Source organism: Marmota monax, unplaced genomic scaffold (genome assembly GCF_021218885.2).
Source record: "Marmota monax isolate L192 unplaced genomic scaffold, Marmota_monax_Labrador192_F-V1.1 WCK01_AAM20220418_F8-fsc00315, whole genome shotgun sequence".
In the NCBI taxonomy this organism is placed as follows: Eukaryota; Metazoa; Chordata; class Mammalia; order Rodentia; family Sciuridae; genus Marmota; species Marmota monax.
In genome coordinates, this window is record NW_026692798.1 from 1,159,647 (window position 1) to 1,231,735 (window position 72,089).

The 72,089-nt window shown below is 40.3% G+C and overlaps 1 protein-coding gene across 1 annotated transcript; it reads left to right on the top strand.

Moving 5' to 3' along the window:
- The first annotated feature begins 25,348 nt into the window (after nt 1-25,348).
- LOC131424309 (NANOG neighbor homeobox-like) lies at nt 25,349-37,604 on the top strand. The gene is made up of 5 exons (XM_058580511.1): nt 25,349-25,454; nt 33,108-33,254; nt 34,293-34,520; nt 35,491-35,816; nt 35,927-37,604. The coding sequence occupies exons 2-5, from the start codon at nt 33,194-33,196 to the stop codon at nt 36,008-36,010; spliced, it is 699 nt and encodes a 232-aa protein (XP_058436494.1). The 5' UTR covers nt 25,349-25,454; nt 33,108-33,193; the 3' UTR covers nt 36,011-37,604.
- Nucleotides 37,605-72,089: the final 34,485 nt, after the last annotated feature.

The window sequence follows — 72,089 nt, forward strand, 5'->3', positions numbered from 1 at the left end:
AAAAGACAAATATAAGGGCTGGGGATGTGGCTCAAGCGGTAGCGTGCTCGCCTGGCATGCGTGCCGCCTGGGTTCGATCCTCAGTACCACATACAAAATAAAATGTTGTGTCCGCCGAAAATGAATATTTTAAAAAAAAATTCTCCTTAAAAAAAAAAAAGACAAATATAAGGGGTCCTTCCTGATTAAAATCAGCAGAGCTCCTTGTAAAGGCTGGATTATGGCTCAGTACCAGAGCACTTGCCTCACATGCATGAGGTTCCTCCTGGATTGGATTCCCAGGAGAGAGAGAGAGGGAGAGAGAGAGAGAGAGAGGTCTGTGGGAAGATGGGTAGGTTTTATGCAAATACTACACTATTTTATATAAGGGATGTGAGCATCCTCATGTTTTGATATAAAAGGTATTTGAAGATACCAAGGAACCACAGGACCCAAACTGCCGCAGAAGAGGGTGGGTTACAACTGACCTTCATGGTGGGGTAATGTTTTTGTCCAGTCTAGTAGATAACTTCCATCCCTGTGCCTGCCAGTTCAGAAACTGTATTCATGTTGAAGCGAGATCTAGTTCAATAAGAAAAAAAAAATCAGAATTAAAGCAAAACAAGAAAAAGACCAGTAGCTCAAAGAATGAGACACTAATACAAATTTATGAATTTGGCGTAATAGTTTCCTTGATCTGAATCATTTGGCAGCTAAAAGAGTTTGTCTCTCAAAGGCACTGAAAGCACAAGACTTCATAACTCCATAGCTGATAATGTAAAATAACAGAATAAGTTTCACCAGGGCATGTAGAAAATATAAATGTAAAAATATTTTTTTATTTTTTTCCTTATTGAGTTGAGTAGAAAACTCAGGACGTCACAAATCTTAGGCAAATGCTCTACCACTGGTCCAGGGTTATATTCAGTGATAGAGCATTTGCCTAGATGCAAGAGGCCCTGGATTCCATCCCCAGCACTACAAAGAAGAAAAAATTAAAATTCTATTGACTATAACCCAAACAAGAATCTTGTATGAAAATAAAAATGAAGTATTAGTGAGATTCTGAATGTAGGAAAAAGTAATATATGGAGCTGAGAAAATGCCTAGACTATTGGACTCAATTCTCACAGGGGTGGGGGGGAGGATTGGAATTAAAACAAATGAAACAAAATCAAAAGTCTTTCTCTCTCTTTTTTTCCCCCTTCTTCTTCTCTTTCTCCTTCTTCTTCTTTTACAGTGTCAAAACTTTAACCCAGGGCTGGAGCTATAGCTCAGTGGCAGAGAGCTTGCCTAGCATGTATGAGGCACTGGGTTCAATCCTTAGCACCATGTGAAAATAAATAAAATAAAGGCATTCTGTCCATCTACAAGTACTTAAAAAAAAAAATTTAGCTCAAAACCATGTATGTCTAGGTAAGTGCTCTAGCCTGGAGCTACATTCCAGAACTTTTATTTTGAAATAGTCTGTAAATTGCCCAGCCTGACCTCAAACTTGTAATCCTCCTGCCTCAGTCCCCCAAATAGCTAGATTACATGTGTGTGCCACCATAGCCAGCTGGAAATCGAATTTATTATAGCATAGCCTTTTATTTTATTAGTATTGTGAATAACTAATAATTTTTTTTAATTTATTGTTTGTTTGTATTTATTGGGGATGGAACCCAGGGACTCTCACTTGGGAGGCAAGCCCTTATCATTGAGTTATAAGCCCAGGTCTTTTTATTTTATTTTGAGAAAAGACTGCACTAAATTGTCCAGGCTGCAGTTATAGAACCAGCTCAGATGCCTGCCAACAGATGAATGGATAAAGAAAATGTGATACAGATACACAATAAAGTTTTACTCAGCCATAGAAAGAATGAAATTATGTCATTTGCTGGTAAATGGATGGAACTGGAGAACATCATGCTAAATGAAGTAAGCCAGACTCAGAAAATAAAGGGTCAAAAATTTTCTCTCCTATGTGAAAGCTGGAGATAAATAGGAATTATTTTTAAAATGTGAGGATCCCATGAAAATAGAAGGGAGAGCAGTAAAGCAAAGGATAGGGACTGAGGGGGGAGAGAGGAAGGACAGGAGAGGGGAGAAACTGCAGAATGAAATTGAGCAAACTATGCTATGTGCAGATATGAATGTATCACAATGAATCCCATGTTTATGCATATCTTTATGATGCACCAAGTAAAACAAAAATAAATTAATAGAAGAGAGACCAATAAAGTAGATGAAGGGGATCAGGAGAGGGAGGAAAAGAAAGAAAGGGGAAATACTGGGAATAGAAATAGACTGAATTGTGTTATATTAGTGTATGAACATGTTAAAATAAATTCCACCATAACTATAATGCACTAATAGCCAGGCACGGTGGTGAACATCTGTAATCCCTGCAGCTCTGGAAGCTGAGACAGGAGGATGGCAAGTTCAAAGCCAGCCTCAGCAATGGCAAGGAGCTAAGCAACTCAGTGAGACCCTGTTTCTAAATAAAACAAAATAGGGCTGTGAATGTGGCTCAGTAGTTGAGTGTCCCTGAGTTCAATCCCTGAGACCAAAAAACAAACAAACAAACAAAACCCCAAAACATAAATACCATAGTATAATGCACTAATAAAAACATTTTTTTAAAGAAAAAATATATAAATAAAATAAATCGCCCAGGCTGGCCTATACTTTTCATCTCCCTGCCTCGGCCTCCTGGTAGCTGGTATAACAGGTCTGTGCCACTATGCCAGATTGTTTACAGATACTTAGAAAATACTAGTGGCTTAAATATTCCTAAGATAGGCAATTTCTTTAACATATTTAAGGATCTAGGTTAAAAAAAAAAAAGGAGAAAATCAAAACTATCTAAACAATCCAAAAAATAAAACCTTTTACAAAGAGTAAGACAAAAATTGTCTTACCCCTGTATGTTTTCCACATTTCACAAAGGAAAATTTTTTAAACCCATAAATTATAATTAAGCCCTGTTTTGAATGAAAAACATACATTAGACCCCAAATGAGGTAAAATTAGACGAAAGAAAACATATGGAGTTCTACATGACATTAATACTATTAATATCCATTCGACAATGATACCTGGTATCCATCAGGTGCTTATCATGCACTGGTCCGGCTGCTCCACACAGGCTGAATTGTTTGGTTATCTTATGATCATTACCCCATCACTGTCTCCATCTTCAAGAAGGGAAAACACCCACAAGAGTTGGAGTGACACAGTTAGGGAAAAACAGGGGCCTATGGGTAGGGCCAGGTTTATTAAGAAAAAAACACATAAGGAATCTTTAAAATCTGATTCAAATGTATGATATGTCAAAGTCATTGTACTGCCATGTGTAATTAATCAAAACAAATAAAAAAATAATGGTGCTCATCTATTTGTATAGTATAATAATACTAATAAATGCTGCTTAAGTGCTGGGGTTGTGGCTCAGCGGTAGAGCGCTCGCCTCACATGTGCAAACCCTAGGTTTGATCCACAGCACCACATATTAAAAAAATAAATAAATAACAAGTGAAATAAAGGTGTTATGTCCAAATACAAGTAAAAAATAAATATTTTTCAAAAAATAAAATAAAATAAATGCTGTTTAGGTTAGATTGCCTAAAGACTGTAAATAAAATCTCCATATTAAAATGCCAAATACAAAACATTTTATAGTTCATGTGAAACAAAACCCATATGATGAAGTGAGGCTAGTTATAAAAACAGGTTACAATGCCGCCACTAATTTCTATAAAAATCACTTTAATTCAATAATTCTATTTTAGAAAACATATAAGTCATATTCCCTTTATCAACAACCCTGGTCTTAAAACTTTGGTATTTTCACATATTACTCTCTTTTGAAACTTGCTTTGAGAGACAGTCTCAAAATTGAGTTTCTGGGCTGGGGATATAGCTCAGTTGGTAGAGTGCTTGCCTTGCATGCACAAGGCCCTGGGTTCAATTCCCACCATTGCCATACACAAAAGAATGAGTCTCTGGGCTGGGGATGTGGCTCAAGCGGTAGCGCGCTCGCCTGGCATGCGTGCGGCCCGGGTTCGATCCTCAGCACCACATACAAAACGAAGATGTTGTATCCGCCGATAACTAAAAAATAAATATTAAAATTTAAAAAAAGAAAAAAAAAAAGAATGAGTCTCTGCTTACATTAAGTGATTTTTTTTCAGGTAGTGACTTTCACTGAGCTGAGAATGTATCAGTGGTAGAGCATTTACCTACCATGGGCTTGATCCTGAGAATCACAAAAATAAATAACCAAATAAGTAGGATAGAATAAAGTAAAATAAGTAACTATATAAAGTTCAATACTTTGAACTTATATTGCTGAGACATAAAATTGCTGTCAGCAATATGTAAAACTAGACTTTTAAAGAATTCCACTTACATGTGTTAGACTAAAGGAGCAAAGACTTTCAGATTCTCTTTTTGAATGAGGAGGAGTCCTTTAGAGCTATATGTTTGTATTATCTATTTATGCATGACAGTAAAAGACTATTCTGATTAAAACCCAAACAATTACCCGTGCTGTGGTGCGCACCAGTAATCTCAGTGACCCTGGAGACTGAGGCAGGAGGATCACAAGTTCGAGGTCAGCTTTACCAACTTAGTGAGGCCCTCAGCAATTTTGTGAGATCCTGTTTCAAAATGAAAAAATATAAAGGTCAGGGATGTAGCTTAGTGATATAGTGATAAAGAAGCACCCATCAGTTCAATTGTCAGTATCAAAAAGAAAAAAACACAAAAGAGAAGCGATCGCTTATGCATTCCAAAAAACAGATTTCCATGTGAATATTGTTACCATTAAAACTTCCTGCCAAGCAAAGAGAACAATTAGAACAGCAGTCCTTAGGGTTTCAGGTTGCTTCACAGCTGGCAAACTGGCCAGAGGAGGGAAGGCTGGGCCATGGTCAGAGGAGAAGTTAGCTGAGAGACCTTGCAGGGTAAAGTGAGATTGGAATGTATCCAGTCACGGTAAGAACCATTACAGGCACGAAGGCAAGGTGGTGATAGGATCAGGCTCTATTTTGAACTGTCTCTGGCATAAATGGAGAGAATTTGTTGAAAAGGGGCAAGATTAGGTGTGAGGAGAAAAACAAGGAGGATTTTAGAGCATACCTTGCCGGCTCCCAGAGCCTGAACTAGAGGTGGAATGGAGGTGGGAAGATGTAGACCAATTCAAGAGCTGTTTATGAGGTTACATCCACAGGATTTGGTGACAGATTGGAAAGGGAAGACTGGAGAGAATAAGGTTTCTAGGACAACTTCCAAGTCTCTGAATGCATGAGCAGATGGCTGGGCTGCCTTTCATGACAGAGAACACACAATGGGTTGCTGGGCACAGAGTCTGTGCTGGAGTGCACACTGAGAAGAGAATTTTCAGTATTAAGATTTTCTTAATTCCAATTTTGAGTGTATTGTTTTTAGAGGATGAGACTGCAAAGGGGACAAACGAGAATATCCAGAGAAATAGAAGAAAAATAAGTCTCTATCCATTCAGGTTGCTATAACAACATACAGTAAAATGGATATTATAACAATTTATTGCACAGAGTTCAGGGTTATGAGAAGTCCAAGGTCAAGGTACCAGCAGATGGGTTCCAGTTTTCTGGTCATATATGGTGTCTTCTCACTGTGTCCTCACATAGTGGAAGGGATGAGCTAGCTCTCAGGATTTCTGTTTTTACTTTTAAATTTTTGTTTTGTTTGTTGTTGTTTCTTTGAAATCCTGGGGATTAACCCAGGGCCTCATGCATGCAAGGCAAGTGTTCTACCACTAAACTGAACCTCAACCCTCTCAGGGCTTTTTTTTTTTTTGTGGTTGTCCTGGAGATAGAACCCAGGACCTTCATATATGAGGCAATTACTCTGCTACTGAACCACATCCCCAGCCCATTTTTATTTTATTTATTTATTTATTTTTAAATTTTGAGACAGGGTCTTATTAATTTACCCAGGCTGGCCTCAAACCTGTGATCCTGCTGCCTCAGCCACCCCAATACCTCAGATTCCCCCTACTCCTTGAGATTATAGGCATGTGCCACAGCACCCAGCTTGAGTCTTTTTTATCAGAGCACTGAGATCCATGATGTGGGGGAGCTCTCACAAGCTGAACAACTTCCAAAGGCCCCACCTCCTGATCATCACCTTGAGGGTTAGGAATTCAACATATGAATTTAGGCAGGGGCACATTCCTACCACAGCACCACATGTCAAGGAAGTAAAAAGAAAAACTAAAATCTTACATTATTAAAAAATATTTCTAAGGCAGGTACAGTGGCGCACACCCATAATCCCAGCACTCAGGAGGCTGAGACAGGAGGATCCCATGTTCCAGTCCAGCTTTGGCAACTTAGTGAGACCCTGTCTCAAAATAACTTAAAAAGGGCTGGGAGTGTATGTCAGTGGTAAAGCACACCTGGGTTCAATTCCCAGTATTAAAAAAAAAAAAAAAAACATAGATTTACAGAGTAATCAAGTTCAAAAATAGTAATATTTATCAGCTAATAAATTTTTCATTTATGTTGTTGCGTTAAGTAAATCAATATGTAGTCTTTCACAAAGAGCAGCAGGACGTACAGACCTCTGCACCCAAAAATGTGGTTGTAGATAAAGTTCTATAGGTTTGTCTTACTAAAAATGAAATTTTTGTAATACAACATCATGAGTCTCAAATACAAATTTTTATGGGAATATTAGCAATATCTATTATTTCATATTTCAGTAAAGATTTCTTAAGAATTCTTATGGTTTTGATGGGAAGTTAATTTGGAACTATGCAAAATGAAAGCAAAGACAAATTTCACCTGTCTGGATCTTTCTTAGGAACTATTTCTTGGGTCTGGGTATTATACTTTCCCATCATGTGAGGGGCTCAGCTTGGATCTCCAGCTCTGCAAATTACTTCTCCAGGAGTCACAGAGGTGTCTTGGATACTGTGTGTTTTTCACTATTTCCATTGTGTGCACATTGGTTAATGCTGACCAAGGAAAGAGCTATAATCTGATGCAAACACAAAGGTCCCAAGAAGTGCTATGTATCCTTGAAACAGTTAATTCCTGCTTTTCCTTACCTAAGGGCTAAGTATTGCCATTACTCTATATCTCTTAGCTCCTGGATCATTTTCCAAAGCCCATTCTTAATCAGCTGAGAAATGTAGTTAGTCCAGTGATAGTTCACTCTGGAGTGTTGTTATTTCTACAGATGTTTTTCTCCTTTCCTTTCTTACTTCAACAGTCTCTGGTGCTGCTTCCAACTCAGAATTTTTCAACTGACATCAGTGACTAAACCAACAATTTTGATAAAACTATGCATCTTGGGTGTGGATGTTAGAACACTTGCTTGAATGTGGGAGGCACCGAGTTCCATGCCCAGCACTGCAAACAAACAACAACAGAAAAAAAGACCACTATGCTTTAAAAAAAAATTTATATATATATGTGTGTGTGTGTGTGTGTGTGTGTGTAAACATAAGTTTATTTATTTATTTTAGTTTTAGGTGGACACAATATCTTCATTTTATTTTTATGTGGTGCTGAGGATGGAACCCAGTGCCTCATGCATGCTAGGCAAGCACTCTACCACTGAGCCACAACCACAGCCCCCCACTATGTATTTTTTTCAATCTGAATGGCTGATCCAGGATGAGACAGTTGATATCAGAGAGAGAAAAGATAAGAGTATTAAAGTGGACTCAGATAAAGCTATTATGAAGAAACATGACAGACTAGATTCTAAGCCTGTCCTATCTGGCTCAACTAACCTAGCTAATAACCTTCTCTTGGGGTGTATTTTTTTAGATATGGAGAATAAGTGTCACCTCTTAAGAAGTGAAACACATTGAAGAAAAGTTCTGCTTTTTCTTTCATGAAACAGTGCTGTTTGTGTGTGAACTATGTAATTCATACAGCTGAATGTGTATGAGCGTGCAGGCATATGCACACACTAAACCAGAAGACTGAGGCAAAAGTATCACAAGTCTGAGGACTGCCTGGGCAACTTACCAGACTCTGTCTCAATATAAAAATAAAAAACAGGGCTAGGAATGTGATTCCTTGGTAAAGTGCCCCTGGGTTCAATCCCCAGTACTAGAGGGAAAAAAAGATGAACCATTCCCCTGCCTTTTTTCCTAGTTACACATTTCTTGGGGCCCTCAAATAACCAGCAGTTCTAAATTGAGAGATTTGGAAATTTAATTAACAGATTAACTAACATCTCTTTTTGCCAAGATGGCTCACTAAATAAAAGACTCAGACATGAATGCATATGTTGCCAGTATCATAAAATGAATAATGCTGAAAATAAAAGACAGGGCACTCTCAAAGGCAGTCAGGTCCAGTGGCACAAGGCTGTAACCCTAGTGACTTGGGAGGCTTCGGCAGTATCATACCAAATTTGAGGTCAGCTGGGCAACTTAATGATCCTCTGACTCAAAATGAAATTTTTAAAAGGCAGGAATGTTGCTCAGTGATGGAACACTTGCCTGGCATGCCCCAGGTTCAGTCCCCAGAACAGTCGGCATCATCGTCATTGCCATCATCATCATCTACAGTTAGAGAAAGTAGATACATCTGTGTTAGACCCAGTGTTAACATTTCATTTCCTGCCAGTACTTTGGGAATCACTTTGGGAGATGTTAACAGGAAGGTACTCTATCAGAATAACAGACTGGAGGCCAGTGCTTTGTCTTCCCACAGTATGATATCAGGCCAGTCACCTTCTTTCTATCTGGCTGTCTAGATTTACTCCCTTAATAGAATATATTATTCTATTATACATGTGATTTTTCTTTTTAAAAAAATTTTTTAGATGTATAGACCTTTATTTTATTCATTTATTTATATGTGGTGCTGAGAATTGAACCCAGTCACATGCTAGGCAAGCATTCTACCACTGAGCCACAACCTCAATCCCTCTATGTGACTTTTCTGACTGATCTTTTAAAGTCTACTATTAAATTTATCTTATTGTCTGGCCCTAAGAATAAGCACCAGGACTCCTGGGAATCCTGAGTTTTTTAGAATTGTTCAATCAATGAGAATATGAAAGGTACACTCAAAAATAAGAAACAGAACTGGGCGTGGTGGTGCATACCTGTAATCCCAGCAGCTCTGGAGGCTGAGGCAGGAGGATGGTGAGTGCAAAGCCAGCCTCAGCAACTCAGTGAGACCCCGTCTCTAAATAAAAACATTTTTTTAAAAAGGGCTGGGCATGTGGCTCAGGGGATGTGACTCTGTGGTTAAGCCCCCTTGCTTTCAATCCCTGCCCCACCCCACCCCCCAAAAAGAAGCAGATACTTCCCGTTTGGACTGTGGCTGAATAGCTTGTCAGGTGAATGCTCTGCTGAGACCAACTAGCAAAGCTGGGTAAAATACATAAACAACTGTTTGAAAGCATAGAAAGCAGCTGGGTGTAATCCCAGTGACTCCCAGAGGCTGAGAGAATCCCAAGTTCAAAGCTATCCTCAGCAACTTAGTAAGGACCTAAGCAACTTGGCAAGACCCTGTCTCAAAATAAAAAATAAAAACGGCTGGGGATATAGCTCAGTGGTTGAGAACCCCTGGGTTCAATCTGGTACCAAAACAAACAAACAAACAAACAACAACAACAACAACAAAAAAAAAAAACCTTGACCAAAAGAATCTACACCAAAAGTGACAAGAGAGGCCAAAACTCAAAAATAGAGATTTAGAAGACTCCAGAGCAAGGGGCTTAGGACCCAACCAATAAGTACTCTAGGAATAATGAAGAACTGAAAATAAGTTGTTATCGCACACTAAAATGCAGTTTGTTCATCTCTAAAATTTGAAATTAGTTACTTGCAATACTGGGGATAGAATTCAGGGCCTGGTGCATGCTAGGCAAGCACTCTACCAGTGAGCTATATCCCCAGTCTTTTTCAATTTTATTTTGAGACAGTGCCTCACCTAGTTGCTTACGCTCTCACTAAATTCCTAAAGGGGACCTCTGACTTACCATCCATGCTCCTGCCTCAGCATTCCCAGTCGCCAGCATTAGAGGTCCGCACTAGAATTCTCTTGTTTTTAATGAATTTGATAAAGGAATACTGGTCGTATATTTTGCCGAATATCCCATTTGGGTATTTGTTTGATTCTTTTTTTCTTATGACAGTTTGGATTGTGAGGTTTTGGTAGAAAAGCCAGAAGGTTAAACTACTATTTTTATCACATCACTTCTTTCTTTTTTCTTTTTTCTCCTTGTATTGAAGATTGAACCCAGGAGCACTTTGCTACTCAGCTACATCCTCAATCCTTTTCTTTTTTTCTTTCTTTCTTTCTTTTTTTTTGTTTTTTTGTTTTTTGTTTTTTGAGACAGGGTCTCAATAAGTTCCTAAGGGTCTTATTAAACTACCGAGATTGACCTCAAACTTGCAGTCCTTTTTTTGCCTCTGCCTCCCAAGTCATTGGGATTACTATCAAGTCCAGTTTACACTTTTTTTATAAATATTTGTAATTAAACCAGAGCCTTATGTGTACTAGGCAAGCACTCTACCACTGAGCTATATCCTCAGTCCAAGGGTACAACATGCTTATAACTTAATGTTCATATTGACCTTGATTACCTGGCTAAAGTAGTATTTTTCAGGAGCCTCCACTGTTACCTTTGAAAGGAAGTCAAGTAGGGAGTTATGCTTTCTCTCAAGATTTTACGCATAATATCTGGTATTTGATAGAAAATAACCGTACATTAAAAAGACAAGATCTAGTTCACTGTGGTAGCACATGCCTATAATTCCAGTAGCTTAGGATGCTGAGGCCAGAATTCATAACTTAGTGAGGCCCTAAGCAACTTAGTGAGACTTTGTCTCAAAATAAAAAACAGAAAGGGCTTGGATATGGCTCTTCATTAACCACCCATGGGTTCAATTCCTGGTACCAAAAAAAAAAAAAAAAAACAGACATGGTTTTTTCAAGCTGGGCACAGTGGAGCAAGCCTGTAATTCCAGCAACTTGGGAGACTGGCAGGAGATTCACAAGTTGGAGGCCAACCTTGGAAATTTAGCAAGACCCTTTCTCAAAACAAAAGGGCTAGGGATGTAACTCCAAGTATTGTGCTTGCCCTACTTGAGCCCCTGGCTTCTATCCCAAGTAGAGAGAAAAAAAAAAAAAAATAGATAAGATCTGACTTAAAACCGAAAATGAAATAAAATCCTGGAACAAAGTGTTAGAATCAGATTTTTAAGCTATATATGAATAATACACTCAAGATTATGAGTAATAGATGAAAAATTTTGCCAAAGGTAGTTACTGTGCTGACTCACCCTTTGCAGTGCATCTCCTCAGGGACCTGATCCTTAAAGCCCCGGGCTCCCTTCTTTGAGGTCCTGAGGTCCTGAGGTCCTTGCAATTGTCTGCCTGAACCATTAGCTTTTCCTGAGATAACTGTGACAAAGGTAAGGACCCTGCAGCGATCAAATGCATGACCCCTTTGTCTTTTCTGGAACTAGGACCATCAGCCCTGAGGGCCAGACCAGTGTACTGTCCATTCTCCTCTGAAGGTAGCGTTAATTGTGGAGAAGGAAGTAGCTGGCTTCTGGGACAGCCTGGTGCAGTGGTTCATGCCTGTAGTCCCAGCTACTTGGGAAGCTGAGGCAGGAGGATCACTGATCCCAGAAGTTTGAGATCAGCCTGGACAACAAGGCTATAACCCTTTTCAAAAAATAAAAAATAAAGCAGCTAAGCATGCTGACACAAGCCTGTAATCCCAGCAACTCATTCAGGGCATTGAGGCAGGAGGATTGCAAAGATTGCCAGCCTCAACAAATTAGTGAGTCCTAAGCAACTTAGCTAAACCCTGTCTCAAAATTTAAAAAAATAAAATAAAATAAAAAGGGCTGGGGACATGGCTCAGAGGTTAAGTGCCCCTGGGTCAAAAAAAAAAAATTCAGCTTAACCAATAAAACATCTATAAGGTGCTTTAATACTCTCCTTTCCCCTGGGAAGCTCTGACCAGAGTCCCTGCACACCTATGTGCTTCCCTGACACTGTCCCTTCAAAGAATGCACCTCTTCACTGTTGAGAATGATTTCACTATGACTGACCTGAGCTGCCCAGGTGGCTTACGGATGGCCAGTTTGCAACCTTTGATCTAAGACTACTATCCTTTTGGCCAAATCCATAATGTCTGCCCCAAGGAGAAGCCTTTTCAGCACCCACAGAAGTCTAGGAGGCACCTGAGAGCGGTGAGCTTCGAGGAGCATGATGATGACTATCCCAGCCTTTGAGCTGTGTCTGGGTAAATGGGCACATGCTGACCAGATGGCCTTACCCTCATCTGCTCTGTGAGCAGGAGTGCTATGAAGGGAAAGTGGACTCCACATCAGGCTGCCAAAATGTGTCCACTACCTTGTCATGCTATGGTGACTTTCTGAACCACTCTCCAGCCCCCTGATATGGATTTATTTGTAACCTGCAGAAGGAAAGAAAAAGAAATTAACAGAGAACTAGAAACTACTAAAAAACTGTTAGAACTGGAAAATGAAATAAATTAAGAACTCCTCTCAGGCTGGGGATATAGGTAAAGCATGCACTTAACACACACCAGGCCCTGGATTTAATATCCAGCACCATGATCACATTAAAAAAAAAAATCAATTTTCTTGACAAATGAAGAAAGTTTTTTTTCCTTCTTTTTATCTTTTCTTTTCTCCCCCTGCCCTGCCCGCCCTCCGTGTGTTATAGAGGATTGAACACAGAGCCTTATCCATACTAGACAAGTGCTCTATCACTGAGGCCCATCCCCAGCTCCCCCACATTCTTTTTTTTAGTTTAAAAAAAAAACAAAAAGTTTGTTTTTTTACTTCAGTCTCTGGAATAAATTTTTTATTTTAAATTTTTTAATTTAATTTTTTTTAATTTAATGGTAGTTGGACACAATACCTTTACTTTATTTATTTATTTTGATGTGGTGCTGAAGATCAAACCCAAAACCCAGCGCCTCATATATGCTAAGCGAGCGCTCTGAGTCACAACCCCAGCCCTTAATTTTCAATTTAAAATTTTCTTCCACTTTTTTTTAATTGGTGCATTACAGTTGTACATAATAACTTAAAAGTTTTAATGTGGTAGCTATGTACCTGTAATCCTAGCTACTCAGTCTGGGGCAGGAAGATTCCAAGTTTGAGGCCAGCCTGGGCAACTTAGAAAGATCTTGTCTCAAAATTTTAAAATGGTCTGAGGGTACAGCTCAGTGGTAAGCTCTAGACTACTATATTGCAAGGCCCTGTGTTCAATCCCCAATACCACAAAAATAAAGAAGTCTGAGTGACTTATTATCAGATATCCCCTATCAGTAGGACAGCCTATTATCGACATATGACTTTGAGAAGTTTTTAGAATTTTGCATGTTTGATGCTGATAGAAGTGATCAAGCACTGTGGGAAACATTGGTGATGCAGTAAGTAGTAATGAGACTAAATATTTAGAGTAATGTTCTTGGGCAACTAAAAAGGGAGATCAAGTACAGAATAGGAGGTATCGCCCTTAGAAAAGAGCATGGACAGTTAATACAGGACATGTATATGATACAGAATGATCTACTTTTTTAGTTTCAGGAGAGCAAAAATCTCCTCTTAGACTTCCAAGATTCTTTTTCTAACAGCTTTTTGTTAGGAAGGCCTGTATTCTCCAAGCTGAACTCGGGAATAGAATCAGTTCTGGGGAGCTCAAACCTGATAATATGAAAAATTTTAAATCAAATAGAATGTTAGCTGGGCGTGGTGGTGTATTCCTGTAATCCCAGCTCCTCAGGAACCTGAGGCAGGAGGATCACAATTTCAAGACCAGCCTGGGCAACTTAGCAAGACCTTGTCTCAAAATCAAATGAAAATGTATGGGGATGTAGCTCAGAACAAAAGACAGAGTTTTAAACTATCAGAAGCAAGAAAGAAAATTTTAGTCCTTTGAAAACCAAGCAAATAGTGGTTGTGTATTTTATACGGAATAATGAAGAAATTGACGGCTACTAGAGAACAAAGGAAACCACATATCTCTGCTAGCAGAACTCTCCTCGACACTTTTCAGTGCTTCTCAACTAACAGGCATCAAGCCAGGGAGATGGACCTTGATGCCTACAACTGATTAGCAGTCTAAAGTCAATTTGTTTATGGCTTGCTTCTCAGATACATGATGCATTATTTCTGGTAATGGTATTTCTGGGAACATAGCTCCAAATCATCATGTTCTAAGTTTAATTTAGAACAATTAATAAAGACATGACAGTATTATGAATATAAAAAATAAAGCAGCTGGGGAATAATTCAGTGATAAAGCACTTCCCTGGCATGTGTGAGGGTGAGAATCTGGGTTCAATCCTCAGCTCTACAAAAGGAAAGGAAAAGTTAGCAGCAGTCAATAATAACCAGTACCCAGTGGGGAAACCATAGGTATTAACTCCTTATTTGAACCTTCTTATTTCCCATGCCACTGTAAGTGGCACTGTCTGTTATCTCTTTCTTAGGTTCCTCATGAAGGAAGAAATAAACTTTGACAGATGCTCAAAAACAATATGTTTAAGCTGGGTGCAGAGACACTGGCCTATAATCGCAGCAACTCTACAGGTTGAGGCAGGAGGATCACAAGTTTCAGGCCAACCTCAGCAATTTAGCAAGGCCCTAAGCAACTTAGTGAGACCCTGTCTCAAAATAGAATATAAAAAGGGCTCGGAATGTGTCTCAGTGGTTAAGCACCGCTGTGTTCAATCCCTGATACCAAAAGAAAAAAAAAAATCTCAAGTCATAAATTAAAATGGCATTGAAATAATATAACTATTGTGTTTAGTAAGTAGCAGTAATGCTGGGTATGGTGGCACATGCCTGTAGTCCCAGTTCCGGAGGAAGCTGAGGTAAGAAGATGCCAAGTTGAAGGCCAGACTGGGCAACTTAGCCAGACCCTGTCTCAAAACAAAAGAAAGGGGCTGCGGTCATGGCTCAGTGGTAGAGCTCTTGCCTCGCATGTGTGAGGTGCTGGGTTCGATTCTTAGCACCACATATCAATAAATAAAATAAAATATATACATATATATATTTGACGATATATATATTTGATGAACCTTTATTTTATTATATATATATATACATATATATATATATATATATATATATATATTTTTTTTTTTTTTTTTTTTAATAAGAAAAGAAAAAAGGGGGCTGGGGATGTGGCTCAAGCGGTAGCGCGCTCGCCTGGCATGCATGCGGCCCGGGTTCGATCCTCAGCACCACATACAAACAAAGATGTTGTGCCCGCCAAAAAACTAAAAAATAAATATTAAAAAAAAAAAGAAAAGAAAAAAGGGGGGCAGCCGGTAGAGATGCAGCTCAGTAGTAAAGCACCCCTGGGTTCAATCTCCTGTACTAAAATAAATAAATAAACAAACAAGCAAGCAAGCAGTATTACCTTGGCCATAATACTGTTTAAGAAAGAATAGCCATCAGTGATTCTAATTGAGAGAATATGGTCCTATGTTTAAATTTTGCCAAATTATTATTTTTTTCTTTTCCTGTGTGTGTGTGTATGTGTGGTGGGGGGCATACATGTGTGGGCGGTACTGGGGACTGAACCCAGGGGTGCTTTATGACTGAGCTCCAACTTCACCATTTTTTATTCATTTCGAGACAGGTTCTCTCTAAATTGCTCAGAGTGACCTCAAACTTGCAATCTTCCTTCCTCAGTCTCCCAAGATGCTGGAATTACAGGCAGGTGTCACTGCACCTGGTTCATTTTGCCAAGATTTTTTAAATGAATCTTTAGGGGTTGTCGTTCAGTGGTAGAGTGCTTGCCTGACATGTGTGAGGCACTGGGTTCAATTCTCAGGACCACATATAAACAAGTGAATAAAATAAGGGTCTATCAACAAGTAGAAAATTTTAAAAATAAATAAATAAATAAATTTAAAAAGCTGGGGGAACTTTAAAAGTTGAGGTCTTGAGGGGTATGGATGACTTAAAGTCATAGTGGCATGCCCTTGATATGGATTGTGGGCCCTCAGCCCTCTCTTCACTCTCTTTTTCACTTTCTAGCAAAGGGGTGAGTGATTCTACTCCATCAAATACTTCTACCACGATGTTCAGCCTCACCACAGGCTCAAAAACATCAGGGTCACATGATCATGAACAAAGGTCTCCAAAACTGTGAGCCAAATACCTTTCCTCTTTGTAAGCTGATCATCTCAGGTGTTTGTTATAGAAAATGAACACAGTGGGCTGGAGTTATGGCTCAGCGGTAGAGCGCTCACCTAGCACATGTGAGGCCCTGGGTTCGATCCTCAGCACCACATAAAAATAAACAAAATAGAGGTATTGTGTACAACTAAAAGATAAATATTAAAAAAAAAAGAAAGTGAACACAGTTTGGGACCATGTCTTCTGTGAGTTCAAAATTGAGAAGGGGAATTGCTTCCATTTCTTTTTTTTTTTGGTGGGGGGTGGGGGGGTGGGGGGCAGTACTGGGGACTTAACTCGAGGGCACTCAACCACTGAGCCACATCCACAGCCCTATTTTGTATTTTATTTAGAGTCAGGGTCTCACTGAGTTGCTTAGCACCTTGCCATTGCTGAGATTGGCTTTGAACTCTCAGTTCTGTCTCAGTCTCTCAAGCCGTTGGGATTACAGGTGTGTGCTACTGAGCCTGGCTTCCATTTCTTTTTTTAGTAAATGATTAAGGAAAATATTAATCAAATCTATTATCAAATCAATAAGGTTAGCCGAATACAGTGGTACACACCTGTAACCCCAGCTTTTAGGAGGATGAGGCAGCATAATGGCAAATTTGAGGCCATCCTGGGCTTTTAGCAAGATATTGTCTCAAAATAAAAATAAAATGGTGTTTGGGATGGAGCGCAATTGTTGAGCACTTGCCTAGCATGCTTGAGGCCCTAGATTCAATTCTCAGCACTATAAAAAAAAAGAAAAAAGTCATCTCTAATTAATATTCCCCCCCAAAAAAAAATAACCCCAATTTAAAAAATTCTTGCTGAGCACAGTGGCACATACCTGTCATCCAAGGTAACTAAGGCAAGAGAAACACCAATGAAAGCAGTAAAAAACAAAAAGGCTGAGGACGCAGCTCAGTGTTGGAGCACTTGCTTAAGCTCAAGGCTCTGGTTTAAATCTTAGTACCCCCTGAAAATAATTCTGAAAACTTCTGGGGGGCCACAGGTATAGTGCAGTGGCAGAACATGTGTCTAGTATGAGTAGGGCCCTAAGTCAAATATGCAGCACTTAAAAATCATTCCTTAAGGGCTGGGGTTGTGGCTCAGTGGTAGAGCACTTGCCTAGCATGTGTGAGGCACTGGGTTTGAGTCTCAGCACCACATTTAAAGAAATAAAATAAAAGTCCGTTGACAACTAAAAAAAAAAATTAAAAAGCAGTATATAAATCAGAGTTTATATTACTTTATCACTGTTGTTTATATTGCACTTATAAACAAGTTTGTATACACATTAAAAGTAATGAAAAGGAAAAACAATAACTTTTTAGCTGGTTGGAGAGGCAAAGGTGATTATATTTTATTTTCCTTTTGTTACCCTCATTTTATTTAATGCCTGTTTGTTATTATTTTATTAGTCAGAAAAACTACTATTTTTATTTAAAGCTGTTGGTCTGGCTAGATCTTATCTTCATTCAAACAAATTCCATCTGAACAGATTTCACTGTCCAAAGACAATTTATGATTATATCAGCTTCAGGCAACTATTTCTATTACTTTTTAAAAGTTTTTATTGGTGCCAGGGATTGAACCCAGTGGCACTTAACAATGGAGTCACATTCCCCAATCCATTTTTATTTATCTATTTATTTATTTTTGGACACAATATCTTTATTTTGTTTATCATTATTTTTTTATGTGATACTGAGGATCGAACCCAGTACTTCACACGTGTGAGGCAAGCACTCTACCACTGAGCCACAACCCCAGCCTCCCTACCCTTTTTGGAGACAGGGTCTAGCTAAGTTGCTTAGGGCCTCCCTAAATTGCTGAGGCTGGCTTTGAACTTGTGCTCCTCCTGCCTCAGCTTCCTAGCCATTGGGATTACAGCTTGCACCATTTTTACAATTAATCATGATTTTTCTGTTCTTATCATCTGCCCTTTTTCATGGGATGGGGAGGGTAGTAGGGATTGAACACAGGGGCACTCTATCACTGACTACACCCCCAGTTCTTTGTAGTTTTTATTTTGAGACAGTTTCTTTAAATTGCTGAGGGCCTCAATAAAATGTGAAGACTGGCATTACTTGCAATCCTCCTCCTCCAATGTCTCTGGAATTACAGGCCTCTGCCACCAGGCCTGCCCCTCCCTCCAATTTGATTAATTCATCATCTTCTACTTTTCCTATTCTCAGAAAAGCCTCACTCTTACTCTCAACTGCTCTCAGGCTTCACTTACTCTACCAGCACTTCAAAACCCAAAATTGAGAAAATATAGTCAGCTGGGAAGTTCCACATTCGTACTGTCTATCCAAAAACTGCATTTATCTGCAATGATAATTCATGCATCCTACTTCTATTCAGGAGCTTCAAACTCTGACCATATGCAGATATTCATGTTAAGATCCATTTCTTGGGCTGGGGATGTGGCTCAAGCGGTAGCGTGCTCGCCTGGCATGCGTGCAGCCCGGGTTCGATCCTCAGCACCGCATACAAACAAAGATGTTGTGCCTGCCGAAAACTGAAAAAAATAAATATTAAAAAAAAATTATCTCTCAAAAAAAAAAAAGATCCATTTCTTGGGCTGGGATTGTGGCTCAGTGGCAGAGTGCTTGCCTAGCAGGTATGGAGCACTGGATTTGATCCTCAGCACCAAATAAATAATTAGATAGAAAAATAGATAGATAAAAATACAGATATTGTGTCTATCTACAACTAAAAAAAATTTCTTTTAAAGATCCATTTCTTAATTTCCTCAGTGGCGATTTTGAAAGCTCAGCTTTTCTTACATCTATCCTTTATTTGATGTTTCCCTTTTTCTCTAAAAGATGAATTTTTTTCTGCTTTTTCTCCAGATTTCTGCTGCTTCAGCATTCATCCTGCCCCCATACTGCTATTAGCCACATTATCATTAAACTCTGTAATACTATCTTTTGCACATGGAAAGACTGTCAATTTTCTCAAAATTTTAAAGTATCCTACCATCAACCTTATACTCCCTCCACAAACATATCTTATTGCCCCCCCTTGTATTCTCATATCCAGGGCTTGCCATAATTCTTTTTTCTTCTTCTTTTTATTTTGTTTCTATTTTTGTTATTCTTTTTGTTTGTTTTGTTCTATTTTTTCACAATTCTTTCAGTTAAGTATTTAAGACAAAAATGCATCATAAAAATAAGAATTAAGGAAGGAGGAGGGTGGAGGTGCAGTGCAGGATGTGGACTCTGTGGGGCTGTGTCTACCTCTGAGTCTCCTGTGGCAGTTTGTCTGGCTTCTTCAGGGTCCTACTCTCCAAGGGGCAGTCAGCAGGGCCTCAGTGTCCAATGATGATGGAATCGACAAAGAACCAATGCCCTATCCCCCAGTGGCCCACTAGGGCTCACGCCTGTCCCTTCATGTACAGCATCATCAACCACACAGGCACTGATAAATCATGCTTTCCGTGATCACAGTTTACAAACAGTAGGTTTCAGTCAGTGGAAAACCTCACTATCAATGTGAGTGCAGCCTCCAATGATAACTATTGACAGGAAACAAGAAATTTCAGATATGAAGCAGAACAGAGAAGTTCTTTCCTTCCATAGCAAGGTCATATCACAGAGTGCTTGCAGGGGTTCTACTAGCCTATGGCTTCACAAAGATGCATTCAATCCCTTCATAGCCTGGTTTGAAGCAGCTGCCAGCATCCAATTCCAATGTGGTCATCATGTCTATTGGAAATAAAAGTGAGTAGGAATCTAGAAGTAGGAAAAGAAAGTGAAGGTTTGCACAACATGGACTCATCTTCATGGAAACTTCTGTTAAGACTACTTCTGATGTGGAAAAGGCATTTATTGATACAACAAAAAAAATTATGAAGAATTCAAAGAATCTTTGACGCTAATTATGAAGCCAGTGTCATTAAAGTTGGCTCTCAGCTTAATGCAACAGAGGCAGGTAATCGTGGGGGCCAGGGTTTGTGGGGCTGCTGTCCAGTTTGATTTTACAGCCCAGCTGCTCAGATAGAGCTACTCACCTTCTCATTCTTTTCTCCTCTCTTCTGCTCAGCTGAGAAATAAACCTGCTTGAAATGATCTTATGTCACAGAAGACTCTAATCCTTCAAATTATTGTATAACTTTGAATAAATGGTAAATGTTTGGGCTGGGGATGTGGCTCAAGCGGTAGCGCCGCTAGCCTGGCATGCGTGTGGCCCGGGTTCGATCCTCAGCACCACATACAAACAAAGATGTTGTGTCTGCCGAAAACTAAGAAATAAATATTAAAATTCTCTCTCTCTCTCTCTCTCTCTCTCTCTCTCTCTCTCTCTCTCTCTCTGTCTCTCTCACTCTCTCTTTAAAAAAAATGGCAAATGTTCAATTAAAACAGGTTTCCAAGACTGCATTCTTATTATTTGCATTTAATTATTAGGTCAATTGATGTAATTATGGTTGTCAAATGTTGTCTTGTGCCTTTAACCGAATTAAATTGCATTAAACACTATGAATTTAAAAACTGAGAATTTGCTAATGTATCACACAGAAAATTCATCTCTGGAAATAGACCAGGTTCAGAACCACATCCTGAAGCTATGGGATTTTAAAGTTTATTACATTTCTGAGCTAGTTACTTTTATTCTGATTTTGCAGATGAGGAACCAGACATCCAGATGAATCAAGCTACTTGCCCCCTCCCTTTCTGACATAACATAGGTGATACTGAATTCACACCCAGTTGGGTCTGACTCCATTTGCCTGTTTTTTCCACTGTCTAGGATTTATTGCCTAGTAATTTACTCTGTGGTCAGAAATCCAGTGAAGAAGCCTGAGCCCTACCCTCCAGGGTCTGGAGGAGGCCCTGTGGGGTCTGGCTGAACTCCCCACCTTCCTTCTCTGATCTTGTTCCTTTCCTCTCCTACCCTCAGCTGGAGTTGCTGCCTCGAAGAAACCAAGTGTGGGGCTGGCACATCCTAGCAGACAGCCCTAGGCACTTGTTGCCTCCAGGGATAATCCAACCACCCTTGACCTCCATGCAGCTGCCCTGGCTCCCTGGCTCCCACCTGCCCCAGCCTGCCAAGGGACTAATCAACCTGGTCTCACCCCTATAGAACGGAAAGTCTTACTGTTTTGGGTTTTTTTTTTTTAACTTGTTTTTAGACCTTTATTTATTTATTTATATGTGGTGCTTAGAATCGAACCCAGTGCCTCACACATGCCAGACAAGTGCGCTACCGCTGAGCCCCAGCCCCAGACCCCAAAGTCTTACTGTTTATAACTCCAGGTGACATTTCTATATTTATAGCAGTGTTGAAAACCCACATGTTTTAGACAAAGATCCACCCTTTCTGAAACCTCCCTCCCTCCTCCCCCACAAAGGGTTTTCTAAACCCTTACCATTCCTGGGTGTTTTAGTCAGCTTTTTTGGTGCTGTGACTTAAAGATCCAACCAGATCTGGATGTGTTGGCCCATGCCTGTAATTCTAGAGGTTGGGGAGACTGAGACAGGAATATCTCAAGTTCAAAGTGTTAGACCAGGATGCAAGAAAAGACCACTGACTCCAATTAAAATCAAATTAAAGCAAGCTTATTATTTCGACCGGCCGGGCTCCTTCTCCCTCCCAAAACGGCGGGAACAAGACAGCACCCCACCTTTCCTACAGCCCAGCTTTATAGCCCAGAAAGTTACACAAAGGGGGGGTTACAGATAACAGAACTCTGACAAGCATCACACTAATGGTAGTTTACTTTTTTTTTTTTTTGCTGGCCCCAACATCAGAATTTATGAGGACCATTAGAGCCTCAAAGAGGGTCGTTGTCTGGCCAGGGAAGGCCAATATTTATGAGGTGTCACTAAAGTTTCAGAGGGGGCTGCTATCTGGTCAGAGAGTCAGGTATGGGTGAGTTCAAGGCACGGGCAGGCATTCCAAGCAGGTTCAGAATTTGCAGTAATTTATAGTAAAGCCGAAATTATCTTTTCATGGCTTTGTGGCAAGATGGCTCCCAATTTTAATAAAAGATCAGGTTGGGTCTATCAAAAGCCAGCCTCAGCAATGGCGAGACAAATGCTAAACAACCCAATGAGACCCTGTCTCTAAATAAAATACAAACTTAGGGCTGGGGATGTGGCTCAATGGTTGAGTGCCCCAATAACCCTCACAGTGTGCTCCCCACCAAAAAAAAGCACAAGAGTAGAGAGGGGAAAATTTATTTGAGAGCTCAGGGTTTCAGAGGTAGACAGATGGCTCCATTCCTCCAGGGTCAGAGGTGAGGCAGAACATCATGACTAGAGAGTATGGCAGAGAGAAACAGCTCACATCACTCTCCAGAAACAAAATATATACCCCATGGTCACACTCCAAATTAACCATTTCATCCAGGCATAACCCACCTATCTCCAGTTACCCACTCAGTTAATCCAATTAGGTATTAATTCTCTGATTGGTTAAGACTCTCATAACACTGGGGCAGGCTGAAGAAAACAGGCTCACGAATTGTGTGTTGACTGCAGCAATGATTTCAACAGAAGCTACTGGGGGAGGAGGAGGCAACATTTTTTAAAAAACAATTATTTAGGATTTGTAATTTTCCAACCTTGCTATATACATGCCATGTTACCAATGACTTCCTCTGTGGGGGGGGGGGCCGGCTTGGCATTGTTTAGGAACTTCTGGCCTGGGTATGACAGCGGGCACCTTCTCCCAGTCCTGGCTGGGCCCAGTGCCTGTGTTCTGTGTTAGAAAGGTTTATATTATTTTATATAAATGTTTTATATTATTTTATATAAAGTGCCTAGTGTTATGGTTTGGATGTGAGGTGTTGTTGCATTGGGCAAAGGTGCAACTTAAGAGGTTGAAGGGAAAAATAAAGAATGTCCATGCACTTGAGCCCTTATCAATGCTTTTATTCACTCAAAATCACTCAATACAATTTCACTAAATAGTTACTTAATCAAGAAAATGACAATCCTTAATGCTGGGCACTGCAATTGACATAATCAATTCAAAGTAAACAATTCTAAGTTAATTCTAAGTACTGCAAACACATTTAATCATGACAGATTTATTACAGACATTCCCTCTGCATGCTAAGTTCAGGTGCCAGATCTCAAGTCCTAAGTCTTAGGCCTTAAGCCCAGCAGACACACACTCACTCAAACCACAGCAATTAGATCAGCAACTGGTGGAGTCTTCTCCTGGAGTGGATTTGAAGGCTGGTTAAAGAGACGGTCATAAGGAGAAGTCACAGTTCTCACCAGGGTCAAGATGCTGCTGTAGAGTTTGAAGGTGGTGAGAACAATACAGAGGATCAGGCAGATGATAAGAGTTAGGATGTCAGTCCAGGTCCTCATCAGGCTCTCCAGCAAGTGTGCATCAGAATCGGCTGGCTGGCTGGCTGACTGTCCTTTTGTTCTATCATTTATACTAAATTTTGGAAGTTCTGTTTGCCCTTTGGGTCCCTATCAGCTGTTATAATCAGGTTTCTTCACTAAGAAAGACGTTTCACATTTCAGAGCCAGGTCATAAGGTTTGGTGGCTTCTGCCCTGATTTTACACTCTGACTCTTATCATGGTTAAGGCAAGTGACATGTTTATACTAAGTGACTTCACTCTGACTGTTGTCAGGGTTGTAGAAAGTGACTTGTTTATACCAAGAGGTTTTTTTTTTTTTTAGAGAGAGAGAGAGAGAGAGAGAGAGAGAGAGAATTTTTAAATATTTATTTATTTATTTTAGTTATTGGCAGACACAACATCTTTGTTTGAATGTGGTGCTGAGGATGGAACCTGGGCCGCACGCATGCCAGGCGAGCGCGCTACCGCTTGAGCCACATCCCCAGCCCCACCAAGAGGCTTTTTTTTATGACTTGTTTACCATGCTATGCCTGAAGACGTATTGGAGGGCTCTGTAGGCTTGTGCCTGGAGAGGCTGCAGGTTTTTAAAATGGAGTTGCTTAGGCTAAAGCCTAAGGCCATCCTTACAGGTGTCCCCCAAAAGCTCACATGTGAGACAACGCAAGAAGGTTTAGAGGAGAAATGATTTGGTTATAAGAGTCTTAACATATACATATATGCAACTCACCTTCCTCTTATCTTGTGTAGCTGTTATATTCAAGCATAAAAAAAAAAAAATTGCCCCTGTGTTCCCAACTCTTTGAGACTATTCTGTCCAATGTCTTCATTAGCTCATATCATTTGGCCCAATTACTAAGTGTAGGGTTCCCTTGAATTACGTCTTTGGCCTATTTCTTTATTACAGGCACCCGCCTGTAATCCTAGCTCCTTGGGTGTCTGAGGCAGGAGGATGGAAAGTTCAGTGAAAGCCTGGGCAACTTAATGAGAGACCCTGTCTCAAAATGAAAATGTAAGAGGAACTGGGGATATAGCTCAGTGGTAAAGTGCTTATCCAGCATTTGCAAGACCCTGGGTTCAATTCCCAGTAGTTCAGGGGGGAAAAAAAATAGCATTCACACCTTTTACTGAAAAACCTACACTCACAGACAACCCTTTTTATGGGAGGGGGCAGGGATTAAACTTTGGACCCAAGGCCTTAAGCAAGATAGGCAAACTCTCTGCCACTGAGCTTCACCCTGTGCCCAAAGCCATTCTTTATAATTTTTACTCAGCCTCTGTTTTTCTTGTGCCATGTTCTGTTAATCACTGTGTTGTGTCGACTTTGCATTCAGACATTTTTCCATGCCTCTTCCCTTCCTGGTCCTCATTCACTGCCATTCTTTAGATCTGGATGGCTTTCTATTCACACTTACTGTGACAGCTGATACATCCTGGCCTCATCTTGGCTATGGTTTGAATGTCCCCCAAAGGCTTCATGTATTTAAATTTAATCCCTATTGAAGTATTAAAAGGATGGAACTAATCTGGAATTTATTTATTTATTATTTACTTATTTCTTTTGGTACCGGGAATTAAACTCAGGGGCACTCTACCACTGAGCTACATACCCAGCCCTATTTTGTATTTTATTTAGAGACAGGGTCTCACTGAGTTGCTTAGCGCCTCACTGTTAAGATCCTTCTGCCTCAGCCTCCCAAGATGATGGGATTTACAGGTATGCACCACAGTTACTAATCTGATCATGGGTTTGGAGGTGGGACTTTCACAAGGTTATGAAGATTAGATCAAGTTATTAGGGCGGGGCTTTCCTGATTGAATTATGATGGTTTATAAGAAGAGGGAGAGAGACCAGAAGAGGCATAAGCTCTTGCGCTCCTGTGTCTTAACACTGGGTGTTCCATATCACTTGGGGACTCTGCCAGAAAGAAGACCATCACCATAAGCCACCCTTTAACTTGGACCTCAGACCTCCAGAACTGTGAGTCAAAACAACCTTTCTTCTTTGTAACTTAGTCTGTGGTGTTGTTATTATCAACAACTGGATAATACAATAGTTCTGTTTAGTCACTGTCAGTCTTGTTCTCAATTTTATTCTCCCTGTACTCCTTAGGAGTTTTTCCCTAAAATACAAATCTGATGAGCATAGTCTCTTTCTCTCAAAACTTATACTCATTTTTTAAAGACCATGTTTACAAATTTATGCCTATTAACAAAAATTCAAGGTTTTCCTTGTTGATATTTTATAAAAGAAAAAATGTGATTCAGAAATAGCTCCAGTGAACTGATCACTGCAACACACACCTATACTCCCAGTTGCTTGGGAGGCTAAGGCAGGAGGATAACAAATTTGAAGCAGGTCTGGGCAATTTGGTGAGACCCTACCTCAAAATTAAAAATTAAAAACCGGATAGAGGGCTGAGGATATAACTCAGTTGGTAGAGTGCTTGCCTCGCATGCACAAAGCCCTGGGTTCAATCCCCAGCACCACCAAAAAATAAAAAATAAAAACTGGATAGAAAAACACAGTGGTAGAGCATACGTGGGTTCACTACCTGGTACTGCAGGGAAAAATAAATAAATAAACAGAAAGAAATAAATGGCTATTCTATTATTTTATCACTTTTTGAAAATTTCTTTCTCTTTTATTGTGTTTTGTTTGCAGTACTGGGGATGGAACCCAGGGATGCTCTATATCATCAACTCTTGTTATTTTGGGGGTGTTCTTTTTTTGTTTGTTTGTTTTTTGGATACTGGGGGATTGAACTCAGTGACTCTCAACCACTGAGCCACATCCTCAGCCCTTTTTTGTACTTTATTTAGAGATAGGATCTCACTGACTTCTTAGCACTTCACTAAATTGCTGAGGCTGGCTTTGAACTCATGATCCTCCTACCTCAGCCTCTTGAGCTGCTGGGATTATAGGCATAGGCCACCAAGCCCAGCTTGTTTTTTGTTCTTGTTTTAATTTGAGGGCGTGTCTTGCTAAATTGTCAAGGCTGGTCTTAAACCTGACCCTCCTTCCTTAGCTTCCTGAACTGCTGAGCTTTCATGCATGCACCCATGCAACTACACTTCCTGGAATTTTTTTGAGAAATAATAGGATTTTTGTTTGCTTTTCTTTGGTACCAGCAATTGAATCCAGGCGGACTTAACCACCAAATGACATCCCCAGCACTTTTTATCTCTATTTTTTATTTTGAGACAGGCTCTTGCTGAATTGCTTAGAGCCTCACTAAATTGCTGGGGCTGGCCTTGAACTTTCCATCCTCCTTCTTCAGCCTACTAGGCAGCTGGGATTATAGGCATGTGCCACTGTGCCTGACTATGAATTTTTTTTTTTTTTGGTCAATGGTAACCCGTGACTGCTGAATCCAATGGAGGTGATCTCCAGTTTCACTCTTATTGCTTTATTCTTGATATTTCTATTGGGGCATGTGACTTAGTGGTAGAGGGTTTGTCTAACATGCCCAACGCCCTGAGTTGAACACTCAACACCACAAAAAAACAAATATGATCGCCTGTATTTCTGACATATTCCTTGACTAGTTTTTGTTATGTTTTGTTTTGATGATAATGGTAATTGAACACAGGACTTCTTCAAACTAAGCAAAGTGCTTTACCAATGACCTAATACCTTAGCCTTTGCATTTTTTATTTTGAGACAGCATCTCATTTGTTGCCCAGACTGGCCTCAAATTTAGGATCCTCCTATCTTAGCCTTTGTAGTGGCTGAGATTAAAAGCATGCACCCTCCTGCACCCACTCCAGATAACTTTTGAGCAGTGTCAAACACAAATACATTAAGTTCTCACTCTTTGAAATTTTTATGTTAAAATTCATAACAAGGCTGGGCATGATGGCACAAGCCTGCAATCCCAGTGACTTGGGAGGCCAAGGCAGGAGGATTACAAGTTTGAGGCCAGCTTCAGCAATTTGGTGAGGCCCTAAGTAACTTACTGAGATATAAAATAAGCCAAAAGCGCCCCTGGACTCCATCCAGAGTTAAAATAAATTAATAAATAACATAACATAAAATAGAACACACTTTTTTGTGGGGGGGAGGGTTACTGGGGATTTAATCTAGGGACATTCTATGACTAAGCTACATCCCCAGCTCTTTTTTTCCCATATTTTTTATCCTTGTACATAATGATGGCATTTGTTGTTACATGTTCATACACGAACAAAATATTAAAAAAAAAAAATTGGCCAATATCACTCCCTACCACTTCCCTACTCCCTTCCCACCTGCCTCCTCTGGTCCCTTTCCTCTGCTGTTCTCCCTTGATTTTCATGAGATTCCCTGCCCACCCCCTTGCCCCTCCACACACACACTTTTCCTTTTTCCTCTCTAGCTTCCACATATGAGAGAAAACATTCAACCTTTACCTTCTGTTTTGCTTACTTCACTTAGCATAATGGTCACTAGTTAGCATAATGGTCACTAGTTCCATTTATATTCCTATAAAAGAAATGATTTCATTTTTCTTTATGGCTGAGTAAAATTCCATGTGCATATATACCACGTTTTCTTCTTCCTTCTTTTTGGAGGGGGGGAGGGTGGTGGTGGTGCCTGAGGATTGAACCAGGGGTGCTTTACCACTGAGCTGCATACCCAGCCCTTTCTTTTTATTTTTTATTTTGAGAAAGAGTCTCACTAAGTTCCTTAGAGCCTTGCTAAATTGCTAAGGCTGGCTTTGAACTTGCAAACCTCCTGCCTTAGCTTCTGGAGCCACTAGGATTATAGGCATACCCCCACCCAGCTAAACTACATTTTCTTTATTCATTCATCCATTGATGGACATTTAGGCTGGTTCCTTGGTTGGCTATTGTGAATTGTGCTACTGTAAACAAGGGTATGCATGTATCACAGTAGGATGATCTCTTTAATTCTTCAAGATAAATAACCGAGGAGTGGCATAGCTTCTCTTGAGAAGCGTCTCTTTTCCAATTTGTTAATTGGGTTATTTGGTTTTTTGATGTTAAGATTTTTTTAGTTCTTATGTATTCTAGATTTTAGGCCTCCATCAGAAGAGTAGGTAGTAAAGATTTTCTCCCATTCTGTGGGTTCTCACTTCACATTCTTTTTTTTTTTTTAATTGTAGATGGACACAATACCTTTATTTAGTATTTTTATGTGCCTCATGCATGTGCTAGGCAAGCACTCTACCACTGAGCCACAACCCCAGCCCTCTCTTCACATTCTTAATTGTTTCTTTTGCTGTGCAGGAGTTTTTTTGTTTTGTTTTGTTTTTTAATATTTAATTTTTAGTTGTAGCTGGACACAATACCTTTATTTTATTTATTCATTTTTATGTGGTTCTGAGGATTGAATCCAGGGCCTGGCACTCATTAGGCATATTTTTTAGTTGTAGCTGGACACAATACCTTTATTTTATTTATTCATTTTTATGTGGTTCTGAGGATTGAACCCAGGGCCTGGCACTCGTTAGGCATATTTTCTAGTAGTAGGTGGACACAATACCTTTGTTTTATTTATGTATTTTTATGTGGTGCTGAGGATTGAGCCCAGTGCCTAGCACATGCTAGGCGAGTGCTCTACCACTGAGCCACAACTCCAGGCATTTCTCACCATGCTCTGCCTTTTTTTTTTTTTAAAAAAAAATGTATTTAATTTAAATTTTTTGTGTGACTGGGGATTGAACCAGGTGTGCTCTACTACTAAGCTACATCCCCAGGCCTTTTAATTTTGAGATAGGGTCTCTCAGTTGCTGAGGTTCTTGCTAAATGGCTGAGGCTGGTCTGAAACTTCAATCCTGCCTCAGCCTCCATGGTTGCTGGGATTTGTATGCACTTGCCACCACATGTGTGGCCACTTTTTAGGAAAAAAACAACAACAACAGGATCTCCATATGTTGTCCAAACTGACCTCAAGCCGGCAGTTCTTCTACCTCAGCCTCCCAAGTAGCTAGGATTACAGGCACATGCCAGGGTGCCCAGCTGCTACTCTCTTACTTAAGAGCAGGTGCACCACATTGAGGAGCAGGAGGGCTTCTAGGCAAAGTCTGCATGTGTTTCACTCTCAGGCTGAAGCCCTGCTCCACTCACTGCACCCTCCACATCGATGTTCAGTCCTGTGCCCCAGTGATTGATGTCTACTACTCTGTGATTTTTTAGGAGACCAAATCCTACCACCTACGGGGCATTCCCCACCAGTTACCAATGTACCCCAGGAGAAAACATTCCCCCAAATTTCAGAATGCAAGCTGGTAACATTGGGCTTTCCTAGCCTGTACTTCTAAGAGGATGATGAGGACCAGCATGTGCTGCTGATAATCTGTTTCGCACAGGAGTTGCCCTTTCCTTTTCATTTGCTCCAGCTGAGTTGTACCTGCCAACCCCAGTGCCAACCCCAGTGCCAACTGAACCCAGAGCTCGATCTCAGTGGTTAACCACTGAGCCATATACCCAGGCCTTTTTATTTTTATTTATTTAAATATCTTTATTGTTTAGTTGTAGATGGACAATACCTTTTTTTATCTTTATGTGGTGCTGAGGCTCAAACCCAGTGCCTCACACATGCTAGGTGAGTGCTCTACCACTGAGCCCCAGCCCCAGCCCGTATTTTAAGGAAGACTCTAAGTTGCTTAGGGCCTTACCAAGTTCCTGAGGCTGGGCTGGAGCTTGGGATTTTCCTGTCTCAGCCTCCCAAGTAGCTGGGATGACAGGCATGTGCAACCATGCCCAGCTTCCAGCTAAGATGTTTGTTTTATGTTTATTTATTTCTGGTACCAGGGATTGAATCCAGGTGCGCGCAACCAATACACCACATCCCCAGCCATATAAAAGAATGCCTATATGTTCTTCAAATAATAGACTTGTCAGTCATAGAGTGAAGTTTCTATTATAATCAAAAGCAATTTCAAAAATATCACCTGAAATACATTAAATATTTTAAATGTCTCTGATTTTCTTTCTCTGCATTCCTGTTGATTTAACTCACACGAAATTGTTGTTTGTTGCTTGCAATGGAAGAACACTAATCTGTCCAAATGCTTACCCACAGTATCAGTGAAATAAATTCCTATTACAGCAGTAAATCACAATTTCACTTATGAAACTGGAAAAGATTCTTAAAAATTAATGGCACTACTCAGTGTGTTGAGGTTTTAGAAAATGACCCCTCTTATAATTGCTGGTAGGAGTGTAAATTTATATAATCTTTCTGGAAAGAAAAGCAACATATATCAAAAACTTAAAATGTATATTTAACCAAAAATATTTATTAAAGTATTGTTCATGATAGGGGAAAATTAGAGATAATGTACATAACTTGAGCTATGCCTGCCAGGCATAGTAAATAGCTTTCCTTTTAGGACTGATAGTATTTGTCTCCCTTAGTGCCCAGGGTAAAAACAATTTCTAAAGAGAGTAGTTAAATTGTATCAACTTCCATGGGTTTTGCCAAGGAAAGAAATCTGTTTGTCTGTTTTATTTAAAGGGGGCCTCCCTGTGTTGCCCAGGCTGGCCTTGAATTTGTGATCCTGCTGCCACAGACTGCAGAGTAGCTGGGGTTACAGATACATGCCACCCAACACCACTTGATTTTTTTTTTTTTTCAGTGCCAAAGATTGAATTCAGGGACTCATGAGTACTACTAGATAAGGGCTCTTCCACAGAGCTAAATGCTAAATTCCTAAAATTGCTAACCCTTAAAAATAAATAAATATATGTAGTGTGTGTGTGTGTGTGTGTGTGTGTGTGTCTTTTTTCCTGATACTAGAGATTGAAACCAAGTCTGCTTTCCAAATAAACAGCATTTCTAGCCCTCCTCCTCCTCCTCCTCCTCCTTCTTCTTCTTTTTCTTTTTGAGACAAGGACTCACTAAGCTGCCCAGGCTGGCCTTTACCTGCAATCCTCCTGCTTTATACTCCTGAGTCACTTAGATTATAGGCATGTGCTACTGCACCTACCTAGCTGGATATATATTTTTAAAGCCTGGAAGACAGCTACTGTTTTCCAGAAAGCCAAACCTAGAAAATATCAGGTCCATTGCAAATTTATTATCCATCCAATCCCTACGCCTACAGAATTCATGGTGGCCTGTGGAACTTCCTCTGAACCCAGGCTTATGCAAGTCAGTGTCCCTTTCAAGGAGAACTTCTGGGCTGGGTGTGGTAGTGCACACCTGTAATCCCAGCAACTCCGGAGGCTGAGGTACGAGGATTGCAAGTTGGAGGCCAGTCTTAACAACTTTGTTAGGCCTTTAGCAACTTAGGGAGACCCTATCCCAAAATAAAAAATAAAAAGGGCTGAGGATGTGGCTCAACCATTAAGTGCCCCTGGATTCAATCCCCAGTACCAAAAAAGAAAAAAAAAAAAAAAGAAGAAGAAGAAGAAGAAGAAGAAGAAGAAGAAGAAGAAGAAGAAGAAGAAGAAGAAGAAGAAGAAGAGGAGCTGCTGGAATGAAAGGCCTGTGACACTGTAGGCAGCAATGACATGCCCGATGACAGCCCCCATTCAGCTCCTTTCAGATGATTGCACACTTGGTTTACCTGATCCACGTGCCAGCAAAGACGCTACCCTCAAGGAATTGTGTGCATTTGGCTACCATGGACAGATCCAATTGTGTCTCTCTTTTAGGCACTAACAAACTGAAATCAGATGTCAGATGTCACACACAAAAGTCAGTCTCTCAGACTGATTCTGTGACACTCTCTATTCACTTAGCTGGTGTGGGATTAACAACAAGAGTTTGCTGATCAAAATGACTATAATATATTGGGTTTTTTTAAAGTTCCACAGAAAGAGAAATGTCACCATGCAAAAACGTTTGTTTTTTGTATTGAAGATTGAACCCAGCATGTTTTACCACTGAGCAATGCCCCCAACCCTTTTATTCATTGTTTTTTTTTTTTTTTTGAGATGGGGTCTCACTATGTTGCTCAGGCTTGCACCAGGCTTCAACATGTAAATTGTAATAAGAAAGATAGCCCGACACAGTAATACCAGTTACATGGGAGGCTGAGGCAGGAGGATTACAAGTTGAATCTCAATTATGGTAATTTAGTGACACCCTGTCTCAAAATTTTAAAAAAATTAAAAAGGCTAGGGCCAGTGGCACAGGCCTTAATCTCAATGATTTGGGAGGCTGAGGCAAGAGGAGCCCACGTTCAAGGCCAACCTCAAGAACTCAAATCCTTTTTCAAAATAATAAAGGCTAAGGATGTAGCTCAATAATATAGTACCCCTGGGTTCAATCCCCAGTACCAACCAACCAAACAAACAACAACCAAAAAACCTGACTCTATGATGTGCATGTGCATTTTCCAACCTGATAGAACTTTGACCATGGAATTCTCAAAATAAGAACTACCGATTATTCAAATATACACTATGTAACAGAACATGTGAATGAATAAATAATTAAGGCATAACACACAGGGGCTGGACAGGTTATTTTTTTGCAGTGGTAGTGCACAGGTTTCCTGTGTGTAAAGCCCTGGTCCCAGCACCAACAGCAACCACAAGAAAATTCATTTTCAACAGAATTAGAGAAATGAACTTCAAATTGGGAATTCAGTAAATTCAACGATTTTCATTTTTATCAAATACAGATGTTTTGGAAAGTTATAATTTACTTATTTACTTTACTTTTCATCTCTTTTAGGACTTTTCTTAGGTAAAGACTTCTGGTATTAAGAATATTTTTATCTCTAAAACAATCAGCTTCTGGGAGAGAAGATCCAAAACATCATGAATGACTATCAGCAAGGGCTGGAAGTTGATGACAACCTCATAAAACCAAAAGGCTGGAGTAAGTAAAAAAAAAAGAATCTGTAATCCCAGGGGCTTGGGAGGCTGAGGCAGGAGGATCACGAGTTCAAAGCCAGCCTCAGCAAAAAGTGAGGCACTAAGCAACTCTAAGACCCTGTCTCTAAATAAATACAAATGGGGGACTGGGATTGTGGCTTAGTGGAAGAGTGCTCACCTAGCATGTGTGAGGCCCTGTGTTCAATCCTGCACAGAACATTAAAAAAAAATAAACAAAATAAAGATATTGTGTCCAACTACAACTAAAAAATAAATATTTTTTTAAAATAAAATGAATACAAAATAGGGCTGAGGATGTAGCTCAGTGGTTGAGTGCTCCTGAGTTCAATTCCTGGTACCCCCTCAAAAATAAAAACCCAGGGGATATTTATCCCTGAGCTACATCCACATATCTACTTATTTATTTTATTTATTTACTTATTTATTTATGTATTTGTCTTTTAGTACTGGGGAATCCAGCAGTGCTTTACACTTAACTACATCTTCATTATTATTTTTGTTTTTCCAGACAGGTTCTTACCGAATTGTTGAGGCTGGCCTCCAACTTGTGGTCCTCCTGTTTCAGCCTCCCAAGTTGATTATTTTTCCAGGTTTTATTACAAATCTTTTATATCAAAATGGCAAAATGGTGATAAAAGAAAAGAAAAAAAAGAGAAGATGCCAGATGTGGTGGCACATGCCTGTAATTCCATTGTTTCAGGAGGCTGAGACCAGGAGATTGAAAATTTAAGGCTAGCCTGTGCAACTTACAAAGAACCTGTCTCAAAATTAAAAAAAAAAAATACATGGGGCAGGGGCTGGGAATTAGGTCAGTGGTAGAACATCTCTGGGTTCAATTGCTAGTACTGCCAAACATAAATGAATATAAACATTTTTTTTAAAAGGACTGCAAGCATATGTCATTGGGAGTGTACAGCACTCACCTAGCATGTGGAAGGGAGTGGGTTCAATACCCAGAATAATAATACCGTTAATAATAATAATAAAGCCAACTCATAGAAATTCTTTACTCTCATTTTAGATAACACAGGCATATCCAGTTCACAGAATAATTGGATTAGCCTGAACCAAAATGTAAATCTGCCTTTGGAGGATGTTGTTAACAGCATGAGCTTTGAAGAGACCCTGAGTTCAGTTCTACAATTTTTAGCTCAAGATGCACAATATATGGACTGCCTGCAACATCTCCACAGCACAAAGACAATTAAAAAAGGCTTCCTAAAGCACTGCAGTGCTTCTCCACATTCAGGTATTGTATGGGGCTCATTGATGTGATCGTTTTCCTTAATATACCTAAAAACAAATGCACTGACATTGCATGTGGGTCAAACAATACAGAAGTGTCTGGTGTACAGTGCAAAAGTGTCCCTCAGTCACTTCCATTTCATTTCATTTCACTCCCATTTTATAACCACTGTTAGAGTTATGTGGATGTCATTCAACTCTCCTTCCATACTTATTCAGTCATGTTATTCAAAACTTTTGCATCCAGGAGATAATACTAAAACATTTTGTAGTTTGCATAACACCTATTTAATAGAATAAGTATAAAATACTTATGTATTGTTCCATTATGAACATTAGTTAAAAATCCAACAACTGCCAGGTGTGGTGGTGCATGCCTGTAACCCACTGGTTCAGGAGGCTGAGGCAGGAGGATCACATTTGAGGCCATATTCAGCAATTTACTCAGCAACTTAGGTAAGACCCTGTCTTACTAAAAAATAAAAAAGACCAGGCATGTAGCCCATAGTAAAATCTCCCTGGGTTCAATCTCCAGAAAAGAAAGATCTGGGTGAGGAGGTGTGCCTATTGTTCCAGCTACTTGGAAGGCTGAGGCAGGAGCATAGCAAGGTCCAGGCTAGCCTGGGCAACAATGAAACCCTGCCTCAAAGTGGAAATTTTTAAAAAGGAGGTGTGCTGGGGGGATAGCTCGGTGGTGGAGTGTTTGTCTAGCATACACAGGGCTCTAGGTTAGACCCCTAGTAATACAAAACACACACACACACACACACAAACTCACAAACAAAAAAAGGAGAGGGTGAAGAATAAATAAAACATAAGTGAATAAATTTTAATTTGTAACTTTTATGAAAATATTCCATATTTTCAAAATATTTTGAAAATTGACTTTCCCTTTCCTCTCTGCTTTCCACCAATATACAACATTGATACAAAAATCAAATACATTCTCATGTGTCTGTTGGTTTTATTCACAGATCTTGTCACTCACAAAGAACCAGCTATGCCATGGAGCCAAAGTCCAGAGCATTCACCCGAGTGTCCTCGTGAAGATGAAGGAAAGGAGGCGCGCAAGTGGAGAGAAGAAGCCAAAGCAGAAGGAGAAGGAGAAGGAGAAGAAGAAGAAGAGAAGCTAAAAGACAACCTGAAAAATGAAGAGGAACATGAGGAGCTGTGTCCCAGGAAGAGACCAGTCAGCAAATCCCTCATGGACACTCTTTGGGCAAAGTTTAAATTAAGCGCGTGCCCCACAGTACAAGACAGGCTGTCACTCTCATTTGAATTCAGCATGACAGATAAACAGGTATAACAACCTATTTCTTCACAGACAAAGTCACTTCTGTAGCACTATTATGCATATAACCAGCATCTTGATTCCTGTACTAATCACCCCACCTGCCTCATTTTTTTCAGATACAACAATGGTTTTTTAAAAAGAGGAAGAAGTACATGAAAGAATTGTCTGAGCAAAAGCCCAGCAAAAGACTCAAGAAATAAAAAAGCTTCCATACATAAAACTTCTAAGTTGCAATGAAGTAAGAAGGACCATATTGACTGTCAGTTCTATTTGTGTTTCCATAGTAACTGAGGGTCCTGTCACTCTTTCATGTGGCAGCCAGGGGCACAAAAACAATTTGATTTACTGCTCGTTTTGCATGTAGTCGTATATCACACATACACTATAGGCATTCGATTTTTATTGTTTTGTTTTGCAATGAGGGAGATTGTACCTAGGGCTTTGTACATTGGTGGACACTTAAGTGCTCACCATTGAGCTACACCCCCAAATCTTAGATTTTTATTGATTGAAGTACAGAATTACATCAGCTTAAGTCCCAAAGTTCTGAAGTTCAATTGTTGTGTTGGGGAGCCAGAGTGCCAAATAATCCTCTCACTTTTTTTGTTTGTTTGTTTGTTTTTGGTACCAGTTAATTAGCCCAGGGCACTTAACCACTGAGCAACATCCCCTGCCCTTTATTATTTTTCATTTTGAGACAGGGTCTCCCTAACTTTCTTAGGTCCTTGCTAAATTGCTGAGGCTGGGTTTGAACTTGGGATCTTCCTGTCTCAGCCTCCTGGAGCCACTGGGATTACAGGGGTGCAACATCACACCCATCTTCCTCTCATTTCTTAAAACCTTAGAGGGTCTGCTGTGCATCTCTCTACCCTTTTGGCTAGAAAGCCACACCATATCTGTCTTGGCAAGTACAGGCTATCCTGGAACCTACACCAAGGGTGTGCAGATAGATAACATTTTTTGAGACTGTCCGAGGCAGACACTACCCTCAAAGATGGCAAAGTAGTGGCCACCTGGGTGGAGCCCTTATAGTATCAGATATCCAGGAAAATCTCATATTAGCCCTTGAAGAAGCTAAGAAGGAACTCACTGCCATAAATTTTTTTAAATACTTATTTATTTGGTTTTTTTTTTTTTTTTAGTTGTAGTTGTCAATACCTTTATTTTATTTATTTATTTTTATGTGGTGCTGAGGATCGAACCCAGGGCCTTGCACTGATGGGCAAGTACTCTACTGCTGAGCCTCAGCCCCAGCCCCTCACTGATATACAGTTTGAGGCAGCGATTTATTGGAAGGATTTACATAGGCTTTCATGCCACAGCTTCCCTCTAGCAGGCCAAGTAAGTCTTCTGAGGCCTTTATGGGACAGTTTCAGAACTGACCTTAGTGACTGTGTAGATAATTCTGTTAGCTCCATGCTGATTCATTCTATTTTCTTCTCTCTCTTTGGGACCGAGCTGTTCTTGGTATGTTTTTTTTGTTTGAACCATAGCTTTTATAGCAATATTCAAATTAAATGTGAAAACTTCATGATAGTTCCTATCTTTGAAAAGTTTAGCAATATCACAGTAATAATAAGAATTTTTATTTCTTGTATTAGCAGATAAATATTGCTATTTTGAGTGATAATTCCTGGTTTTGTCAAAGAACTCAAAATGAGATTTATGGTCATTGGACTTTGTAACTTAATTTGAGTATTCTATAAATTTTGATAGTCTCATTTTATTTTTACTCTTATTGAGTCATTTACTGATGTGTACAACTGTTCCCTTGTAAAATCAATAAACTACTTGTTGCAGTTTTTGTTGTTGTTGTACTTTGGGTTTGGGAGGGTGGTGTTTGTTTTTGGTACTGGAAACTGAGCCCAGGGGCACTAACTACTGAGTCACATCCCCAGCCCCCCCTTTTTAATATTTAGTTTTTAGTTGTAGTTGGACACAATACCTTTATTTTGTTTATTTATATGTGGTGCTGAGGATCGAACCCAGGGCCTCTCATGTGCTAGGTGTGCACTCAACCACTGAGCCACAAACCCAGCACCCCCAGCCCTTTTTTGTATTTTAGTTAGAGACAGGGTCTTGCTGAGTTGCTTAGGGCCTCACTAATTGCTGAAGCTGACTTTGAACTCAATGATCCTCCTGCCTCAGCCTCCCAAGCTGCTGGGATTACAGGCATGCACCACCAGTCAGCAAGTTTCAGTTTTAAACAACAAAACAAAAAACATCTTGGTTCAGCACTGAGTCTCCCATCTATAATGCCAGCTACTCGGGAAACTGAGGCAGGAGGATCACAAGTTCAAGGCCATCTTTGGCATTTATTGAGAACTTGACTAAAAAATAAAAAAAGTTTCAAAAGACCTGGGAATATAGAGCAGTGGTACAATGCTTATTAGCATGTCAGAGGCCCCAGGTTTGATCCCCAGAGCCACAAAAAAAAATAAAAATAAAAATAGGAAAATATATGTGCAATAGTTCCCCATGGTTAGCAGTTGCTCCTGGCAGCTAGCTGAGGGTAATTAATTATGTACATATCTCTGGTGACCCCCACAAAGGACTCACCCCCTCCTCTTAGAGGACAATTATCCATTTGACACAAATTAATAGCACTACCCAGTTTGTTAAAGTTTTGGAAAATGACTCTCTGATAATTTCCGGTGGAGGCATACATTTATATAATCTTTCTGAAAGGAAAAGCAACATATATAAAAAAACCTAAAATGTAAAACATTCTTTGACCAAGTCATATAAAAATTCCACACAAAGACTTGGCTGGAAGAATATTTAGTAAAGTGCTGTTCATAATAGGGAAAAATCAGAAACAATATACAAAAATTAAGTGAGCACATAATATGTCAACCAAAAGGGGATTTTTGAAAGTGAAAGGAAGCACTATTAATAATTATGCCAAGATAAAAGGCAAAAACCAAGCCTGTTTAAGACAAACCAGGATAATAATTGTAATCTTGTATATAACCAATGCTCAGTGATTAGCACCATAATGTTACTGCACATTAAAACATGAGGATTCAAACTATTAAAACATAGTTATGCATATTAAAATTCTATATTAATTTTCAAAAATAATCTGAGAGCATTTATTCCTCATCAGCCTGCCAGGTACATGAAATAGCCCTACTTTCAGGACTGACAGTGTATGTCCCTATAAGTGTAGAGGATGGAAAATTTTTCAGGGGAAGAAATCTACTTATTTATTTAATTTAATTTGTTTATTTAAACAATCCCCACTACCAAACAAAAGAAGAAAAAAGGGAAGGAAGGAAAGAAGAAAGAAGGAGCTGGTGGACTCAGTGGAATTGCTTTTGCTTAGCACCCATGAGATTCAATAGGCAGCACCACAATAAATAAGTAAATAAATAGATAGATAATGAGATTGAACAATGAGCAGAACTACTGAAAAGGCTCCCATGTTATACCCCAAACTCACATTTTTTATCTTTGTGCCTTATCATACTCTTCTCTTTCAGCCATGAAAACTACTTCAGATTGCACTATTATAGTAAAATATTCCTTTTGAGCAAAACTGTCTCCATTTGAGTCTGATGACTGATGCATGTGTAAATAAGTGTGTATGTAGGTAGATGGCTGATTCAACTTGATTCCACTGATGTCTTCATGAAAGAAATCCCACTCGAAAACATTCAAAATACCAGTGTTACAGGAAGATGTATTTCAAACAGTGGCCTTCATATTGCAGACAACATCTGTTTGATTTAGCGTTCATAACTTTTTGCCCACATCAGATAGATACGCAGCCCAAGTTATGCTGAACAATGTAGAATGGGTTTTCCTTTCTAATGAATTTAAACTTAAGAAAAGTAAAAGTATCATTGCTAAGAAATTATTCATTAGTGTTTCATTGTGATTGTTCATGTGGTTCCCCCAGAGCATCATTGTTGTTGTTGTTGTTTAATCTTCCTTCCTTCCTTTTAAGAGGGAGTGGGGTTGAAGCTGGGGAGCTCTACCTATGGGCTGCTTCCAAGGCATTTTGAAGTTTTGGAGACAGGAACTCCCTAATTTCCCCAGGCTAGACTCAAACTTGCATTACTCCTGCCTCAGCCTCAAGAGTGGCTGTCATTACAAAACCATCACATTCGAAACCACAAAAGCTTCAATGTTAAAGGTAATGCATGTGACCCTTAGGATCTGAATCCTGGGTAATGGCATCTTTGTAGAAACAGGCTAGTACTGTGCTGCTTCTAAACTGAAGCTTTCCTTTCTTTCTTTTGGGTTCTACCTAGCTGAGGTAAATTTGATGTCACTTTTATTTATTTTGGCTGTGGTCTCTCAGAAAATGAACCATCTCAACTGCTGGCCTTAAATCTTTAATCTTTTCAACTAGAAGTCTGTTCATTTCTGAGTCAGATTCTGGGTATGGATGAGCTTGGGTGACAGGGGTGGCTAAAAATTGGAGATAAAACTATTAATAATGCATATGAGGTTGTTCATGGAACTGCATCAAATTAAAGAAGATTTTTTTTGTTTTATTTTTGGTATTGGAGATTAAACCCAGTAGCACTTAACACCTGAGTTGCATCCCCTAATCCTTTTGGAAAAGGTTGTTTTTTTTTTTATTTTTTATTTTTTAATTTTGATCTGGTGTGTTGGCATTCACCTGTAGTCCCAGTGACTCAGGAAGCTAAGTCAAAGGCAGCCTCAGTAATTTAGCAAAGCCCCAAACAACTTGCTCTGCAGACCTGCAGCAGCTACTGGCAACTGACAGCCATTGGGCAGAAGTGGCTCTGCACAGATGTGGGTACCAGCATGGGCAGCTTCTTAACCTCCAATCCACTTCTTCTGGAAGGATTCACAATACCATAATTCTAGAAACTCCTATGGCAACTCCCACATTGTGATCTTCTAAGCATGACCCAATGCCAGCTCCTGGTCACAGCTGTCCTTCACCTCACCTAATTCTCTGATACATTTTTTGTGATGCTAATTTTTTCCATTGTAATAAAATTGTTATTTATTAGTCATTTGCTAAAGATGAAAAGCTTCCTCTTCTAAAAGATGCTTGGTACATCTAATTCATGTGAAGTATTTGGTGCACTCAGCAGCTCAAACCCATAACTGCAGCTCTCAGCATTCAGCTTCACCTGCTGAGGTGATTCAGGGAAATTGGAAAGGAGGCCAGTGTGGCTTTAGAGGGACTGGGCCAGGATAGGACGAAAAGGGAGACCAAGGGCTGAGTCACCACACTAGTTGTCCAGTGCTGCAGGTCAGCATCCCACTGTTGATAGCCACAGAGAGCGATGATGTCACAGTTTCTGTGCAATGGGATCCAGACCAGCTCAGCTGCTGCCTGTATATCTAGGTCTATCAGGAGCCAGGGGCTCTGGCCTTCAGAAGGCACATCCAAAAGGATATGCCTGCCTCTGAGACCATTCCATCTTATTGGCAGAATCCAGTGTAACTGAGCCTTGATACTTCATATTCTCTGTTGGTCAAGAAACTCGGATATGGATGCCCCTAGGGCTGTCCACTTAGCTGCTCCTGATGTTCCAGCTTCATTTTCTACAAGAAGAATGAGACAGACCAAAGGAAAGCAGGTGAGAATGAGCCAGCCAGAAAGGACACTTCCCATAACTCAACCTTTGGAGTGATTTCCCTTGATCACACTAATTTCTGTCTGTTAGAACCCAGATGCAGGTTTGTATCCACCTAGAGAGCAGGGGACTACAGGCCTTGGGTTCCAGGACACTGTGCTTCTCAGGAGCTCCCACAGCAGGAAGACCTCCTACATTAAGAAGAGGCATTTGAGGCATGTATAAAGCTCAGCAGAAGCCACTGGAAGGTCTATGACAGAGGGAGAGTCTCTGAAAATCAGTCACATCAACCTTCCACTGGTGCAGAGTGGGACACCACCATGAGGAGAGGGTCTTTCCCTATCTCACTCTGGGACTCAGATCTAGATAGAGTTGTGTGTCATCCTTTGTCCCTCCCCTCTCTGTGACTATGGTATCTGTGTGTTTGTTAATGATCACCCTGTGCCTCTACCATTTCACAGGTAATATAGATATGTATGGACCCACACACCAGATGACTACCTGGCAAGCAGATGCTAGAATGGTCCCTCAGAAACATTTTGGCAACATGGGGAGACCCTACAAGTTTCAATGACTTCTTCAGGATCACACACACACACAGCCAAAAGGAGAGGATGGTCTGAACCCATCTCTTGTCTCCCCATACCTGGGAGGCTGGCTCTATCCAGGGTTTTATTAAAACCTGAGCTAGGGTATGTTGGTATACCTGTATCCAATGGTGCATGTGGCACAGGGAGAAGGAAGCCTATTAGATAGGGCTCCTATTTTGAGAGGAATTACTTCAGGGAAAGGAGCCCCACGGAAGTGAGGTCACTTCCTTTGCAAACAGAAATTGGAATCCTGGTAGCCAGGCACCAATGGTCCAGTACAGGCCCAGTTGGCTAACTTGAGTGGTGACAGTTAAGCTCGGAGCCATGAGTTTCTGTGTACCAATATGGAGACCCTCAGGCCTCAGGAAAGCCTTGAGTAGGGGCCTTTCCTGATGTCCAGGCACTGGGTCAGTGCTTGGCCCAGTCGCCCCGGGCAATTGTTTTCAAGGAACATGGAAGTGACACAGTAGCCCATAGCAGGTGAGCTTAGGCTATACCACCACTCTCATGCCCTCTTGGTTATCCTCAGACCCTCACAACCATGTGTGTGTGTGTGTGCGTGTGTGTGTGTGTGTGCCCACACTTTCTTGTATAGAGACTGGAAAGAAATCTGGGAATCACTGAGCCACACATGTCCCTCACAGGATTGCCCTCCTTGCCCAACAGCAGCATGTGGGCTGCTTGGAACTCTTTAGGAAGCCCACCATGCAGGGGGCTTTGGGAGGTTCCAGATAAAGAAGAGGCCCAATTCCTGATGGCTGCCTACCTCCCTCCTAAGTCTCCTGAGAATAAAAAAGAAAAATCTTAGGATTTCACTTGATTGTATGGCAGGGAGTCATTCTGCAGTTTCCTAATATTTCCATGTTGAAATGTCCCTTTTTGGTTCCCCAGACTAGGAAGAACAACACAGAGTTGCACCACTGAGCAGGTGCAGCCAGGCAGAAAGATTCTGGGCAATTGTTGTGGAGGACACCATTACCGGTCTGGTGCCTGACCTGCTGAGGGGAACACAGTGTTTGTGCATGGATATCTGCACAACTACCAAAATTCTACTATGACCCAGAAGTTGATGGAACTGCTGTGTAAAAAGTACATACCACCTCCAAGACCAGGGACATGGCCTTCTCCAGGCTTGGTGTTGGGAATGCAGGGCATCACCTGAGCCTCAGTCAGCTCTGTGGACAGTAGGATTTTCAGAGAGTCCTGCCTGGGTGTTTGGAGGATCCAGGAGGATGAGCCCCAGGAGTGTTTTCCTCAGGCCTGGTCCTGTGGAGCAGGCTGCCAAGGGCACTGTGCTTCTCCTGAGGGCCTGTCATCTATGCTTTCAGGAATTTTTCTGACTCAGGTCTTATTCCTTTGAGGCCTCAGGAAAAGCAGTTTCTTCATTTGGGAAGGAATATGTGGATTGCACCTGACAGGTTCCCTGATGTTGTCAGAACAGGGTCCCCAGGAATGGACTGAGGGGACACAGGTCTGGAGATAGATAGAAAGTAGGTGGTTGGGTTCATTCATCACTCAAATGTATGCCAAGCACCTACCATTGGCATTCACTTAGCCTACCATTCAGGAAATAGTGCAGACAAACTTCCCAGCCCTAAGGAGCTTCCATTACTATCAGGAAGTTAGTCAATTCCACCAGGCATCTAGGAAGGTAGGGGACATGGGATGGAACAGGTGATACCTTCTTGGCCTTCTCTAGGTATGAACACCTCCAGGCAGGTGCTGAGGAGTATTTTCAAGTAAAGAAGTGAGAGGTCTTTGGGCCAAGAGGGTTGGTTTCTTTCTCCACATGGGGACACATGGGGGGCTTGTGGAGAAGAGGGCTGGGCAAACCCCAGGTCCCACCCTTGTGTGATTTCCAGCCGATGCCTAAGGAATGTGGCTTTGCCTATAGGAGAAATACAGATATCTGTGGTGGGGTTCAGGGTATCCAAGGAGCAGGCATTGCTGGGGCCTCAGAGCCACACCATATAAAGATCCCTTCCCAACACAGGCAATCCTAGCCAGAACTGCCCACACTTTCTTTTATAGAGACTGGACAGAAATCTGGGAATCACCGAGCCACACATGTCCCTCACAGGATTGCCCTCCTTGGGCTGCTTGGAACTCTTTAGGAAGCTCACCATGCAGGGGGCTTTGGGAGGTTCCAGATAAGGAAGAGTCCCAATTCCTGATGGCTGCCTACCTCCCTCCTAAGTCCACAGTGCCCTCTGCTCCATTATTCAAACACTGTTATACATCTACCCTCAAGATTTTGAGGCATCTTCTGACCTGGACACCCTGAAGCATCTCTGAACCTTCCTGCAGCTCACAATGCCTGCCTCAGGGCTGACCCTCCACATCCACAGACTCCTTACATGGCTGGAGGACCTAGATCCCAGTGAGTCTGAGCCCTGTGATGAGGACACCTGGGGTGGTGGTCCAAATGTGTGAGGAAGACTTGTGTTGGCATCACCAGGGACTTACATTGGATCCCAAGCCAGACAAGCCTGGGGGACCCCAGACTGTTGTGGGAACAGGAGGTAGTTGACTCTCAGGGGCAGATTTCTGGGATGAATTGGAAAAGGCCCATGAAAAGACTATCATTTTGGGGTCTTTTGCAGCTCCAGGGCCACCTCAAGTTGCAGGAATGCCTCTGGTAGAAGAGCCCCAGTTTCCATCCTTATCATTGGGGCAGCTCACAGCCATACCTGCTGAGCTGGAGAAAGGCCAGTCATCCAAACTGCAAGACACATCAACAGTGGCAGAATCAGAGCCCCCAGTGGCCACTGTGAAACCTGTGGACCAGGAGGGCATACCGTTCAGCAGCCAGCAACTAAGCTGGGGAATACTGAACCCGGTTGTTCACTTGCTGTGGATGATGAAACCTGTGTCCACCCCTCTTGAAACAGAGTCACCTCCCTCTGTGGTGGCAGAAATGGACATCACCAAAAAGCCTTGGTACAAGATTCAGAGACTGGAAAGCAGGATATTCACACAGTGATTAGGAAACCAGCTTTAGGATGTTAAGATTTTTCACTATTAGGTATCAGTCATATTAGTGTTTTGGTTCTTTCTTCATATATTGGTGTTTGTATGTTTCTTCATATATTAGTGTCTTATTCATTTCTTCCAAATATATTTTATGATTCTAACATAGATTCTATGTCTTTCTTGCAAATCTATTAATAAGAATCTGACAATTTAGGGTGGGGTGGATGAGTTATTTTTCATAGTTTAAAATAAAAATACTGTGAAAGAAAGCCACTGATTCTTGCGTTCTTTGTGTTTCTGAAACCAAAAACTCTTTTGTATAATAATTAGTCCCCTGGTTTCTGAGTTATAAAATACCACCTATGAACAAAGGGACGGGCCTTCTGCTTCATCGCTGAGACCACCAAAGCAGCATGTAGGAAGTAGGCACAGTGAGTGTGCCTTCACCCTCCAGGATGGGAGTGGCAGGCCACTTGTGCCCACAGTGTGCATCTGCTCTGATATCATTTGGCAACTGGTCTTTAAGATGTTTGAACAGGGGCTAGGGCTATAGCTCAGCCGCAAAGCTCTTGCCTAGCATGCATAAGGCACTGGGTTCAATCCTCAGCAGCACATAAAAATAAGCAAATAAAATAAAGGCATTCTGTCCATTACAACTACAATTTTTTTTTTTTAAAAAAAAAAGATGTTTGAACAGCTTCCTTCAATTCCAATTTGATTTGATTTGGTTTGGTTTGGGATGAGTACATACCAGTATGTGAAGCGTTTCCTCACCACTCCTTTTGTTGATTTCTTAGCAAATATATCCTTCCAGAATAGGCAGTTCTGCAGCATGCCTGCTGCTTAAGAAGCCCAGGGGAAACACTGGTGTAGTACCACGCTCTCCACCTCCTGGAAGACAGGGCCTGCTGACACCTGGGAAAACCCTCCTCTCCTAGCCTCACCCCCTACCCAGCATCCCTCAGTAGCTCAGCCTGGCCTGCTTTCCAGACTTAAGCTGGTGATGCCTTTCCTTAGGGGCTTCTCTCACCACATCACCTTGTGACTCTTCCCTGTGTTTCCAAAGGCTGAGTCCTGCTGGCAGAGGGCATTATTCTTGAGGGCAAGACCACCTGTGGGGAACTCGCATCTGGAGGAACCCTGTGACACTTAATCCTGCCACAGCTCCCTCTGGATCCTTACAGCATGTCCGTGAGCTGGTTCTAGCAGCTTCCTCTGGTTGCTCTGATGCTCCCAGGACTTGCTCCTGGGAAACACCTGCTCAGGTCTTTGTCCATTCACTGAGCAGCAGGCTGTCTCTCAGGCACACTGGCCAGACTTCAAGTGCTCAGTCATGCTGCTGACTGGAGTCTTGGGCTGGCCTGCAGCTGGACAGCGACCTTAGGGCTCAAAGTCCCACTGAAGAGTGCATCTCTATACAGTTGTTCTGCACCAGCCCTCACAGTCATCTGCTACAACCATCTTCTCACTCTGTAGTTTGTCTTCTTGATCACTCTATGGTGACACAGTTGATTTTAATCTTGTCCAATTTATCCACCTTTCCCCTTCTGGTTGCTGCTGTAAAGCACCTGGTGACTTCAAAAACCAGTCCCATCTCTGAAGAGTGACAAGTTTTCTCTCAGGTCTTCACAGGCTACGAGGTGTCTGAGTCTCTCACTTGGGCCTCACACACCTGCAACTGAGTCATGTGTCAACTGTGTTCTTCACACAGAGACAGGGGGTGGGAGCAGAGGGCAGGGGGGCATCCCAGCTGGGATGTCCCTCTCCCACAGGCTAGGTCCGCTGCCCAACAGCCTGGACTGCCTTTGCCTGCCACTGCAGAGCACCCTGTTGCAGTGAGAGCAGCTTTACAACAGCTCTCCATGACTGGCAGGCAAACCTCCAATTTATTTTTCGAAGCATATTTTAGAACCCCTGACTCCAGTTCACAGATATGAATTGGAGAGTTAGCTTGCGAAATTCCACGAAAAACAAAACTCTCAAAAAGTTACATGTGCCATACCTACAAGTCAATCTAGTGTGTCAAGACAGATTTTTAGGAAACTGCCCCACTGGGGGCTGGAGACAGGATTCCAGGAAGAAGAGTAGAGTTAGACAAAGCCAAGCCTGCCCAGCAAAAGGAACAGGGTGGGCGGAGGCCAGTGTTCATGGCAGCAGGACATCTGTATTGGGGTGATTGAAGCAGGAGTCACCCTGTCTGTTTCCTTGTAGGGCCATCTGTCCCCCCACATGAGTCACTGCAATGCAAATTTTGACATTTTCACAATGGGAATAAAATGAGCATCCCCGATACACTGATGGGAAACTGAGGCTTTGTTTTCATGCTCTCCCTCCCACAAAAAGAGAGTCAAGATCTGAATTCAAGTGTGTGAGGCTCAACGGGGCCCAACTGATAAGGGGGGAGGGACTGAATACCATGACATGTCCCTCTTGCTCTGCACTTCCATGATCTTTTGCATCTAGTGCCCATGAAGAGGCCAGGATTTCCGCAACAGCTACACTAGTCCTCATGTTTAAAGACCTGAGGGTCCAGAGCCAGTCTTTTCCACCCCAATTCATAGCCATGACGAATGGGTGCACCCTCAGGGTTGGTGGATTTTGCTCTGACAACAGAGTCCTGATGTGGATGTAACTGAGGGGCACCTTTCATTCAGAGAACATTTTCCTGTTTTCAAAATTTTGTTTTAATGACAAAGTCCTTTACTAAAGATGAAGAGCTTCCCCTTCTAAAAGATGCTTGGTATGTCTAATTCACGTGGACTGTTTGGTTCATGGACAAGTCAAAGTCCTGACCTCAGCTCTCAGGACAGAGCTCACCTCAGCCTCACCTCCTGAAGTGCTACAGGCTGCCTTAAAGCATCCAGCACCTGAGAACACTTCACTTTCTAGCGACTTCATTTTGTGCTAATGAAGTAGATATGGAGTGTCTTCAATGAGATCAGCAGGTTACAGAAGCTGGATTCAAAGGAACAAATTTGTTCTTCCAAAGATGGCAAGACTGATAAAAGGAAATGATCCCTCCTAAGAGCATAAGTTTGCCACCTGAATAGGAAAATGAGTCCTTGTCTATCTGAAAACCTCATTCTCTTGCCCACTCCATGTTCTTCCCAAGACATTGCTTCTGATGGGAAGCACCATCCAGAGTTCAATTAGAGATGGTTGATATTAATATTGAATGATTTTTTTTTTCATGTCAAATATCTAGTCCAAGCTGGGCACAGTGGTGCTTATGTGTGATTGAGCAGCTTGGGAGGCTGTGACAGGAGGATCACAAGTTTAAGGCCAGTTTTAGCAACTTAGTGAGTTCCTAAGGAACTTATTGAGACCCTGATTTAAGAGAAAATAAAAAAGGGGATGAGGATGTAGCTCAGTGGTAAAGGACCTCTGGGTTTGATCCCCAGTACCTTTCCTGCAAATGTATATAGTCCAAGAGTTCATAAAATAAGTCCATGCATTGTTACCTCTAACAATATCATATACAAGATAAATTCCCACAAGTACTTGTGACAGCATTTCAGTTGGAAGCAGTCTTATATACAAAAACAATCCAGTTTTTCTGCTGTGTTAAGTGTATAATTTAGATAAAATTCAGAGACCATGGAGAAAAAAAATCTTAGTCCATTAATGATGTCAATTTGAGGGATTCAAAATATTTAATTTTTCAAAAGCACCCAGAATGCATAATCTCAGTACAAAGAAAAATACAAAAATTCTGGATGATTATGTTTGATTATACTACATAATTTAGAATAAAATATTTCTTGGGCTGGGGATGTGGCTCAAGTGGTAATGCGCTCGCCTGGCATGTGCACTGGGTTCTATCCTCAGCACCACATAAAAAATAAAGATGTTGTGTCTACTGAAAACTAATAAATAAATATTAAAAATTTCTCTCTCTTTCTTTAAAAAATATTACTGGTTAGAAGTTTTTCTGCTTTATTCATTCTGTTGACAGCATTAATTTGGGAACTAAATTTTCTATTTAGTTCAGTTGCATTTATGGAACAAGAGCTCATTTTCAAAACAGGCACCAATTTTCCTGAAGTATAAGAACTTTATTTTTAGCAGCAACTGTATTTTTGAAGGTCAACAATTATATACAACAAATGTTTTAACTGTACTTTTTGTACTTTATAGTCACCAGTTACAATATTCACAAAATGTTAATATTGACATAACAAGTGACCTTTTACTCTCCCAACCCCACATCTTGGTTAAACTTCTGCACTTCCTCCCCACCCGTACCCCGCCCCATTTCTGACTTCCTGTGGGGAAGTGCAGAAGTTTCAAATCAAATACTTATATATTTTAGACGAGGTTTTAAGTGAGTGTAAAGGACAAGATGAAATGATTCTTAGCTTATGTGTGCTCCAAATTCCAGTGCTCCAAAAGTGAGTTATGTGACAAACAGTACTTACTGATAACCTAGAAAAAAAAAATGGGACATTCAAAGGTGCTCTCTGATAATTAACCCCAAACAGATGAATAGCAAAGTGGCCATTATAATCCACTGTGGCGCAAACATCACTGATTGGCACTGAGGGTGAGACTTTATTGGTAAAGTCTATGGTTATTGGAAAACATCAAAAACTGAAAATACGTTTTAAGAGCAATTTACAGTGAGGGAAATAATGGCTCTAAGGTTTTCTATGTAAAGAATGCTTATAGATAAAGGGAAATAAGCAGGCTAAAGGAATTAGTTTTCATGATTAATGTGTGTAATATGTACATATTGATAAATGATAATATTTCTCTAAAAGTTTCTGACTCTGTAGAGTAATATTTCATGTTAAATTATTATTGAGCTTTAGGTGAAATACCCATAGCAGGATGACAGTAACACAATGCCAGTTATGAAAATTCAAATGAGCTGACAAATTCCCAAAACAGCAAGATAAAGTCCTTCACCAAAATAGTCATAATGCCATACAGAGATATCTCAAATGTGCAATTTATGAATTAAAATTCTGATCCTATGAAACAAATTCTGAAACGGATGGATTTAATACCAAGAATATTTTTTTCATCAATTCTCATAACAGAAAACTTGGTTGAATATGTCAAGGCTACAAATGAGAAAACAACTTAGGGGGAATATACCCACCAGTAATTTGATCTGACAAAGTAAAAGAGTGAAGTCAAATGAACAATAAAAATTTTAAAAATAATGCTGTGACAAAAAGGACAAAAATAACATGAAGGGGCACAGTTAAGGCATCTCCAAAAATTCCACATGGCTTTGGGTTATTAAAATATTTCACACTATTAAAAAAAAACAAACGAGATTTGAAAGCATATGAAAAACATTTAAATTGTGTGAAATCCCTGCAAATAAAGGCAGTTTGTGCATAAAGCAGATGTTTAGGAAGGAAAGTGAAGGAGCCTCTTCCCATGAGATCACACATGGTGGGGGAGGGCCTCCTAATTCTTTTATACTGGCTGGCAACACAAAGTTCTATGCAACAGTCACAAATAAGGCATCCTTACATGAAAGGAAAGGAACCATGGAGTTTTCAATGGTTGGGGAACAACCCAGCTTTAGTTTTTCCAGATACTCTGCATGCACAGACTTATGACACTGGAGACTTTGGTTGCTTCTGCTACTTTGAACCATTCTCTCTCCCTTTCTGTGTTAACAGGATCTTTGCAATCTTCTATTTTAGTGGCTCACAAATACATCTTCATAGTTTTCCCTGGATTCAGGCTCCTTTACATAAACTTCCCTCAGCAGCACAGCAGGTCGCCTGCTGGGGTGTACTGGTCTGAGTAATCACCAACAGAACCTTGTTTCTCTGGAAGTGCATGCAGGCAGTGTCTTCTTGAAGACCTCATGGTCTTATGTCTGCTCTGTCTGGTCTTGAACTTCATCACAAGCTCACCCATAGGTGAATAAGTCCGAATCCAGTTGTGGCTAAGCGGGAGAATCGGAAGTTTGGGTCAGTCCAGGATACACAGAGGTAAGCTCAGAGTGCTGGTAGCTAGAGCGCAGGTGCAGGGATGCACTGCAACCCCTTTCCAGGTGTCCACAGTTTTCCCTAGCTCACTGCCACAGGCCTGTGGTCCTCCTGCAGCAGGTGTCAGGGAAGAGTGAAGCTGCAGTCTGGTGCCACCAGGAGATAGGTGTGAGGCATCTCGAAGACATCTCGCAGCTCCACAGAACAAAACAAAAACAAACAAAAGAAAACAACAATGAAACCATTATTTTCACCCTGGGATCAATCCCCAGCACATAAGGGAAAAAAATATTCTGCACATTTTTGTGTGTGTGTTGTTAAAAGCAATTATGGGAGGCCATTGCTTAGGACTGTTGAAATTAGTGAGAGGACTTGAGTTTGGAGTGAGCACATGTATTGGGCCCAACAGGCCAAGTAAATAAAAGAGTTTAATGAGCAACAGCTTTGGTTGATTAGAGAGGACCTATAACCATTAATTACTTTAATTGTAACCAATTGACTGGTTGACTAAGCTGCAGCCCATTTGTTTTCTATGGCTTCCCTCTGTTTTTCTCTAAGTGCTATCTGATTAGGTGGTTGGCTTAAGACCCAAATTTCTGGGAGCTGCCATGTTATAAGAAAAAAAAAAAGTTTTACTTTTTTTCCTCTGTTGTTTTTTTGTTTGTTTGTTTGTTTTTTGCTCAGGTAAACTTTACTAAAATTTAGCCTTGGAGCAGGCCTGTAATCCCAGAGGCTCAGGAGGCCAAGGCAGCAGAACCTCTTTCTTTTGCTTTCTCTGGAAGTACAGGCAGGTATTCTCTTCTTGAAGACTTTGTGGTCCTAAGTCCACTCTGACTGGTCTTGAACTTCGTCACAGACTCACTAGTTCATAGCCAGCCTCACTAAATTATGAGGCCCTAAGCAACTTAGTGAGACACTGTCTCAAAATAAAAAATAATAAAAGGCTGGGGATGTGGCTAAGAAGTTGAGCACAGTTGGGTTCAGTCCTTGGTATAAAACAAACAAACAAACAAACAAAAAGCTTTACTAAACCTCATTAGTCTAAAGGATTTTCTTTTAATAGAACTAAGCTTCTGTAGTGGGCTGGGTGTATAGCTCAGAGGTAGAGTGCATGCTTAGCTTTGGCTAAACCATGAGACCAGTCTCCAGCACCATCAAATAGGCAGTACACAAATAGGCAACAAGTTGTCTAAAAAAAAGAAAAAAAACAAAGAGAGGAGAGGGAGAAGGAGTAAAAAATTGAATTATTCAAGCTAAAGTCCAAAAGTCCCACAGATATCAAGAGAGAACCAAAGCTCCCAAACAGACCAATTTTAATTGTCATCACAAATGTCCCTCTTTTAACATTTATAAAAAGGCAACTTGAAGTAACCTGATATTAACCAATTAGTTTTTTTAATTTATTTTTTATTGTTCTGTCACCCTATCCTCACCTTACATGGGAATTAATTTGAAAATGAATAATTGTTCTATGATGAATCAGCCCAGGAAACAAGGTTAGGGGCTTGTGAGATGGAAGAAGTTGTAAGATGCAGTAAGGATAGTAGACATGCTTTTTACAGTAATGGCCACAACCTCCAGCCTCCAGTTTCAGCTTCAGCCCCAGCCAGTTCCATTTTGCCCCAAGTCTTTTCCATAGGCCCTTTTTATATGTAGGCCACACAAAGAAGGCACATTGCCAACAGGTTACATCAGTGGACCCCGTACTAAAAAGCAAATGTTTATGACTCCGAGTGCTACTTGAATCAGAGTGTTTCTGGCCTTGATAACCATACTATGGTGGATTCATGGCCTTGCCTACATACTAACAACATAATATAGTCCACCAGAAGCCTTGGTGAGGGAGCCTAACTATAGCCCTCTTGGGCTTGCCCCTGCAACAATTTTATTTTGTGTTCTTGTATTTCTGCTTTTTCCAGACTTCCTTGTCTATAAAACGACTTCCACTGATCAGCCCATAGAATAATATTCTATTTGATGAAATGAAGTGTTGTCTGGTTCTAGAGTTGTGAAAGAAAGCCAATGAAGATCCTTAAGTTGTTTAAATTTTGTCCTGTGACAGTGTGAATATCCCAAATTTATATATGTACCATTTTTTTTCTTTTAATGAGTGGTGGGGGGTAGTACGGGCACCCCCCTGTAATCCCAGAGACTCAAGGGAGCTGAGACAGAAGAATGGCAAATTTGAAACCAGTCTGGATAATTTAGAGAGACCCTGCTTCAAATTTTTAAAAATATATAAGGATGGGGGATGTAGCTCATTAGTGGAACACCCCTGGATACAATCCCACTATGAAACCAAAAAAAAAAAAAAGGAGAAAAAGAAAGGAAGGAAGAGCTGGTGGGCTCAGTGAAAGTGCCCTTGCTTAGCATTCATGAGGCCCTAGATTCAATAGCCAGCACCATGAGAGATAGATAAATAAATAAATAAGATTGAACAATGAGCAGAACAACTGAAAAAGCTCCCATGTTATACCCTAAACCTCAAACCTCTTTGTGTCTCAGCATACTATTTTCTTTCAGTCATGAAAACTATACAATATTACTGAAACTGCCCCAAAACTTACTGATAGATTCAAGTATTGTCGATTTAGCAATGATTTTCTCACTCTATGGCTACAAGTGTATTTTTTTATTCTATCTATCGTTAATACTATCAGACTTTTCCTCATCTTCCTAAGCTGAGATAGTCTAAGGTCTTCCTAGTTGTGTTAAATGTTAATACATGGATAAAATTGTATAGAAAATCTGACAAAAAGAAAAATATATGCAGTCTGGGCTTGGTGGCCCACACCTGTAATTACAGCTACGGGAGAAGTTGAGGCAGGAGGAGCACTTGAGTCTAGGAGTTGGAGGCCAGCCTGGGAAACACAGTAAGACCCTCTCTCTAAAAACTAATTCCACAAAGAAAATTATCAGCTTTACTGTGAGTAAATCTGAATTGTGAAATAGGTCTGAGAATAAAGACAAAATGTTGCTCCTCAGTCTGGGCCTCTCATCCCCTGGGAGCACAATAAATAGATCATCTTGTTCAGAATCAGATTCTGCCTCAGCTCAGTGCAGAAGGCAAAGACAGGTGAGCCACACCTGAGAAATACCTGGATGGCCTCATCTTCCCAGGAAAGAAACCTAAAGGACAGAGAATGATGCTGGGAATGTAGATCAATGGTAGAGCACTTCTCTGACATTCACAAGACCTGAAGTTTCTTCACCAGAACTGCAAGGAATAAAAATAGGGGTGATAGAATTATATAGTAGCAAAAATAGGGGGAAGGAATGCCCAGGAAGGTGGCCAATGCCTGTAATCCCAGATACTTAGGAGGCTGAGACAGGAGGATATCAAGCTTGAAGTTAGGCTCAGCAAATTTTCAAGATCCTGCCTTGAAATAAAAAGGGCTGAGAGGTTGGGGGTATAGCTCAGAGGCAGAGCTCTGGACTAGTTAGCATGTACGAAGGCCTGGATTCAATTCCCAGGATCACCTCTAAAGTAAAATAAAATGAAAAGGGCTGAGGATATATCTCAGTGGTAAAGTGTGCCTGGATTCAATCCTCATTACTGAAAAAAAAAATCCAAAAACAAACAAACAAATAAAAAGCAGGGAAGAGAAAACAGCTTATTTTTTATATTTTGTTCCTATTTCACCTTTACTTTGACAATGGCTACAATATAATCTAATCAGCAATACATATCCTTAAGACAGCAGTTAATTCAGTCTTCATCAGGGAAAGACTTTAATTCAACCCTTTGTGTTCTGCTTTCTATTAGAAAAAAGTTTCACTTTGGGGAGAGCACATTGGAGATGGCAAGGAAATGAGACTTAAAGACAGACAATGACTCAGTTTCCTGTGCATGTGGCAATAGTTATGCTATTGACTTTAAAGGGGTCATCAGTTTTGTCCGTTTTGGAAAAACACATAACTTGGGACTGAGTGCAGCTTCTGAGTGCCTGCTCATTATAGTGAAGGGACACTCCATATTCTACTTCCCAGTCTACACAACTAATGAGACTACTAGAAAAAAATGAACCTAAGCTCAGATGCTGAGTCTTCTAAGGCAGCATCTCAGTAGGTGATGGTGGATCCTGAGATCTGAGGTCATGGATTTGACTTGCTGAGTGCACCAAAGAGTCTACATGACTTAGAGGTGATAAGTGTCTCAGGAAGGAGAAAGATTTTCATCTTTAGCAAAGAAATTTCTGTTACTTAAAACAAATATTTGGTAAACAATGAAAAACCATTCTTTGAGTTAAAGTCACCTCTCAGGATTATGTTCTCTGAGCAAAATCCACCAATGAAGATGTCATGGCTGTGATGTGTTGATGATTAGAACATTTTTTCTTGATACAGCACAAACTTTTATGTTAGCTTGGGAGAGGGGGCAATGAACTTGCTTTATATTCAGATTCTATCTAAAAAAATTGACACCATGAATGTCATAAGGTGCATTAAAATGTATTAAATGAAACAATAGAAAGTAAAGATGTTGTTAATGATTAAATGTATTCTAAGTGATAGTCTGTGATTACTGACTGAGATCATTTGTTCATTAATTTAGATTGTATAGAAAATCTGACAAAAAGAAAAATATTATAATTAAATGGAACTATTATAATTAAATGGATCTTTGGGGTGAAGCTGTCTCCCTTAGAGTCTGATTGTAATGACTGATGCATGTGTGAATGAGGTAGGTATATGTAGGTATATAGGTGATTCAACTTGTTTCCACTCATATGAATCTTTGTGAAACATTCAAAACATTCAAAATATCAGTATTACTGGGGGATTTATTTCAAATAGTGACCTTCATATTGCAAGTAACATCTGTTTGTTTTTAGTATTCCTAACCTTTTGCCCAAATCAGAGTGATAGTCAGCCCTAGAGTGGTGTGTACTCATGCTGAGCAATGTAGGCTGGTTTTTCCTTTCTGATGAATGTAAATTGAAAAAAAAAAAAACCACAAAAGTATCATTGTTCAGAAATTATTCATTAGTACTTCATTGCACATGTTCATGTAGTTCCCCCAGGGAATCACATTTTTTTTTAAAATCTTGCTTCCACCATACAATAATCATACAATATATCATAATCATATATATATATACACAATAATCATGGGAGACTTCAACACACCTCTCTCACCAATGGACAGATCTTCCAAACAAAAGTTGAATAAGGAAACTATAGAACTCAATAACACAATAACCTAGACTTAATTGACATATATAGAATATACTACCCAACATCAAGCAGTTACACTTTTTTCTCAGCAGCACATGGATCCTTCTCAAGAATAGATCACATATTATGTCACAGGGCAACTCTTAGACAATATAAAGGAGTAGAGATAATACCATGCATCTTATCTGATCATAATGGAATGAAACTGAAAATCAACGATAAAAGAAGGAAGGAAAAAGCATACATCACTTGGAGAATGAACAATAGGTTACTGAATGATCAATGGGTTATAGAAGACATCAAGGAGGAAATTAAAAAATTCTTAGAGATAAATGAAAACACAGACACAACATATTGGAATCTATGGGACACATTGAAAGCAGTTCTAAGAGGAAAATTCATTGCTTGGAGTTCATTCCTTAAAAAAAGAAAAAACCAACAAATAAATGATCTCATACTTCATCTCAAAATCCTAGAAAAAGAAGAGCAAAAGAACAGCAAAAGAAGTAGAAGGCAAGAAATAATGAAAATCAGAGCTGAAATTAATGAAATCGAAACAAAAGAAACAATTGAAAAAATTGACAAAACTAAAAGTTGGTTCTTTGAAAAAATAAACAAAATCGACAGACCCTTAGCCATGCTAGCAAAGAGAAGAAGAGAGAGAACTCAAATTACTAGCATACGGGATGAAAAAGGCAATATCACAACAGACACTTCAGAAATACAGAAGATAATCAGAAATTATTTTGAATCCTTATACTCCGATAAAATAGAAGATAGTGAAGGCATCGATAAATTTCTTAAGTCATATGATCTGCCCAGATTGAGTCAGGAAGATATAGACAACCTAAACAGACCAATATCAATTGAGGAAATAGAAGAAACCATCAAAAGACTACCAACTAAGAAAAGCCCAGGACCGGATGGGTATACAGCAGAGTTTTACAAAACCTTTAAAGAGGAACTAATACCAATACTTTTCAAGCTACATCAGGAAATAGAAAAAGAGGCAGAACTTCCAAATTCATTCTACGAGGCCAACATCACCCTGATACCTAAACCAGACAAAGACACTTCAAAGAAAGAAAATTACACACCAATATCTCTAATGAACCTAGATGCAAAAATTCTCAATAAAATTCTGGCAAATGGGATACAAAAACATATCAAAAAAATTGTGCACCATGATCAAGTAGGATTCATCCCTGGGATGCAAGGCTGGTTCAATATATGGAAATCAATAAATGTTATTCACCACATCAATAGACTTAAAAATAAGAACCATATGATCATCTCGATAGATGCGGAAAAAGCATTCGACAAAGTACAGCATCCCTTTATGTTCAAAACTCTAGAAAAACTAGGGATAACAGGAACATACCTCAATATTGTAAAAGCAATCTATGCTAAGCCTCAGGCTAGCATCATTCTGAATGGAGAAAAATTGAAGGCATTCCCTCTAAAATCTGGAACAAGACAGGGATGCCCTCTCTCACCACTTCTGTTCAACATAGTTCTCGAACACTGCCAGAGCATTGACAGCAAAGAAATTAAAGGCATCAAAATAGGAAAAGAAGAACTTAAATTATCACTATTTGCTGATGACATGATTCTATATCTAGCAGACCCAAAAGGGTCTACAAAGAAACTATTAGAGCTAATAAATGAATTCAACAAAGTGGCAGGATATAAAATCAACACGCATAAATCAAAGGCATTCCTGTATATCAGCGACAAATCCTCTGAAATGGAAATGAGGACAACCACTCCATTCACAATATCTTCAAAAAAAAATAAAATACTTGGGAATCAACCTAACAAAAGAGGTGAAAGACTTATACAATGAAAACTACAGAACCCTAAAGAGAGAAATAGAAGAAGATCTTAGAAGATGGAAAAATATACCCTGTTCATGGATAGGCAGAACTAACATCATCAAAATGGCGATATTACCAAAAGTTCTCTATAGGTTTAATGCAATGCCAATCAAAATCCCAACGGCATTTCTTGTAGAAATAGAGAAAGCAATCATGAAATTCATATGGAAAAATAAAAGACCCAGAATAGCAAAAACAATGCTAAGCAGGAAGTGTGAATCAGGCGGTATATCGATACCAGACTTCAAACTATACTACAGAGCAATAGTAACAAAAACAGCATGGTACTGGTACCAAAACAGGCGGGTGGACCAATGGTACAGAATAGAGGACATAGAAACCAATCCACAAAACTACAACTATCTTATATTTGATAAAGGGGCTAAAAGCATGCAATGGAGGAAGGATAGCATCTTCAACAAATGGTGCTGGGAAAACTGGAAATCCATATGCAACAAAATGAAACTGAATCCCTTTCTCTCGCCATGCACAAAAGTTAATTCAAAATGGATCAAGGAGCTTGATATCAAATCAGAGACATGCCGTCTGATAGAAGAAAAAGTTGGCTACGATCTACATACTGTGGGGTCGGGCTCCAAATTCCTCAATAGGACACCCATAGCACAAGAGTTAATAACTAGAATCAACAAATGGGACTTACTCAAACTAAAAAGCTTTTTTCTCAGCAAAAGAAACAATAAGAGAGGTAAATAGGGAGCCTACATCCTGGGAACAAATCTTTACTCCTCACACTTCAGATAGAGCCCTAATATCCAGAGTATACAAAGAACTCAAAAAATTAGACTATAAACTAACAAACAACCCAATCAACAAATGGGCCAAGGACCTGAACAGACACTTCTCAGAGGAGGACATACAATCAATCAACAAGTACATGAAAAAAGGCTCACCATCTCTAGCAGTCCGAGAAATGCAAATCAAAACCACCCTAAGATACCATCTCACTCCAGTAAGATTGGCAGCCATTATGAAGTCAAACAACAACAAGTGCTGGCGAGGATGTGGGGAAAAGGGTACGCTTGTACATTGCTGGTGGGACTGCAAATTGGTGCAGCCAATTTGGAAAGCAGTATGGAGATTTCTTGGAAAGCTGGGAATGGAGCCACCATTTGACCCAGATATTCCCCTTCTGGGTCTATTCCCTAAAGATCTAAAAAGAGCATGCTACAGGGACACTGCTACATCGATGTTCATAGCAGCACAATTCACAATAGCAAGACTGTGGAACCAACCTAGATGCCCTTCAATAGATGAATGGATAAAAAAAATGTGGCATTTATACACAATGGAGTATTACTCTGCATTAAAAAATGACAAAATCATAGAATTTGCAGGGAAATGGATGGCATTAGAGCAGATTATGCTAAGTGAAGCTAGCCAATCCCTAAAAAACAAATGCCAAATGTCTTCTTTGATATAAGGAGAGTAACAAAGAACAGAGTCGAAGAGCATGAGAAGAAGATTAACATTAAACAGGGATGAGAGGTGGGAGGTAAAGGGAGAGAGAAGGGAAATTGCATGGAAATGGAAGGAGACCCTCAGGGTTATACAAAAGTACATACAAGAGGAAGTGAGGGGAAAGGGAAAAATAATACAAGGGGGAGAAATGAATGACAGTAGAGGGGGTAGATAGAGAAGAGGGGAGGGGAGGGGAGGGGAGGGGGGATAGTAGAGGATAGGAAAGGCAGCAGAATACAACAGACACTAGTATGGCAATATGTAAATCAATGGATGTGTAACTGATGTGAGTCTGCAATCTGTATATGGGGTAAAAATGGGAGTTCATAACCCACTTGAATCAAAGTGTGAAATATGATATATCAAGAACTGTGTAATGTTTTGAACAACCAACAATAAAAAATTTAAAATAAATAAATAAATAAATAAATCTTGCTTCCTTCTGTTCTTTGAGAAAGTGGGCTTGAATCTGGGGAGCTCTACCAGTGAGCTGTCTCCAAGGCACTTTGAAGTTTTGGAGACAGGAGCTCCCAAGTTTTCCCAGGCTAGCCTCCAACTTGGGATCCTCTCACCCCAGCTCAAGAGTGGGTATAACTACAGGTGAGAGGCATTGCACCCAGCCCAAACCATCACATTTGTAGCCATAAGAGCTTTACAGTTAAAGGTGACTGATGTGATTTGGACTCAACACCCATTGCCACCCTTAGGATCTGCATCCTGGGTAATGGCTTCTGGGTAGGAACTGGCCAGTGCTATGCTGCTTTTAAATTGAAGTTTTTCTTTCTTTATTTTGGCCCTATCTACATGAGGTAGTTTTGATGTTACTTTCATTTATTTTGGCTATAGTCCCTCAGAAAGGGAACTACCTCAATTGCTGGCCTTAAGTCTTACTTTCATCTCTTTGCCTAGAATTCTGTTCTCTTCTGAGTCAGATCCCAGGCATGGATGAGCTCAGGTGTGGGGGCCTAAAAATCAAAGATAAACCATTAATAAGGCTTATATGGTAGTTAATGGAATGCATTAGCTTAAGGTTAATTTCTTTTCTTTTTTTATTTTTCTTTTGCTTTATTTGTGGTACTGGAGATTGAACCATGTGGCACTTTACCACTGAGTTATATCCTCAATCCTTTTTAATTTTTAATTTTTGTTTTTGTTTTTATTTTGAGCCAGGTACAGTGGTGCTTGCCTGTAATCCCAGCGACTCAGGAGGCTGAGGCAGGAGGATTGCAAGTACAAAGCCAGTCTTGGTAACTTAGCAAGGCCCTAAGCAATTTAGGAAGACCCTGTCTCAAATAAAATATAGAAAAGACTGGGGATGTGGCTTTGTAGCTAAATTTCCCTGGTTCAATTCCTGGTTTTATATATTATATATATAATTTTTGAGACAGAATCTCTGTAAATTGCTGAGGGTCTTCCTAAACTGCTAAGTTGGTCTCAAACTTGTGATCTGCTTGTCTTAGCCATTGAGCTCCTGGAATTACAGGAGTACACCACACTCCTGCCCAACATTAGCTTAAAAGTTTTATGAAAATCTTTACTACTTGGAAAGAGGAAAAGTGAATTTAGTTACTTGACTTTGGACACTGTTTGACATGGACCCCTACATCACCATCACATCTTTATAAATGCTCAATACCTGCCTATCAAGACTGATGTTTGTCATGGTCTAAGAACAGCACTTCAGTTCAGAACCTCTGGAGAAGTTGGCCAGGCTTTTACACAGATTTTTCCTTCCTTGATATTCAGCTGTTCTCTGTTTGGTGTTCTCACCTGTATAGGGTAAGTGCTTCAAACCTTGCTCTAATCAAACAGGCTTAAGAGAAAGAGGAGGAGGAGAGGGTTAGTGAAGTCTAGCTCCCTGCTGGGGCTCCATTGAAGTGGCTCATAGAGGAAGAAGAGGACAAGGAGGACATCCAGGAAACCAGGTGACTGGCCTTCTGGGGCCTTTCTGTTGCTTCCACTGCGGCAGCGGTCACCTACCCCATCAACCCCCCAACACCCCCAAACCCCAGAAAAAGGGATGGACTACCTAGTGCCCGCGGGATGAGTACCTGATATGAGGACAACCAGAGCGTCCTGGTGTGCATAGTGCACCGAGTTGAGTAGCGCTGGCTGTGTTCAGGGTGAGCATCATCAAAGCACCTCCCGCAGGGACACTCCTTCCCCTCAGGCCCGGGGAGCTCAAAACCATTCCGGATACCTAGGAGGCTGCAGCAGTGTGTGACTAAGTCCAAAAGGCTTCTTGCCGCCTACCCCAGGGTCTCCTGGAACTTCCAGCCAGGCGATGTGTCTGGCAGAGATGATTTACAGGGCCAGGGAAGGACCATGAGCTCTACTGGGTTTTTGTGTTGCCTGGTGCTAGATCTTTCCATGGCTCACCTGGCCTGGGAGTCCCCCGCCCCACCTGACAGAGAAACCTAAACAGCTTCCCAAGTTTAAGTACCAAGTACTTCCCACTGGCCTGCATCCGGTGAAATCTACGTGGTGCTCCTTTGCCAGGCCAGCTGGAGATGCTGTCAGGCAATAAATACTGGGCGGAAAAAAGGGCCGCGGGAAGAGCTGCGGAAACCTGGTCTCCTCGCAGTGACCCAGACCCAGATCTCTGAGGGCTAGAACGCGGCAGGCACGGCTGGACAGCGAGCTGCTGGCCTTCTGGGTCCTAATTGGTTTCTGTGCTTACGGAGGTCCAGACCCTGGCCCAGGCTTCAGCAGGAATCAGGGCGGGGTGCAGTGGAGAGAAAGAGCCAGACCCGAGGTTGGAGGTCCAGGGAGAAGATGCCTGCCTGGGTCAGGCAAGCTGTGCTGGCGTCCTGGGTAAGCTTCCAGGGAATGCAAACCTTAAGTTCCTCCTGGCCGCTACCATGCCCTCTGGCCACAACAAGGACGGCATTAAGGGATTAGCACTTTCTGAGGGAGCATGTCTTTTTTGAGTTTTCTTTCTCTATGTGTTGTACTGGGGATTGAATCCTGGGTGATCTACACTGAGCAACATCTCCAGCATTTCTCTCCTCTCTCTCTCTCTCTCTCTCCTCTCTCTCTCTCTCTCGTAAATTGATGAAATTGTCTTTTAACTTGCTTTCCTACTGCCTTAGCCTCCCAAGTTGCTGGCATTAGAGGTGTGAACCATTGCATCTAGCTGTTTTTTTCCTTCACCAGGGAGAGTGACATTATTATTTCCACTTTAGCTGTTGTAGTCAGTTTTTCACTGCTGTGACTAAAGGATCTGACCAGAACTACTTTAGAGGAGGAAAGTTTCATTTGGGGGGTCAGGATTTCAGAGGTCTTGATCCATAGACAGCAGACTCCATTCTTCAGGCTCAGGGGAGGTTGAACACCATGGCAGAAGAGCATGGTGGAGGGAGGCAGCTCACATGATGATCAGAAGCAGAGAGAACAACTCTACTTACCAGATACAAAAAAAGTATTCCAATGCTAGACCCCCCAATGTCCCACTTCCTCCATCCACCACCCACCTGCCTTTAATTACCACCCAATTAATTCCATCAGGTAATTAACTCAGTAATTGGGTTAAGGGTCTCATAACCCAATTATTTCTTCTCTGGACCTTCTTGCATTATCTCACATGTGAGCTTTCGGGGGATACTTCACATCCAAACCATAGCATTAGCTCACCTGGGCAGACAGTTACTTGGGCAAAATCATATTCTTCCAGGTTATGTCATAGGTATCCCCAAGGAGCATTTTGGGTCACATTTACTTTTCGAGCATTTGTCCATCAGCAATATAAAGACATCAGGACTTTGGGACTAGATTCATCTCATATCAGCTTGTCAAAGAACTGCTCTTCTACGAGCTGGGGATGACACATTTGTCATCACAATGAGTGTCTTCCCTTGTAAGTAAGCAGCTCTCTGCTTCAGATTCAGTCATGTTCTGTACTTGTTTACATCTTAAGTTACAGCTGATCTCATCATAAATTCTGGTTATTAGTGATCCACAGTGTTGGGGGGTGGGCAATGGCACAGCTCTCTCAAGAGCTAAGGTAGTTTTTATGAGGTCAAGGGATGACGACAAAATGGTGTTTTCACTGTGTGTGTTTTCATTCTTCTACCTTATTTATTTTCATTAGAATAATTTTATTTATGAATTTTGTAGCGTGCTATTTTTTAATAAAATGTAAATAACAACAATTGCTCTCTCTTGCTATATATTAATGCTCAGCCACCCTTATATCCTCAGTTTGCTTTTTCAAAAACAAATGGGACAGCTGGGCATTGTGGTGTATGCCTGTAATCCCAGCAGCTTGGGAGTCTTAGGCAGGAGAATCACAAGTTAAAAGTCAGCCTCAGCAATTTAGAGAGGCCCTAAGCAACTCAGTGAGACCTTGAAAAAATATAAAAAGGGGATATAGTCAGAGTTTTAGTGCCCCTAGGTTCAATACCAAAAAAAAAAAAAAAAGAAAAAAAGAACAGTTCCACAGTTCCTTAGAAATATATGCTTGGGCCCTTCTCAGTATAAAAGGCCACTGAGGATCCCTGACAGTTCTATAGTAAGGCTGAACTTTTTTTTTTTACCATAGTAACAAAATTTTCAGATGGTAGATTTCTTTTGCTTTACAGTTAGGCCCTAAAATTGTGTCAAGAAATAGATAGTCAGTTTTCAGACATTCCCTTGTAAATGTTGCTAAGGAATATTTCTATCTCTTCCTTCTATTTCTTCTATGTTTTAGAGATTTAAATGTTCCTTTTGTGTATTGCAATGTGGTTTTGTTCATAAATATTTGCTTTGTAAAACATTATGTTCTTTGCTACTTTAAGAATAATTTTAACTTGGAACTGAAACAGAGATTGCTTCATATAAAAAATGGTCAGTAGGATCAAAGTATAGAGAATAGTCTTCAAGCTGCCCTTTAATATAGATTAGTGGAAAATGAATCTCCTCATCACTCAAAGTAGGAATTGCTGATGATGATGTAAGCCATTCATTTTTTTCTAAAAGCTAGAGGTTTTATTTAAGACTAATAAATCATACAATTAATTATGACATCATCCCACACTGCATACTACCATTCACCAGTCAGAAGTCTAAACCAGGCTGAGGCAGAAGGCAAAATGAGCCAAGACATATGATCACAGTCCTTATTCTCTGCAGCCAGCCTCACCTGAAATCTGTGCACAATTATCTCCTGGGAAAGTGTCAGACAGTGCAAGGACTGATGGACAACCCTACCTCTTGATATATTTAATAGCAAGCAACTCACAAAAGAAATGGAATCTATCTTATGTTTCCCTTAATTTTATTGGTCTGGCCTTTATTTAGGTGTATTTAACATTGCAATTTCCAAAAACTGTATATGAGAGAATAGAATGATCTAAGAGAATACTGAAGCAGAGTCAGCCAAACACATTACTGATCCTCAAGTTCTGTGGCTGTTTTTTTAAATTTTGGTACCAGGAATTGAACCCAGGGTCACTTAACCACTGAGCCACACCCCAACTTTTTTTTTTTTTTTTGTATTTTAGTTAGAGAGAGGGTCTTGCTAAATTGCTGAGGTTGTCTTTGAACTCATGATCCTCCTGCCTCACCCTCTCAAATTGCTGGGCTTACAGGCATGTGCCACCCTGCTTTAATCAGTCCTAGGGGGCACATACCAGCCCAATAGTTTGAGAATCAGGCAAAAAGGACTTCCTTGGGGAGGGAAGACAAGGTTGTGGGGCAGCAAAATGTACTCAGTGTTGCTAAAATTATTCTTTGTTTTTCACCCAAATGATTTCATGACCCAAATGATATTTCATGATTTCACTATATGCACAGACATCCTAACAGTTGGCAGTGCTATTTGTTGAGGCTGACCCAATCCAGTATAGAATCCACCTTGCTCCTTCCTCTTTCCCTCTTCTGTGTCTCTGAAATGCATAATACTTAACTAATTCTCAAGAGAACTATCCAAACATTTCAGAAACAAATAGCTCACTAATCATTTTAAATTCACCTATTGCTCATCTATGATAAAACTGAAAAACCCAAATATTGTTCAGTTTTTGTATGGTGTTTAAGTCATTGAAATATCAATACGATCAGTGAAAGCAACCTTTAAATTACCAATTGCAACATCTGTTCAACTTGCTTTTGGGAGAAGCTGAAAAGACCTAGGCAAATGAATTGTTGAGTGCACTACGGGGCTCTTTCCACTGCACAAAGATTAAGGTAATTATTGACAGTCAATCTGTGAATGCTGAGACAATGTTATATTATGCTGTGTATACAATAAATGTCCCTAAACAGATAACAGTATCAGCTTCTTTATTATTTAACAAATGTGACTAACTTCTTTTGCTGAGAGATGTTTATCAATGATACTGTAAGTTCTAAGTATTAGAAAACATTAAGTTTTAAGAATATTTCCTTCTTTTTGGTTTTTTTGATTACAGGTTTTTTTTTTTTTTCCATATAATCTGCCACAGTATGTTTTTGGAAATGCAGTCCCAAATGTGCATACGGCAAAGAAATTAAGCGAATATTGCCAGTAGTATAAATCTTACAGCATATTGTTTGTAAAAATATATGTCAAAGCTGGTTATGGTGGCACACACCTGTCATCCCAATGACTCAGGAGGCTGAGGCAAGGATTACAAGTTCCAACTCAGCTCCAGCAATTTAACTAGGAGCCTGCAGCATTGTTGCATTAACTGCTGGTGTCCAGGTTCAGTGGTTCCTGCTGTGGGGCTTGTGTTTTCAGTAGGTGCAGAGCTAGACCCACTGGTCTCTGAAGGGCATCCAGTGGTTCCTAATGCCCCCTAGTTAGGAAAGGCCAGGAGTCAGTCCTGGGATGAGGCAGGCTCTAGGACTGCTTAGACATTGCTGATAAAATGTCAGTCTCATTCCTTAAATCTCCTGTTAGTATGCAAAATGCTCACTGTTAAAGCCTTTCTTAGGGATTATGTAATGAATTGAACAATGAGACCTTCTTTTTGCAGGTATAGGCAATAAGAGAAGATTTGTTTGTACTGAATCAAATAATCCACTTAATGAGTTATATAAACATTATTTTCTCATCTGTGGGTAGGCATTGTGCTGGAGTCTGTGTGAAACTTCAAAATTTGGAGGGTAAATTCAATGAGAGGCAGTAAAGGATGTAGTTTCTCTGGTAGACTGAGAATCTAAGTTTTCCCACTTATTTTAATCATGGTCAAATTACATTCTCCTCCTTTGTAGAACTGAGTGATTATTGCCTAGCATTTGGAGTTATCCTAGGCATTAAGTAAGACAATGTTCCAAAAGCAGGTTCCACACACCCAGGCTGCCAAGGCCAAGGCACATAGTGAATACCAAAAGGAAGCTGCTTTTCCTTTGTTTTCTGTTGGAAGGTGATTATTAGTTTGTTATAATGGAAGAGTTGAATGCTACTTGGAAAAAGATGAAATATTTATCAGAGGATGAGGGTGCTAATTCAAGCTTCATGATCTTGAGCTCGTAGATACTTAACTATTGTTAGTTTCTTTGCTTTTAAAATAAAGAGGTTAGACTAGATGAACCTTAAGATTTTTTCAAAGTCTAGTGTTCCCATTGCAAGTAGTGATTTTTCATGAAAATCAACTTGAACACATTCTACTAGTCCAGAACACGTGTTAGGTTAAAATAAAATGAAAAGGATGTATTTCCAGAAGGCAGTGATCTAGTTGGGAACATACACTGCCTGAAACAGTGGGCAGAGATGAGAAGTGTAGCCTGTGAGCAGAGGCAGGTGCCTATCATTTAGAATTGTTAGAAGACAGGCTTTAGCAGAGGGACAGAGACTCATGCTGGTCCACAGCCTAATAGACTTGCTATCGCCTATCTTCTATGTCAACCATTGGTATGTCTTCACTGCTCCCTTCTGCCAAAGGATGGTAGGAGCACTGTATTTCAGACAGACTCAGAGGTAACTTAGCATGTTTATTGTATAGGTTTTATTATCAAAAGGTTAATTGTCAAAAGATTCAGCAAAGCAGGCAATCTGAAGGATGCAGGACTGGTGAGACATTAGGGTCATCTTATTCTCCTTAGAACTCACTATCCCTAGGAATTGGTGATGAATTCAAAGCCAAAACTGACAACTGCTGCATGCCTTTGCATGTAGCCTCTCCTGTGATGAGAGGTGGGAGGGAAAAGGAGAGAGAAGGGAAATTGCATGGAAATGGAAGGAGACCCTCAGAGTTATACAAAAGTACATACAAGAGGAAGTGAGGGGAAAGGGAAAAATAATACAAGGGGGACAAATGAATGTCAGTAGAGGGGGCAGAGAGAGAAGAGGGGAGGGGAGGGGGGATAGTAGAGGATAGGAAAGGCAGCAGAACACAACAGACACGAGTATGGCAATATGTAAATCAATGGATGTGTAACTGATGTAATTCTGCAATCTGTATATGGGGTAAAAATGGGAGCTCATAACCCACTTGAATCAAAGTGTGAAATATGATATATCAAGAACTATGTAATGTTTTGAACAGCCAACAATAAAAATTAAAAAAAAAAAGTAACATGAAACCCAGCTCACATTAGTAGGACCAAAATAGGGAAGGCAAAGCTTCTGTTTAGAAACAGCACAGCACTGGCTTGTTCCCACCTGGACCCATTTCCCAGGGTTTAATTCAGAAGTGTGGCCATGGATGCTGGCTTCATACCCCATGTGTCACTTTAGCAGTGAAAGCTCTTGTTGTGCAAGTGTGATGCTTGAGCTGGGTGTGGTGACTCATGTCTGGAGTCACTACTACTCAGGAAATTGAAGCAGCAGGATGGCAAGTTTGAGGACAGCCTGCGTAAAGTAACAAGCCCTGATAAAAAAAAAAAAAAACAACACATCAAATGGGTAGGGCTGCCTGTTAGTGGTGGAGCATCCTTGGATGCAAACCCCACTACCTCAGAAAATAAAATGAAGCAAAAGAGAAAAACTGCATTGATGCTTTGGGGGAAACACATGAGCAAGAGTCATAAAGTGGTAATAAATAAATTCATTCTTGTGAAAAACACTTTACTGTTTTTTAAAAAATATCTTTTAATTGTAGATGGAAACAATATCTTTTTTAAGAAAACAATTTACTAGTTTGAGCATCCTATTTTAATTATATTATATATGTAACATTCATAGTTTCTCCATAGACTACAGAAAAAAAAATGAACCTCATTAGTATTTTGCACAATATCTTTGTTTTATTTATTTTTCATGTGGTGCTGAGGATTGAACCCAGTGTCTCACGAATTCGAGGCAAGCGCTCAACCACTGATCTACAACCCCAGCCTCCACTTTACTGTTTTTTTTTTTTTTTTTTAGAATTTAAATTCATCAGAAAATATTAATCACTCTTCATGGGTCAGCATTAATCACACACCACAATAGGGCTGGGGTTCAGTCTGATGTGGGCACAAACTTAGAACCATTAAAAACAAACAGTTATCACCTATTGTACATGGGTTCCCAGTTGATATAAATACTCCAACAATGGTATAGTTTTTGAATGTTTCAGAGTGATCATTCTTTTTTAACAAAGGTCCACATCTCACTGAAAACAAACTGAATCCCATCCATATCTATGTCCTCCCTCACTCATGCATTGGTCATGACAATCACACTCTCACCAGAGGAGATTGCTTCAGTCAAAGGAACCATTGCAATGAAATAGTCAAATCTAACCTGAGGGAAAAGAGATCTTAAACAGCAAGGAAACCAAGCCTCTGTTTTAATATACTCCATCATGCACAAGGCCTTCAACTACCACTATGTCTTTTGAATTAATACATCCACCATTTTCATACTGTTCATAACAGGTCTTGATGTTAATGTTTTTCAGACCAAGTCTGATACACTCTTGGGTACAGAGCAAAGGAAAATTATGTTCAGGGTCCAGGGCTTCTAATTTCATTGTTATTTTTCATTTCCTCTTCCTGTAATGTTTTGCCAAGGATGTTTTGAAGAGCTGGTTTTCTAGCTGCAAATTCTTTTAATTTTTGTTTATCGTGGAAGATTTTTATTTCATCTTCAATCCTGAAGCTTAATTTCGCTGGATACATGATTCTTGGTTGGAACCCTTTTTCTTTCAGCGTTTGAAATATGTTGTTCCAGGATCTTCTAGCTTTCAGAGTCTGTGTTGAAAGATCAGCAGTTATCCTGATTGGTTTACCCCTAAATGTAATCTGCTTCCTCTCTCTTGTGGCTTTTAAGATTCTCTCCTTATTCTGTATGTTGGGCATCTTCATTATTATGTGTCTTGATGTGGCTCTCTTATGATTTTGTGCATTCGGTGTCCTGTAGGCTTCTAGTATTTGGATTTCTTTTTCATTCTTTAATTCTGGGAAGTTTTCAAGCATTATTTCATTGAATAGATTGCTCATTCCCTTGGTTTGGACCTCTATAACCTCTTGTATCCCAATAACTCTTAGGTTTGGTTTCTTTATGTTATCCCATAATTCTTGGATGTTCTACTCATGATTTCTTAACATTCAAGCTGAGCTATGTTCTTTTCAAGTTGAAAAACTTTGTCTTCATTGTCTGAAGTTCTATCTTCTAAGTGTTCTACTCTGCTGGTAAGACTCTCATTTGAGTTTTTAATTTGGTTTATTGTTTCTTGCATTTCCAGGATTTCTGTTTGTTTTTTATATCCTCTATCTCCCTATAGAGTTGATCTTTTGCTTCTTGGATTTGTTTATGTAATTCATTGTCAAAGTGATCTTTCATTGTCTGAATTTGCTGTATAATGTCTTCCTTGAGACTCCAGATCACCTGAAGCATGTATATCCTGAAATCTTTGTCTGACATTCCATCAGCTGCAGATATTACCTCATCTAATTTTGAATTGACCTGTATTGTTTGTGGTCCTTTCTTTCCTTGTCTTTTCACACTGCTCATGATTCTTTCTAGCTTTGTGAAACTGTTGTGTAAATGTTTTTCCCCTTATATATTTGTATTGTTCTTGTATAACTCCAAAATCCCTCTTTTGCGGAGAAAGACAATGTTAACAGTTCCCAATATCAACAGTACATCATCTAAGCACAAGTTTTCATTATTAATACATGTATAGTTAGATTCTAAGTCTATAGATATTGGTTTTAATTATTACTTAAGAATATATTCATTAGTTTCATAAAAGGCATACCATATCTGGTGGCATATAGAAAACTTAATTTCAGACGAAGGATGTTATACTTAGAGGGAAAGGAGTGAGGGTATGAGGTTAAACTAACTTAGCACCTTTGGAGAACTCTAACCAATAGACTGGTAATTTATGGAAGAATGTATAGCCTCAACCTCCTATCTGTATTTAGATAGTTACTCTATGTATAGATAGCAAAAGTTAGGAGATTGAAAGTGGGATAGAGAGAATACGAATGAAAAAAAAGAAAAAAAATAACAAGGAAGAAAAGAGAAATAAGAGAGAAGGAAAAGGAAAGTAAGATAGAAATAAAGAAAAAAAAATCGGGGGAAGGTGGGGTATATGCAATTCCTCTATATTATATTACTTTGGTAATTCGGTTGTTCATTCACAGTTCTTGGTTGAAGTTGTGGAAGAGAGAGAAGAAAAGAGAGAAAGAAAGAGAAAAGAAAAAAAAGTCTCTCAGAACACTGTTTTCCTTGCTTCCAGTAGGTGATGTTGTCTATTCCTAGCTTGAGCCTCTGTATTCAGGGTGGTGGGTATAGCCATTGTGAAAGGAAATGAGCTTCCACCTGTATCTTCCCTACTCTAGTCTCTGAGGTAGAAACCAGGTGCCTGTACAGTTGTTGTTTTGTGTTGATAGCTACAACCCCCAAAAGCTTGTGGGAAATATTTTGAGTTATCGCAGCTAAGGGTGGGAGAGTTGGAAACCGGGTACCTGGATCAGCCACAGAACCGTGCTTGTAGCCACACCCCCTTTGATGGGTTTTAAGGATTGATGGGCTTCCTCTGGACTAGCACACAGGGCAGGACCGGGCTTCCTCCTCCGGTCTGGCTTGGCGCCGGGTGGCTTCCTCCTCCGGTCTGGCTTGGTGCCGGGTGGCTTCCTCCTCCGGTCTGGCTTGGCTGTCCCCAAATTATTTTCTATTACATTACTAACTTTTCATGGACATGTCCATCTGCTTTCTCTTTTGGTCTACGTTGTTTCTCTCCACATGAGTGAGAAACACACATCTGTGGATTACCCTCAGAAAATATCTACAGCTGCTTATTTTTGGAATCATTAAGACCTTCCTCCTCTTCTTCAGATGATGAGAACCAAAGAGGTTCAGCTTCTATATGTCCATTTACACCATCTTTTGCTCTTTGATGTGCATCACCAAATGAATGCCAAACACTATTCTGAGAGAGAATCTGAGAGATACTCTGGGGTCCTTTTTCTAGACTTTCTTGATGGGAGATCAGAAACCCTGGTCTTTATGTTCTTATATTTCCAGGACCATCCTTCATGAATAATCTGGAAGCTTCAATTAATTCTCCTCCTTCTTCTGGATATTCATTTCCTGGCTTTCAGGGTTCTCACCATTCTCCCTGTGATTTGTTTTCAGATTCTTCATAGAACAGAGAACTGGGCTCTGTATCCAGGACAGAAAGCCTTTCACTCATTTGTCATACATCTGGAATTCAGGTGAAGTCGCAGGGTCTGTACAATTAGGAGCCCTCAAAATACAGATGGGAACTGAAGCCTTGGAATCACATCATCTGGGCTGAAAAGTAGAAGGGGAAAAAAAATT

Excerpts from the sequence above, each read along its gene's own strand:
- LOC131424309 (XM_058580511.1), top strand. The coding sequence starts at position 33,194 with ATGAATGACTATCAGCAAGGGCTGGAAGTTGATGACAACCTCATAAAA. Across the intron at positions 33,255-34,292 it reads CATAAAACCAAAAGGCTGGA|ATAACACAGGCATATCCAGT; the intron begins GTAAGTAAAAAA and ends CTCTCATTTTAG. Across the intron at positions 35,817-35,926 it reads TCAGCATGACAGATAAACAG|ATACAACAATGGTTTTTTAA; the intron begins GTATAACAACCT and ends CATTTTTTTCAG.